Source organism: Monodelphis domestica, chromosome 3 (assembly GCF_027887165.1).
Source record: "Monodelphis domestica isolate mMonDom1 chromosome 3, mMonDom1.pri, whole genome shotgun sequence".
Taxonomy (NCBI): domain Eukaryota; kingdom Metazoa; phylum Chordata; class Mammalia; order Didelphimorphia; family Didelphidae; genus Monodelphis; species Monodelphis domestica.
Window position 1 is genome coordinate 241,401,390 of NC_077229.1, and position 72,089 is coordinate 241,473,478.

Below are 72,089 nucleotides of genomic sequence, written 5' to 3' on the forward strand. Positions count from 1 at the left end.
GTTTCTCATACTATTTTAAAGACAGAAAGAGGAGTTTTTTACTCATTCAGGAATGAGTGCTGAGATTAATTTTTAATACATTCCTTTCCACTTATGTTTTAACTTAAATATTCTATTCACTTAGGGCATGCTCTTTGTCACTTAGCATGAAGAAAACCAAAAGTAGTTATCCCTAGAAATTTCTAGTCAAAAAGGAATGTTAAAATATATATTGTAACACATTTTATAATATGAAAGAACTAAAAATGAACTATATACTTGTCAACTGAGAAACCAATTATGATCATGATAAATTACTGTATTATGAATAGAAAAATAGAGAAGCATGGGAAATTATAGATAGATAGAAAAACAGACAGATAGACAGAGAGATAGATTGTGAGGCAAACAAAACCAGGAAAATTGATATACACAATGACTTAAAAATTAATTTGGTTTTGGAGCATATAGGTAGGTATCTATAGTCAAGTCCCTATGAAATCCCCCATTCTCCTTCCAGCAATTAATATTCTAGGCAAACAATATAAGAAGATAACAATATAAGAAGATAACAAGCCAAATATCATAATAAAGGACATTTAAATATAGTTTAGCAACCTTTCCTAAACTGAAGGGTTGGATTATCATATTTGGCTCTGAAATTCCATTTGCATAATAATATTGAATTGCCTCCAGGTATAATTATTTTATTCAGAATCTACTAAATAATCTGGATTATCTTCCTAATAATCCAAAAGTCACTGGTATGAATAGAGTCAAGACAGATTATGAAGGACAAACCAAGAAACTGCTAAAACTAATGAAAAACTATGAAAGAAAATGATGGTAAGAAGGAAAGTAGCTAACTAAGAAAGTAATGACTTAATAGTTTAAATAGTAACTTAATAATTGCCATATTAGAAGTAACTTTAATAATAATCCAAAGGAAAGAAAGTATCTAATTTTGGTTATATATAATATTTATCTGAGAATAATGGAATTTCAAGAAGGTATGAACCTTAGAGATCATCTTGTTCATATCTCTGACCTTGCACATGAGGAAAGAGACCCTTATTCCAATAATAATAGCTTAATATCTAGCACTTTAAGATTAACAAAGCCCTTTCCTCAAACCTGAGGTCCAAATGGTTGAGTGACTTGTAAGATTTGAACTCAGACTCTAACTTGAGAGTTGTGCTCTTTCTCTTATAACAGGCTAACTCTTGGGTTGGAGGACCTGGGTTCAAACTCTTCCTTTCCTTGATATTCATGTATAACTTTAGACAAGTAACTTAACTTCCCTGGGCTCTAGTTTTCTAAAAGATAAAATAATAGGTTTGGACTAGATGACCTCTTGGTGTCCCTTCCAGCTCCAGATCTCTAATTTTATGATCCCTCAGAGAAAAGTATAATGGATTTAGCCATCGTTTAAATAAGAATTTTAAATTATCATGCAATGCTCATTTACCTCTGCCTTTTTTCTTCACAGTTATGCTTTCTTGGTTTTATTTCTTTGTGACCTTTCTTTACTTTCTTTTAGTTACCCTTCACTTGACAGATCTACCTGATTTCCCAGAAGTTTTCATTTTCTTTTTCACTGCTTTTTCTATTTCACTTTTCTATTAATGTTTTTCTGAGTGTTTCAGCCCCACCTTTCTCAGGCAATTTTTAAACTCTCTTTCTCTTTCTGAAGTCTTCTTTCTTCCTTTAATCTAGCATAAACACCTGTGTCCCATCCACATTTTTTCTTGTTTATACTTCTTTTTATCCTTGTTCTCTGCTCTCTTAATTCTTGTAATCTCATTGAATAAAATTACTCAAAATATTCTCCATTTCATTCACTTAACCATCTCATTTCACACCCTAAAGAGATATGCAGACCCATCAACCCCTCCTATCCATATACACACTGTCCCTCATATTAGTGATATGAAATACAAGTGACATCAATAGCATAAAGCGCTTGTTAATGACACAGAATCATATAGTTTTAGGGTTGGAAGGAGCTTCAGAGGTCATCTAATTGTCAGTCAACAAGCATTTTTAAGCAATTAGCATATAAGAGGACTATGAAGTTAGGAAAAGATGATGATGTGGAGAACTTAAGTACTAAAGGATGTTATGTTTGATCCTGGAGGTAATGGAAGTCAATACAGTTTATTGGAGGGGATCAGGAAAATGTAAAGGGGGCCATGTGCAGATTTATACTTTAAGAAATCATTTAGGCAATCGAATAGAGGATGGATTGAGGCATGGAGACCATTTAGAAGGCTATTGCAATAGTTCAGGCAAGAGATCATCAAGGCTTTAACTAGGATTGTGGATTTTTGGGTAGAGAAAATGGGATATACAGGAGATATTGTTAAAACATAGAAATCATATTGGCAACAGATGGGATGAAAGTGAGGACACAAGGATGATCCTGAGGTTGAAAGTCTGGATGACTGGGGAAATGGAGGTACCTTTGACCTTAATAGGGAAGTTCAGAAGAGGGGAGTATTTTGGGGGAAGGAGGGAGAATAATGGGTTTTGGACATTTTGGTTTAAACATCTGGTTGCCAACCAGATATCCACTTGAACACATCCAAAAGGCAACTGGTGATACGTGACTGGAGCTCAGTGCCTTAATAACAATCTCCTCTATGGAATCCCCAGGATGTGGTCAAACAACTTTTACTTAAAGAACTCTCATAAAGGGAGATGTTCTGCTTATTAAGCATGAACTTTCACAGTTCCTTATATAGTTGAAATTACCCATATTTACTCTATCATACCTCCATGCCAGCTCTGTGATTTTCTCAAAATCCTTCTCTAGTTCATCCTCTTGCCCGAATTGTATAGAACATATTCCCATGACTATATCACTCATTTTTCTCCTTACAACGAGCTTCACCTAAATGCTTTCCACTATGCTTCCTCCTTTTATTTTTTCCATATTTGAACCAGGAATAATAGCTTACCCCCTCCTCCAGTCTTTTGCTATGGTTTAGTCATTTTCAGATGTGTCTGATTCTTCATGACCTTTTTTTTTTGGGGGGGGGGAGGAATTAATAAAGATACTGGAATGGTTTCCATCTCCTTCTCTAGCTCATTTTACAGATGAGGAGACTGAGATAAACAGGGTTAAATGACTTGCCCAGAGTCATACATCAAGGAAATATCTGAGGTCAAATCTGAACTCAGGTCTTCCTGACTCCAGTCCTGGTACTCTATCCATTGTGCCACCTCACTCTAAGGCTCTTTTGGAGACTTTCAAAGCTTTAAGATGAGATAACTTTCATGATTTGGCTCAGCTACTCCTGATAAAATAAGAAATGGGAAGAAAAATAGAGAGTGGGAAAGCCTTTACCATTACGAAAAGAATCAGTGGGGTTGTGGGAGGGGAACAGAGGATACAAATGAGACATATCTCCAGACATTAGATGAGGAAGAAGGTAAATAAATATGCAAAACAAGACTGGATAAGAGAAGGATTCAAACCAATGTAGAAACTCCTTAGTTTGGAGTGTAGGATTGTGTGACCCAGGTATGATTAAATGGGCTAGAAGTGCTTGGTGTTCCAGAAATGAAAAAGAGCCCCAGCAGGACTAGCTAAGGATGGAGTATCATCTTATGGTGGTCTAGATGCTTGAAAGTTGGTACCATATAACCTAGGACACTATAGTCAAACAGCAGAGAAGAGTGAAGTAGGACTGTGGATGACAGCAATGGGAAAGGACCCACCACCCCTGATGGGAACAGAGATCTGTGGAAGCAGGGAGATGGAGCACCAGTCAAAGAAGTTGCTGGCAAAAAGGTAATGAGGCATAAAGGGTAGAGATAGAAAAGCAAATCTGACCTCCCCTTTACAGCAGCCACATCCCAAGGGTCCAACTCCAAGAAATGGCAGAGTTTACTTGGGTCCCTAGGAAGAATTATGTGCAAATAGAAATTTGACACACCTGAACTACATTTACCCAGCATCCTTTTAAGTTACATGCTTACTTTATGTTGGAATGCTTGGGAGATAAATTTTGCTGAACCCCACCCTACGGGGCTTTGGGGGGGGGTTGCTCTGGTAAAGTGTTGCAGGTGTGGGTCTTTGGCTCTGTTCTGCTCACTCAGCTGAATTAATCCCTTTCTCTCTCACTTTGTTATTATTAAAATCCTATAAATTTAAATACTTGGAGTATTCATTCATTTTTACTCTCACAATTATAACCTGCTGGAGGGATTATAACTCACTCTCTAGAGGCTTAGAAGTGTCATTTCTATGTCTTTCCTGTGTAAATAAAAAACTCTCCTATGTTTTAAAGCTTTGCAAGCCAAAGTACTTTTATGGTGAATTAAGAGATGTTGAGGAAACTGAAGCAAGTAGGTTTCAGTGACTTGCCCAAGGTCACATAGCTAGTGTGTGAGGTCAGATTTGGTCTCAGATCTTCTTGGCACTGGGCCTGGCACTCTGTTCACTGCATCCAGGGCAATCATATATTTTGAAAACAAAATACATACCCAATGATTTGAAAATGAATGACCAAATTGTGTTATTAAATCATCAAATTAATGGATGATGAATATAAAGAATTCAGTGAAACAAGGGACATGTTTGAAGTAAAGAAAGCAAATCCCCCCCAAATATACATGAAAGTAACAATGTAAATAAAATCAACATTGAGTAGAAACAAAAGTATTCTAATGCAGTTGCCCAATACTTTTATGCCATGTTTTTACAGTTAAAGGGCACAGCTACGCATTCTATTCACAGTGGATAAACTTTTAAGAGATATTTGTTTCTATTGTGACAAGATAAAGCATTAAGTTAAACCCTTCCGTAGGCATATCCCAGTCATGAATTCCACCTCACTAAATCTCAAGGATATCTTTGAGGACTAATTTACAGCCTTGAATTTATACCACTGGTTCATCTTGTATATTACCCCTTCTTTGCTCACATTCAATATATAGTCAGGACTTATAGTTCAGTGGATCATGCCCTCTATGAATGTAGCTGAATGAATGTATGAATATGACCAGTATTAATTCAATTAAAATCCACAGACCTTAAAGTTTCCAGGATTCCTCATCTATTTAGAGTAATGCCCAAACACTACAACAAAAAGAAGTTTCGCAATTCCTTGGATTTTGTGGTTAGAACATGGCCAGGACACACCTATTTATCTTCCACATGCATAGATACTTCTCTTGACATACATGCACATATAGAGGACATTTGTGTACCATATCTATCACTCTGGTGAATAGCAAGGAGGTCAATCAGCATTGCTCTTCTCTCTGAGAGACTTTGTGAGGAAGAAGAGAGGGAAGAAATAGAATTAGGGACTATAATGTTGAAATAACCTACATTTGTGTCAATAGGAAACTTTAAATAATGAAATCATACCTTCTGGTGTGATTTTCGGCATAAGCCAATTGGAGCATTCCATCCTTTGCTCTCCATAAGCAAGGATTGCTTGTCCAGAAAAGGGGCATTTTTAAATACTGGTTAGTGTTCATGTCTAAAAACCAAGTATAAAGAAAAATAATTTTGTATTTCATGCCAACTCAAGAACAAGTGATACTACTATATTTATTTGTGAATTTTTTTTTTAATTTCTTCTCTTCAAGTTCATAGTGTTTTATTGTGCTTGGCCATCAGAGGACGTGGTAAGAGCTCTGGATTTGGAATCAGAGGACCCTGGCTTCAAATTCCAACCTCTATCACTTACAAGTACGTGAATTCAAACAAGTCTCTTAACGCCCTCTGTAATATGAAGAAATTGGACTAGATTGGCTCTGAGGTCCCTTCCAATTCTGTTTCTGTGATCCTGTTATAGTAACATCATCCCCCTCAAAGGATACTTTAAGGAGTTAGACCCTCTTTTGGACTTATAGTGGTCTCATACATTTTCCTTAACATGAAAGGAGCATCCTTCTCAGTCAAAGCATCCTTTGAAGTGCCAAGACAGTGCAATATATAATGTTAGCTATAAAATGTTCCACTGTAGGCTATTTTTATAAGCCTCGAGCTCTCCAAATAACCAAAACAGGCCTGTGTTTCCCTGACACCAACCCAGATACTTTCATCATAAGCTATTCAAGAAAATGAAGATTCTTGCTGTCCAGAATACATCGTTGTCCTAGTGATACATTTAAAACAACCTGCCAGATTGAAATGATACTGGACATATAATGACTTTCCCAAAATATCTAGGGTCTGACAGATAAATGTAAAGGGGGCAAATTCCTCCCCATAAGAGACTTTCATTTATTCATTATTCCTTACCCTGAGAATCTAGTCTATTTCTAAACAATATTCTAGAGTTCCAATATGGATTAGGGAAGGCTACAACCAAAAGTATATTCAGAATAAAAGCCTACCAATATTTTTTTTAATAGCAATTTGCTTTAGAAGTTCTTGAATTCAAACTCCCATTTAGATTGAGCCTAGAGCAAAATTGGTTCTCAGAAATCCTCTGGCTTACACTTGAGTCTCTCGAAAAAGAGTTCTCAATTTAGAGTTATATAATTGAAAATCTGTTACCCTAAAAAAGAATTACATTTCCTGGGAGCCCACCAACTTCCTGTTTTTACATACTTCCTGTAGACAGGGGATATTAGACAGGGATGTGGAGGGTCCCACCTCTTTACTTCCTGTTCTGAGCTTGGTGGTGGTAAGGTGGGTGTTTGAACTGGCTGATCAACCATGGGCACCTGGTCTGTGAATATTGGATTTGGCTATTGTTACAATCAGGAGATAGCCAAATCTAATCTTCACAGGTCTTTATTTTGTATCATCTTTATTCCTTGATTTCTAATGATCATTTAATAAATCCCTTAAAACATAATATTTTATTATTGAGATTTAATGTTAAATTTTACAGAGTCCATGAATAGAGTCAGGACATTTCTGACCTTGGATTAGGGGAAAAATCAACTTTATTTTCACTAATATGTAACTGAAAATTTTAATTTCTATCAATCATGAATATAGGTAACAATGTGTAGCAATCTAAAGGCTTCCTTAGACTGCCAAAGACATTCATGATACAAAAAAGGTTAAGAACACTTATTCTAGGGGGTAGCTGGTGACTCAATGGATTGAAAGCCAGACCTAAATATGGAAGGTTCTAGGTTCAAATCTGGCCTCAGACACTTCCTAGCTGTGTCTGGGCAAGTCACTTATTCACACGTTGCCTATCCCTTACCAATTTTCTGCCTTAGAGCCAACAGATGAATTCAAAGTGATTCTAAGAAGGTACGGGTTTAAAAGAAAGAATTCTTTAACCAATGTAAAGTATACATATCTTCTTTGGATTGTGGTCACATTGATTAAGGTAATAAAGATATGATCTGAACCTCCAATGACAGCCTACAATGGTTCAGATCATAAGCCATCTATACACCTCATTTTGGGTGATTCTTATACATATTTTTCCATAAGCATTTCCATGGAATATCTACCCTGAACAGTTTGGAAATGAGTGTAGGGTCATCGTGGTATATGGTCACCCAAAAGTAAAGAAATATGGTCATACTTCAACACAGCAGTTGGTTTCTCTGACAAAATACCCAGAAAACCAAAACATTCCAGTGGGTTGGCAACTGTCAATGGTGGACAGTCAAGGTTTAGCTCACTGAGGTACTTTCTCAAATATCTCTCCATAGCAATGAAATCTCACTTTCTAAAATTGTCAGGCAACATTAGTAAAGTCAACCATATTGGCAAAAATAGCACAGGTTCACAGTATGAGCTGTAAACATGGGCAGGTTAGGAAAAGTCATCAAGGCAGAGAAATATAGTTATTTACTCTGAAATGTCTGCAAAATATCTTCAAGAGGCAGTCAGCCAGAGAAGAACTCAGAGAAGCTTCAATGAAGGGAAAATTTTTTCAGCAAAAATAGAAAGGTGACCTATTGAGACTAACAGTTGCTACAAACCCCCTCCTCTCCTTCTTTTAGTTTCATAAAGAAATCAGAGTTTTTTCCTTACTAATGAAGCCCCTCATTTATTATAAACTACCATTTATTGGAAGGAATAGCATCACTGAGATTAAACTTTCATTGTCATATCCCCAGCACACATGTGTTAGCTGCATTATATTCCGGATAATAATTATACCAACCTAATATCTGATGAGGTTTTTTCATCATGTATCTGGGTGGTAAGAGCGATGAAGAACAAAAGTTGAGGCTGATGTGAGGGAAAAACAAAGACTAACCATCCCATATCTAAAACACGTATGAGGGAGTGACAGAAGACAGACAGGATGAATACTACCTTGTATTGTTCTTATACCATTTTAGTAGTTAGCTCAAAATCTCCCATCCTAAATAAAATCCCTAAAAACCTGTGCTATGTGGGACAGTTAGTGGTGCAGTGCAGACAGAACCTGACTTGGAGTAAGAAGCCCAACTTTGATCTGGCCTCAAACACTATACTCATTGTGTTCCTGGGCACGTCACTTTAACCCCGTTTTCCTCAATTTCCTCCTCTGTAAAATAAGATGGAAAAGGAAATGCCAAACTATTCCAGTATCTTTGCCAGGAAAAACTCAAATGAGGTCACAAAGAGTCAGATACAACCGGAAACAACTAAACAATAGCAGTAAGCAATCAGTGGTGTGAACAAAAAGGAGATCAATAAATATTGAATAAATTAACAACAAAGAAAGATTGAGAAGGGGAAGGAAGTTCAGAGGAGGAGTACTCCTGGACAGATGGCTCTAATTTACCTGTCACTGCCTAATCAGAGTGGGCTGCTTCATGGAGTGAGATTATTAGTAGCATTAGCAACTCCCATATAGCAGGCAGTGCATCATTGATGACAGAAAGCCAATTTCAAAGTACTAAAGACCTGGATTCAAGTCCCACCTCTGACACCCCATGGCCTGTGATACTTACCAAGTCACTGATCTTTGAATTCCAGGCATCACAACAAACTGTAATGCAAGTGCTGCTAAACTCTGGCTGATGATGCTTTCTCACTGGGAGTTCCTTAGAACAATGAAATTGTAGGTCTAGACTAAAAAGGAAACATCTCACAGTTGTCTGGTGTTCTGCAATGCACCCATATTATCTCATTTGACCCTAACAATTTGCCTGGGGGGTAGTTAGGTCCCAAGGCCCCCAGAGTCATGACTCTTTCATTCATTCCACAAACACTGATAAAATGCCTATTCTAGACAATGCACTTCTACTCAAAACAAAAAGGTGAGAGCTAACAATTGCTTCAAGAAGCCAGACACAATGCATACAAAAGGAAATGTATTACTAGAGAAAGCATCCATAGAGCATCTACTTGTTCAACAGCTCAATTATGTTGGGTAACATTAATGCAACAAATATTTCAGTGACAGGGGATCTAGGCAAAGCTTAGTGAAGAATACAATATTTTACCTGGCATTTCAAGAGTGGGCAAGATTTCAATAACTGCTCCAAAAATAAGGGAATCAAAAAGAGGCATTATAAGCCTCCAAAGTTTAACTTGGGTAGTCTAACTTCTGGGAGGGACATGCTAAATTGTACACATTGACATAGCTTCTAGAAGCTTCCTCCTTCCCTCCAAAAAGAAGAAAAGAAAAAAAAAATACACTGAAAGGGTATATCCATTCCTGAAAGGTGGAGGAATAGGGATTCAGCAATTGTACCAATAAATCCAATAGGACCATTTGTATTTTGTACTTTGAGTGCACCTATGGATATCATATATAACAACAGAGAAAGCACATTTTCCTGAATTGTTGTTCAGTTGTCTTCACTCATGTCTGACTCTCTGTGATCCCATTTGGGATTTTCTTGGCAAAGATATAGAGTGATTTGTCATTTCCTTATCCAGTTCATTTAATAAATGAGAAAACCGAGGCAAACAGGGTTAAATGACTTGCTTAGGGACACTTAGCTATTAAGTGTCTAAAGCAAAATTTGAACTCAGTAAAATGAGTGTTCCTGACTCCAGGCTCCAAATCCTATCCACTGAATCACCTAACTAAGCCCTGCATTCCTCTAATTTTCCTGGATGAAATTCCTTGAAATAAATGTACCTGTTGGAAGATAAAGGGCACCAGTTAAGATCTCTTTGTTGAAGAATAATATAGCCTGGGGAATCTGGTTACTTCTCATATATTTGGGTCTGTGAATTATCTATTTTTATATTTATATTTTTGTTTCCCTCTTGTGTAATTAGAATTTGCTCCCTAGAAACTCTCCTTCCCAGCATCCCACTTTCGTTCTCACATTATGTCCTTATGTTTTGGAGATAAAGTTTGTGTTCCTCTTTTTCCCTTGGTGGTGGCTGGGAAAGTGGGTTTTTCTCAGGCTTTTACTTTTGTCCTTTTATTTCTTCTACTGCAAGTGATTATTAATAAATCTTATAAAATATAGTACTTGAAGTTATTGAATGTTAATTTTAATCTTACACTCTGGTGAATGTACTTTGAGGTCCAAAGTAGGTACCCCAAGAGTTTTTCCATGCATTGTTTGAGGTAGGTATGTGTTTCACTTGTGTTAGGCACAAAAAAAATACCAATTGGGGAAATATTGACTAAATGTCACAAGAGCAGAGACAACTATATCCTTGACAACACTTTCTAAGTCTTTCCCTATTTCCTTAGATGTCTATGTCAGTGGTCACGACACTCAAACAATTCATCACTGTAGGACCATAACAAGGAAAATACCAGACACTTTTTTAAATTATCTAGTAATTGGGTAGTATGATTAGAAACAAATTATTTAATCTGTCAGAGCTTCAGTTTCCTCATCTATCAAATACAGATTATAATAATATTTATATTCTATTTCTGTGAACCTGTGAAGAAAGTACATTTCTAACTTTAAGGTTTTATATAAAAATGAATTCATATTGCATATTTTAAATATGAATTGCAAATATGTTGGCCGTATACATTTGCATTTTAACTAAGATCTTTTCAATACTTTACCCTAAAGTAAAAAGGAGATAATAATGTAGCATTCTAATAAAGGAAGGCAATGAATGGAAAGAAAATGGTGGCCAGGGAAGGGTGTTTCGGACTATCATTGGTCCAAGTTAGTTTTGGAGAGCTCTAATTTACCTGTGCCAGGAGAGGAGCTAACAAACTCAGTGAGAGGCCAAAAGTATTGAAACAGCAAACTACAATAGAAAGGATGATAAATTTGAAGTCAGAACACCTGAGTTCAACTCCTGTTTCTTACTGTGTGAAATTGGGCATAGCATTCACTTAACTTCTCTGACCCTTGGGATCCTCATCTTAAAAATGACACAGCTTGACTAGGTAGCTTCTAAGGTGCCTTACCGCTTGCTTTAAGTTTATGATCCCAGGATAAGTGATCAAATGAAAAAACATTTAGGGGCAGCTAGTTGGCTCAGTGAATAGAGAGCCAGGCTTAAAGACAGGAGGTCCTGGGTTCAAGTATGTCCTTGGATACTTCCTACCTATGTAAACTTGGACAAATTGCTTAACCCCAGTGGCCTGGCCCTTACTACTCTTCTGCCTTGGTAGAGATATTTAGTATTGATTCTAAGAAGGTAAGGGTTTTTAAATATTTTTATTTAAAAATATTTATTAAGCACTGTGCTAAGAATAATAAATAATAATAAAACACATAAAGAATAATAAGTCAGTTCTTGCTCTCAAGAAGCTTACATTCTAATAGTAGAGATAACACAAAGAAGGTTTCAGCTACCACGTCAAATAGTGGTCTTTGGAGTCCAAGGGCAAAGTGGATCACAAAACGTACAACCTTGCTATTTCAGATATTGAACTATTTGAGCATGTCAAGGATCTCAGTGGCAAGAACTTCAAGAGAGCTCAGTGTCATTGTCTCAGGGCAGCCCCCATCTAACTCTGCATGAATCTCCTCCATGATAATAACCAATAACCTTGCACAGACCTAGGTCTCTCTGGTTTATGCCTCACTTACCATTAATAATGGCAAGGGCTAACGAGGTAATTCTTCTGCTTTATCTTTCAAGGAATCTTCATAATTTTGAAATATGTATCACGGAGAGTTCTTATTAGAGAAGAGTCTTTTAAAATAGTGTCTTGGGGCAGCTGGGTAGCTCAGTGGATTGCGAGCCGGAGAATGTGGGTTCAAATCTGGCCTCAGACACTTCCTAGCTGTGTGACCCTGGGCAAGTCATTTGACCCCCATTGCCTAGCCCTTACTGCTCTTCTGCCTTGGAACTGATACCCAGTATTGATTCTAAGGTGGAAGTTAAGGATTTAAAAACAAACAAACAAATTAATTAATTAATTTATTTATTTATTTATTAAGATAAAAACAGTGTTGTGGCTTTACTGACTCAAATACTTTTCTATAGTCAATAAACAATAAGCATAATATGATTCTGGATTCTCTGAACTGTAAGGATAAATCTAAAATTCATAGTACATTTCAGTTTATCATGTGATAGTAAAGATGGGCACACTATGGAATATTACTTGTGAAATCCTATCTGTTCCCTTCTAATTCCCACCAAAAGGATGACCTCACTGCATGTGTAGATCATTATCATAAATGTTTCATATAAGTATATTTCATCATAAAATTTGATTGAGCCATCCATTCATTATGGGTCAGAATAGCAGCAGAACTGGCGAAGTTGACACCTCGATCGCACTCCAGTCTTCCACAATATCAACTTGGAACTGTTGTGAGCAAAGAAGTGCTAGAGCAGATCCGGGACAGTTTAAGTTAACTTTGCCCTCAGGCGGATTGATCTGAGACCCATCTGTGGGCCCTTTAGAGTAGGAGGATATAAAAGCAGGTTGAAGATGCTGAAAGTGGGCTGTCAAAACCCCATTGAACTTCTTTGATCATTCCTTCTAACTTCCTGGCTGGCATCTTTGCTTTCATCTTCCTGTGAACTGCATTATCACTGAACTGGGAACTGCTTTTACCTTTGGGTATTTGGATATCTTAAAATGTTTTTTGTTGTTTTTATTAATTTTTATTTCAATAACAACTTTCCACATAAGTTTTCTGAAGTTATATGATCCATACTGTTTCTCTCTCTTCAATCTGTCCCCCTCCCAGAGCTGACAAGCATTTCAATTTGGGTTATACATGTATTATCATGAAAAACAAAAATACATTTTTCTTAAGGAGTTTGAACGCTAAGGCGTTCGTTGGTTCATTTCATTAGATATTGAACCATAATCAGAATTCCATTTATACAAGAAAAACTGATTTCTATCATTCAGATGATGATATATGGTTGACTGGACAACCTATAAGTGCTTTTTCATAAGTATACTTTTTTCAAAAAGCTTCACAAATAGGAAATGAATCAGGTCCAGAAACACATAGAGGGGGTTTGATTGTTAGGAAATTGCCAAGTTCTTTTAATAACATGAAGCTTTTTCCATATAATAAAGATTTGATTTTTTTAAATTGTGGATATCTTTTAACATTCCCTAAATTATCCATATCCCTTGCCCTCCCAGAGAATTATATCATAGAACAAAGATTTTTTAAAGAAAAAGAGGAAAAGAAAAAAACAATTTGTAAAATTGATCTATATATGAAAACATCTAAAAGTATATGCAGTATTCAATACCTATGTACCTCCCATTTCTGCAAAGAAATAGGATGGAGGGTCTTCTTATATCTCTTCTTTTAAAAAAAATTCACAACACTCATTCTTAATTATTTTGTAGTAATCATTCTTTCTATTAACATTATTGGAGTAACTATATATATATAAAGTATATGATTTTCTTGGATCTACTTAATTTATTCTATATCAGTGTGTGTGTATCTTTCCATTCTTCTCTGTATTCATTTTTACTATTTCTTTCAGCACCATAATATACTACAATTTCTTTAGTCACCCTCCAATCAAGTCATTTACTTTTTCTTTCCAGTTCTTTGTTAGTACAAAAAGTGCTTTTGTAAATATTTAAATATTTGTAAATATTTATAATAGTTTTAAATAAATATTGTATTTTGTAAATATTACAATATTTATAAATATTGTAAATAAAAATTTGGTGAATAAGGAGATTTTTCTTTTTTTTAACTAATGACCTCCTTGGGATATATGCCAAGTAGCATAAATCTCTAGGCAAAATTTTATGGACAATTTTTAAAAAAACTTTGTATTCCATCTTAGTATCAATACTAAGAATTGGTTATAAGGCAGCAGGATGTAAAAGGCTAGGCAATGGGAGTCACGTGACTCACCCAGGGTCACACAGCCAGGAAGAATCTGAGGTCATATTTGAACCCAGAACCTCCTGTCTCCAGGCCTGGATTTCTATCTACTAAGCCACCTAACTGCCCCCAATTATACAGACATTTTAATAACCTTATTACATAAGTCCAAATTGCTATCTAAAATTGATATCCTAAGCCTAAACCACAGCTTCACCAACAATGTATTAGTGTCCCTATGTTCTCATAATCTCTCCAACATTGACTATTCCTGTCTTTTGTCATCTTTGCCAATATACTGGATATGAAATGAAATCTTAGGGTGTTTTGATGTGCATTTCTCTTATCATTAGTAATTTGAAGTAGTCTTTTATGTGGTTGTTAAGACTTTTGGTTGTTTAATTCTTTTAAGAACTCTTTTCCCCCTACCTTTTGACCACTGATATATTGGGGAATTACTTCTATTTTAGATTTATATATTCATTTGCTGTCCATATTATCTTGAATATCAAGTTCTTATCTGAGAAATCAGATACAAAGTTTTCCCCCATTTGACCACTTCTCTTCTTTTCTTAGATATGTTCATTTTTGTACTGAAGCTTTTAAACTTCATGTAATCAAAAATATCTGTTTTATCACTTCTAATTGCCTCTGTAATTACTTAAGAATCATCTTTTCAGTACTAAATTTTTTCAGTGATGTTACAGGGTTTGGGAGTCATAAAATTTGAGGATGACTCAAACGGTAATAGAGAGGCACAACGTTGGCATGAGCAGCCTACAATGTTACAAACAAGGAGTTATGCCTTAGAGACGTCATCAAAGAAATGCATGATCAGAAAAGAAGTTAGACTGATCAGAAAGCAAGAATAGCAGCATCGATTCCAACATCACTTTTGCAATGTCAAAAGGATGTAAAGAAGGTCCAAAGCATATCAAATGGACTCCTTGTAGAGAATTTACATAAGGATATGGACAAGAGTCAGACCAGATGTATAGGCATAGATGGGTCATTATAATCTATATGATAAGATCATCAATGAGGTCAAAGATTTACTACAATATTGCAAAAATAGAACAGCAGGGGGCAGCTGGGTGGCTCAGTGGATTGAGAGCCAGGCCTGGAGACCAGAGGTCCTGGGTTCAAATATGACCTCAGACACTTCCCAGCTGTGTGACCCTGAGCAAGTCACTTAACCCCCATTGCCTAGCCCTTACCACTCTTCTGCCTTGGAGCCAATACACAGTATTAACTCCAAGACAGAAGGTAAGGGTTTAAAAAATAAATAAACTAACTAATTAATTAAATAAAACAGCACTTAAAGTTTGCAGAGCTGCTTGTGTCTCATTTGACCTTCAAAACAACCCTGAGAGGCTGATACTATGAATATTATTATATTCATTTTATAGATGAGGAAACTGAGTCTTAGGTTAAGTACATTTCCATTTTAGGTTCTTCCTCACATTGGAGGCCAGAATAGAGCCATTTCGAATACCCCGTTATCAAGTATGACCTAAATGAAGATCTAGCAAAGGAGACTTAGGAGAGGTCAGATAGATAGGAGGTGAACCAGGAGAAAGTAATGCTCCCCCCCAAAAAAAAGAGAGAGAAGAGACTATCAAGAAGAGTGATCAAGTTAACTGGATAGCTCAGTGGTTTGAGAGCCAGGCCTAGAGATGAGAGATCCTGGGTTCAAATCTGACCTCAGACACTTCCTAGCTGTGTGACCCTGGGCAAGTCACTTAACCCCCTTTACCTAGCCCTTATCGCTCTTCTGCCTTTGAACCAATACATTGTATTGATTCTAAGGTGGAAGGTAAGGGTTTAAAAAAAGAAGAGTGATCGATGGTGTCAAAGACTTCAGAAATTTTGAGAATGAAGACTGAGAAAAAGCCTTTGAATTTGACAATTGAAAGATTGTTGGTAACCTTGGAGAGAAATCAGAAGCCAAGCTATAAAGAGTTCAGAAGAGAGGGAGGGAAAGGAAGTGGGTGGCACCTATTTTAGATGACCTTCTAAAGGGAGCTTAACCACAAAAGGGAAGAGAGATATGAGAAAACACCATAGGCTTCTTGAAGATGAGGAAGACCCTGGACAAAGATAGGAGAGAGAATGAGGATGACAGAGGGAACAGCCTGCTAGAGGAGACTATAGCTTGTAGTAGTTTTCAATAATTGCAAATTCATCATCTATTCAAGATTATAAAATGTTGCTCTGTTTGGGGATGCAATTGTTAGTGGGAACCTCCCTATCTCTATTTGCAAATAATCTATGACTACATAGGATCCCTTCCTCTGCCACTTTCCAAGCGTCTGCTACCGTGCCTATTAAGGAAAACAAAACAAAACAAAAAATTGAACAAAATGTATACCTTAGAGAAGAGGGTCTCTTAACTGGGGTCCATAATAGATTTCAAAGGGTCTATGAACTTGTTTTATTTTAATATTTTGATATTTATAGTTCAATATAATTGGTTCCCTTTATAACCTTCTGTATTTTATTTAATACATTTAAAAACATTTCTCTAAAAGGGGTCCATAGTCAAAGATGTCCATGACATTTGAAAAAGGTTCGGACCCCTAGATGTAGAGACAGAGGCTGTGGGCTCATGTTGAGAGAAGGAAATCAGAGATCTAGGAAAGGACATGGAGAAAAGTGTCCCAAGGAGGGGGGCACTAAGAGGTAAAAGATGTGAAAAGCAGAAAAAGTCTAGAAAAGGAAAAACTGGCCTGCTCCCATACTCTCTACATTCACATAGCCTTATGGCACAACACTATCTAACATAGTTTTCTGATAAAAAAAATATCTTCTTTTCAAAATGCTAACACTTCTTTGAGGGCACAGTAACTATTAACAACTCATACCTTCTTCTCAACTGTTTCCATTCCATCCATTGCCTTCTTCCTAGCACCTGGTTGAAATCAACTGGTACTATGAGAGTGTGGATTTCATATATTGGGGGGGGGGGTGCCAGGAGAAAGAAAGAGAGAGAGAGAGAGAGAGAGAGAGAGAGAGAGAGAGAGAGAGAGAGAGAGAGAGAGAGAGTAGGGGAATGTCAGGAGAAGGGGGGAGAGAGAGAGAAATTGGAGTGGGGAATTCTTGGAAGGGGTGGGGAAGGGATGGTAGTAGTCTCTAGGTAACTGAGGATGACGATTGTCTTTGTGTGTTTTTGTGCACAAAGACACTTGTGCATGAAGATTTAAGTGGAAAAGTCGATGCACAGAGACAGTCCCACTCTCTCGGTGTTGGAAGCCTGGGTCCATTGGCACAAAAAGTCGTTACACCTGGAGACTTCCTCAGCTGCAATGGATGGCCATGTTGTCTTTTGTGCTCCAACACGCCCTGAGCACTCCACAGTGCTTTGCTGCGTCGCCCTCTCAGCCATTGAACCTTCTTATTAGTTTCTTCCACCTGTTCCGCCAAAACAGTCTTCACATGCTGGTTGAGCAAAGCCTTAGTTCACCAGGGGTCGACGTCGACCCAATGGCTACCCTCACAAGGTTTAGCCAGCCTGTCGAAGCTGTTGCCCGGGGTGTGGCCGCTGCCGCATGCTAGCAGCTACTGGGAGCCACAAGTGAGAGCTGGGTGTCAGGTGGGGGTCAGAGGCTGGAGAGCTGCCCTAGGAGGGCACGACAAGCCCTCCATACCAAAGATATTACTCCTCCCTGAGCACCCCATGCAATACAATATATTTTTTTAAAAAATCTATGTGCCACACACTGTGCTAAAGATGGTAAGAGAAATGCCCAAGTAGGAACCTCAGGGAACATGGAGAGAGGGAAAAGAAAGAAGAAGGCAGACTGGGAGATATGGGGTACAAGGAATAGAGGTCATCTGAAATAATTTAAACCTATTCTTAAAATCAAAGCCAAGAAAGAAAAAGAAAAAAACTTTTTTCCTCTTCCCTCCTACACTAAAAACCCAAAGATTAAGACTCAGAACTCAGGATAGTCTCCTACTGTTACTTACTAGTTCATTAACAAGTTTGATTGGCACAGTATTGCAACCTTACCCTTATTTGTAAGATTGTTTCCATGAGATATTTTGTTCCAATTTGCCTCTAGATCTGTAGTGAAAGATTCAAGGGTCCTGATGCAATTTTACCATTTTATTCCAGTCAATAAAATCCTTCCTCAAACTTCACATAGATCTTTTGTTTAAGTCTCTGATGTGCTTATAATGATGTGACATTCATCAGTGTATATTATCTATATTCTTGTCCTATCCTGAACTAAATTTGGAACTCCTTAAAGACAGGAATCCTGGCTTATCTAAACTTTGAATCCCTGCTTTCTCCCATTCAAAGCAAAGCATACTATGCTCTGCAGCCAGTACGGGTTTAATTGATGCTTGCTGATTATTGGTGCATTAATATTATTAAAGTCAGTGTAAGGTGATCAAGTACACTGTGACATTTGATTGTCAAAGGAGAACTAATATGTGGAATCATAGAAACCTGGAATGACGAGGGACCTCAATCCTATATCCAGTTATGAATGAAAATTTTAGACGATTCCTTTTCCAGCTTCTCCATAAATACCTCTGAAAGAAACTATAATATAGTGAGAAATTCAATGAACTCAGTCAGAAAATTCTCATTGTAACCTTGATACTGCCACTATCTAATGGTGTGAGGGGTTTTTTCATCTCTCTGGGTTTCATCATCTATAAAATTAGAGCACTGGATTAGATCAATGATGTCAAATAAAATAGAAACGGGGGTCACTGCACCATACAAAAGGATGCCCACAGGTGCTTTTTGACTTAGAACACCACACATTCATTTAACGTGTTTTATTGCATATTTTGCTAAAGTTCCCAATTACATTTTCACCTGGTTTGTCTTGCACTTGGGAGTGTTGTGGGTCACACGCAGTCTATAACATTCCATATTTAACATCTCTGGACTAGATCATCAAAAAGCCCCATCCAGCTTCAAAGTCAGTGACTAAAGAATAGCTGATCTCATTTTTGAATGGCTCTAATAGTTGGGTACTTAAAGGATTAAAGTAACTTGAGTCCTGGTTTCTATTTCTATTCAACATTTTGAGGTTACTAAAGAAGTCTGCATTTATGATCCTTTGAGAGCTGGGTGGCAGGTGGACAACAAAAGAAAAAAAGACAACAAAAGAAAGAAACTCTGAAAAGGACTTGGCAAACCCTCACAGCAGAGGTACCGGTCTTGCCTGAACACCCAGTACAGTCAGTCACCTGTGCTCCAGAAGCTAGAGCTTGCCTAGTGGCCACACCCCAGTAAGCCCACTTGGCAGATGGACAGAACTAAGTTGAGGTTAACCCACAGACCTCAAACCCCTCAGGGTGAACCAGGGGATTGTCTACCCAGGCCTATGAAGACTTTCCCAGTGGAAGGACAGTAAGAATGGTTTGTTCCCTGGCCAAGAAGGCGGTGGAGGCAGGTGAGAAGGAGCACTTTTAGAGCTTGGTGAGACATCAAAGGAGCCAAAGGTCATCCTTACATCCTGAGCCAACACCAGTTGTCTTAATTTTTGTCATGACACAACTTTTATGGCTGGAAGAAAGAGTGAGGAAGACAACTTTATACAACTTAAATCTGGTTTGTGCCTGTCCAGAAAGAAGAATCATCAGGGAGGTTGTTTTGGTCCCTAATCAAGTCCAAAGAACAAAGAGACAACCAACCAAAAATCATGTATCGTGAATCATAGAGCCATGCTTTGGCTGATTTCTAACTGGATATATATTTTACTGATTTTTCTGCAGCTATTTAAAATCTAAATGGGAATTCTGAGGATTTTAGCCTGGAGGGGGTGGGATAACAATCCCACCTTATGATGACTATTTCAGGCAATCTATAAATAAAGAGGCAAAGTTCCAAGCCAATAATAGGTTTATTAAGGGAGATGGGTGTCTCTCAGCAAAGCTAGGTATTTAAGCTTCCTCATATGTAAAGACAGTTGAATGAGAGATTTCCACCAGTTATCTACTCTAATACTTCCTCTTTTCTGGACCTCCAGAGGACAGACACCCCCACAACCAACACCTTCATGCCTTAGATGACAAAGAGAACATGCCTTATATGGTAGGTCTTCCATCTTCCATAGAACAGGACTTTTGCACATGCACTTTAGCTTAGACATCTGCCACAGGACAGAGCTTCTGAGCAGGCCTAGGAAAGGGCTCAGACCTTCAGCCCAGAGGGCTTGGCCTTTTAGCCTGTCACTTGGAGGATGCTCTATGAGCCACACTTCATTGCAATATGCTGTTTTACAGAGACAGAAAATTGGAAGTTACAGAAATTGTAGTTATTGTGAAGTTAGAGAGAAAAGCAGCTGAATTGATGACATTAGGCTTGCTATATACCTTTATAGAATATAATTACCATAAGTATTTGTCCATATCCCAGATTACTCACTTCCTTAAATAAATACTGACTGGAGTAGTATCTGGGGTCATAATTTAGAAAGGGGTCAAGAATTCTCATTCTCTTCAACCCCCAGTCTCATAAGAGCTGGTATCTGTTCTGAAGTCTAGGACCTGGGGAATTAGGGAATCGGCAAAGAGGAATTTTTGAGTCATTCTTGGAGCAAAGAGCTTAGCTATGGAACAGTAAAAGAAAAGGAGGTAGAGTAGAGGACGGAGTGGTCAGTAGCTGAAGTCAAAGTTATGGTGGACCATCTAATTCCTTGCAGGCACCTTGCCCAAGTTCCAAGAGGAAGGGACTCCCTGTGGCAGGTCAGTTTGCAGTGACCCTGCCTCTTTACAGTTGAGCAAAGAATTGAAAATGTCTTTTGTAACCACCCCCTTTAGAAATGAGTAAAAGCTACAAAAAGCTTTCCTCTCCCCAATTCACCTTTCTCTTGCTTTTTTTGCTAATGAGCACTTATTGGATTTTATTCTGTTTCTTTCATTTTTTAATTTTTGTTATTTATTTTGTTTTATATAATTATTGTCAGTCACAAATGATTTGTGCACTATTAAATGCATTTAATACATTATTGAATACATTAAATATGCTAACTGTATTTTTATTCTAAGCAAAGGAGAATGCTAGTGGCCAGCTGGAAACATACAGGATTTAGGTCAAACATTTAAATCTCAAGACTAAGCATTAGTGCATCACTAATGCACTAACTAAACTGAGGGCTCTAGAACTATATGTGTGATAGGCTCTTATAATAATATTTTTAGTAACTTCATTTATAAACTCCATGAAATGGCAAAGAGAAAGAAACTCCCCGAGCTGAAAATAAGTGAGTCATTGTTGCAACTAGATCTTGTGGCTCAGACAAAGGGTGCTTCAGGCAAGTCTCCTACCTCCAAAAGGAGTGAAGGGTTTATGGAGAAGGCCATTCCTTCTGAGCCATCCAGTGTGAAATGTAATTTTAAAAATATCCACACCCTAAAAAAAATTCCTGTAGGAAGAAATTATTTTTTGTTTGTTTGTTTATTTTTTAATGAAGAGCCTAGCCAAACTTCTCTCCGTAGCAAAAACAGCTATTGGATCATAGATTTAGAGAACCTTCAAGTTCATCAGGTCTAACATATTAATTTTATATATGAGGTAACTGAGGCCCATAGAGAATTGGCCAGGGTCACACAGCTAAACATGTAAAGGATCTATCCTGACTGAAAGTTCAGGGATGTGTTAGAGCCAGCCCCAAATAGCTTATGAGAGCCCAAAGGTAAATTTTTAGTATGAGTTTTTAACCCTTGGAAATCAGGATATCAGGAAATCAGAGCTTTATTTATTATTTTGTTGATTCACTAAACTTAGTCAAATGATGTACAAAATGTTAATAAAGACAGGAGAACTTAAAATTGTGTTTGGGATACAAGGTACATTTTTTTAAAGAGTCTTTCATTAAACTTTTACCAGCATAGCCCTGGTGTGTTCTGTCCCTTACTCCATGCTACAAATGGATGACTACTGGTTTCAGAAGGAAATTTCCAAGCATCTTCTTCCTCTTTGACTCTGGGGAGATTTGCTCTGACTGTAAAATTGACAATAATCCTGACATGACTTTGCAAATTAACTCCTTTCACATTCTGAACGTGTCCGAATAACAGCCAACGAGACCAGAGAGTGCACATTATTCTTTCTATCCCATTGTGTCCTCAGGTTGCAAAAGGGAAACTCCTTCTCTGTCTAATGTCTAAAAGAGATCAAGCCACAGAGTTCCATACAGTATAAAATTCAGCTAGCCAGCTGTTTCTGGGGCCAGGTGTTGTGAAATCTACATAGTTCAGAGGAAGCCACCATCTTATGTTAGTCAATTTATGGACACTCATTCTGGGAGTCCTATCCAGAACCATCATGAAGAAGGAACAAAACTTGGTAGCAACATATGACTAAGATTTCATAGGAAAAGAAGGCTATTTAAGTTCTGCTGTACCTATTCATTGCTGGATATACTATTGCAGAAGTAGTGGAGGCATAGTAATATTGGAATCAGCAGAGAAGCCACACCCATAAGGTTGATAGTGCCCAGGCTTCATATCTGAGAAATGGGCCTGGAAGGATTGCTTTGAGTTGTTTATTCTTAAAGCACTTGTAATGGCCTAAAATAAATATCCCTAGGTCCATTTCTCTGAACTGAGGTAAAAAAGAGGTAAGCAGGAGAAAGATAATCCCTTCCATATCACTGGTTCAAAAATGGCATACATACTGTGAAAAGAGCCCAGTTACAGAGGATGGGTGACTGGGAGAGACCTGCTCAGCCTCACCAGTTCCAAAGATACAGGCAGTCAATCAAAGGAGTTACCTCCACCAACATGGTAGAAAACAGAGTGGGCTTCACGTTAGACAAACTAGGCATGGCCAAAGGTCCCTCAAGGCTATCTCCATGTTAGAGCTGGGAACATCCAGAAGCTGAGCCACACTCATAACTATTCCAAAAAAAAGATTTGTTGTAAACAAATGTTTTAGCCTTTATTTGTGCTATTATTTGGATTCTTTTTCTTTTTTTTGTCCAAGAAAAAAAGAACTTGGTACTAGAACATCCAGTGATAACTTCTCTTTGCCCTTTCCACCCTCTTTTTTTGCGCTCTTACTTTTTCTCTCCTTGGAATTATCATCATGATCAGCAAATGTTCTTTCTTTGAAATAAGTATCTTGGTGTTATGTAAAATTCACTTCAATCTTTGTAGAAGACATCAGGAAGATATCTTAGAACTCTAGAATAGCCTCAGCTAGATCTGCTCAACTCTCCTCCATTGGTTGAGAGGTTATTGTAAAGTGAAGGTCATTTCTATGAGAGAAAATCCATTTAGGATCAGGTACTACAAGGATATCCCCACTTTAAAATGTCTTCAATTCTGTTTACCCTCCACCTCTTATGTGAATTTGTGTCTGTGAGCCTCCCTCTGAGCCAGAATCTTGAGAGAGGTCCAAGGGAGGTGAGTCTTTTCTTTGTATCCTGAGACAACTGGCGCATCATAAGGGAAATGTCAGCCTGTATCTGTTGGGAGAGCAAAGCTAAGTTATCACATTGCCAGGTCTACTAACCACTGCTGATAATTTACTTTGGACCAACCAATGAAAATTTAAGATGCCCAACTCCCTGGGTGTCTCCTATAAATTAACCTTTCCCCAAAAAACAATGTCCTCCTACTGTGGATCATTATATGTTAACAAAGCATCAGGATTTTTCCAAATAGCATAATAACCTGTGCCTACATGACTAGAGTACTTACTTGCTTCTATGACTCAGGAACATCCAAAGGTAATATATGTATATACATGTGTATACAGATATACAGATATGTATATATGTATATAGTTGGTTCTACTTGTAGCAAAGTAGGTTATCATCTTCTATAACTCAAAATGCTGATAATCTAGGTCTTTCAGTTAGGTTTGAAACTTTACTTAGAAAGAACTGAGGAAGTAATTTAAGCAATGTGAAAACCTAAAAGGATCCTTTTATCAAGATTCTCTGGGGCAGATAGGTGGCTCAGTGAATTGAGAGCCAGGCATAGAGAAAGGAGATTTTAATAAATCTTTTTTTACTAATTCCACTCAGCTACCAAAATGATCTTTCTAAAAGACAGATCTGATCATATCACACCCTGCCTCTTTTCAATGAACTTCAACAGTCCCCAGTTACTTCCAAGATAAAATATAAAATCTGGTTGGCATTTAAAGCCCTTTACAACATGGTCCCTTCACAACATGGTCCCTTCTTATCGTCAGAGGCTTGTATATTCTATGCCCCCTCCTCATACTCTAAGCTCTAATTGCTTGAAAATGACACATCATCTCCCAACTTAGCCCTTGCTGTTCTCCATTCCCTCCCTCTTAACCTCTGCTTTCTAGCTTCCCTGGTTTCCTGCAAGACTCAGCTAATATTTCATTTTCCCCAGGAGGCCTTTCTGTGTGCTCCCTCATGACCCTCATTTACTACCTTCCCTCAGAGATTAACATCCATTTACACTGTGTGTGTATATATACATATATATATGTATGTGTGTGTATATGTCTTATAGATATACTTTATACCCTAAATATCCACATATACTATATATCTTATATGTACATAACTATTTGTTATCTATTTTTATTTGAAATATTTAATTTTATTTAAAATATTTAATAATTTCTTTAAAATTTTTATTTTTTTATTTTTGAATGTAATTAAGATACTTAAATGGAATAGAATATGGGAATATGTTCAGATATGAGTTCCTGAGAATAGGATATGTTAGAATATGAGCTCCTGGCTGACTGACCAGGTGAGAAAAGTTTGGGGCATAATTCAACTATTGAATACCATTTACTAAAGTAAAATTTACCTCCTTGCTTGGAATCTTGACCCAAGATCCCATGTGATTCTGTGTCACATGTCTCTGTCAATCAAAATGCAGTCTTTTCCTTTCCTTAATAGAAAAGGAAGGGGAAATTGAGTATATGCCTTAGTAGAAGGAATGCTCACTGTGTGGAGAGGAATTCTGGGAGACTATTACCCCTAGAAATCACTCAAATGGGTAGACAGGTGACTTGATAAGATGCTGGCAGAGAAAAGCAGCTTTATTCAGAAAAAAACAGCAGGCAGCAGGGAGCAGGGGAGGGGGAGAGGAAGAGGAGAAAAAGGGATTCTGCCCACACAAGCAGCTTGCTCAGGGCAAAAATGTCCTCTCCTAGGCGCAATCACAGACTTTTATAACAATCCTGATGCAAGATTCTCTTCCTCCCCTATATCCAATCCCACAGAAGGCAGGGTTGTGGCATTTACAATCTTGAGCACGTGATTTTCAACATTATGTACCCCTAAAGACCCCCATGATCAAGAAAAACTCATGACTATCATGGGATTCCCAGGCTGGGGACCATAATGATACTTTTGAAAGTCACTGTACTTTCCCTCATTCAGCTTATCTTATAGTTGGCTTTCTTCCCAGGGCACAGATAAACTCTTCTTGAGGTTTTTGAAAATAGGTCAGGAAAACTAGAAGTTTGGGGGTTTGGGGGGGTTCTGGAAGTTTTAGTCTAAGGAATAATAACTCTAAGGCATCTTGAAAATTGGGGTTACACAACAAGCTAAATACTACTCTGAGAATTACACACTGAATCTCATCGCACAGTCTTCCTTTTAATTTCAGAGTTGTATAATTCTCACCCACCTCACTTTCCCCTATATGCAACAACAACTACTAAAACATTGAGCATAATTGGACTCATCTTCAGAAATCATCTTCATCTGGACTCTATTCCTACTGTTCTAGGTTGCTTGCAGAATCTTGGGGGCGGGGTCCTCCTACTAACAAACATTCTTTTGCATTGCTAACATTTTATGAAATATAGTCTTCTACCTCAGGTTGTGTAAGAGATCCAGAAATTCCTGCACCCCTAATTTTTAGTCTAAAGTTAGCTTCTTGTAACTACTTCAACCTATTTCTATATAAACTCAATTATAGATCATCAAACAAAAAAATCTCATTTGTCTAAAGCTATCACTTAATCAAAGGTTAAAACTTTTCTTCTACTAGTCAACTTGCTTGTTTCAAAAATGGAAACTTTCCATCTTACAATTTGCATCCTGTGTTGATCATAGAAATTTGTCACAAAAGAAAGCAGGGAAAATGATCTTTAACTGTCCTTATGACTTTTTTAAGGACACAGAATGAGTATGTCAACACTGTCTGACTTCACATACAGGTCAGAGCTATCACTAGTTCATGTCATAACTGTTTCATTCGGGGACCATCAAAATGCAGTGTGCCTTGCCACATCAGAAAGATCCTACCTCAGTTTCAGACTGCGATCATCCTCTCAACTTCTAATAAGGACTTTCACTTGTCCTCTGAATATCTTCTTGTTCTCTTCCAATGATGGTTCAATTATCAGACAGCCATACTTGAATTCCAGGCTTACTGTAATATTAGGTATGATTCCCATAAATCTATTCTCTTAAATGGCAAAAATAATCCTACTCATTACAGTTGAGAGAAAACCTACTCCCTTAGTGTTCCAATTTCATTCTTTTCCCATAATTTCAAACAAATTTCCTGCTTACTTATTCTAACAAATTCTTAAAATCTCACTTCAAATTTAGCTAAAATAAATGTTCTTCTCCTTTAAGTTCTTTATATAGTAAACATCAATTCTATATCTCTTTATTCTATACATTATTTATAGTTGCCTTACAATGGTCTTCAAAACACTTTCTCTTACTCTATCCTCTTAAACTTCCTCAATCTCTAAACATCCATGCTTTTCCCCCTCAAACCTCTGCTTCAAGCAGAATCCAAATTCTCTATTTTGCCTTCTAACACCTTCATATACCTACTTACATTGTTCATACAACATGTCTGTTTTCTGGCTCTCAGAAAGGGGCCCCATATTCTGAATGAAGTCTCCTACATCTTATGTCTTTCATATGCTTATTCTATACCTCTCTTACCTTCTTCGACTTCCTTTTGCCTTTATTCAACTTAACTTCCACTGGGTATTCTGTCACCTGCTTTTGGCTGCTCAGAAGAGCCCTGATTGTCATTCTTCTTATCAATTGTGTCATTCACATACATAATTTACATTTCATATCTTTACATATTATCTTATCCAATTCACCTCCAAAATTAGTTTTCTTCACAGTACAAATTCATACATCATTTGTATATATATAAAATTACATCCTATAGGCAAATTGCATTTAAATCCATATTTACATTCAGTTAAAATAAAATCATTTGTTATTAACAACTGTTTACAAATTCAGAAACCCTTTTTCAATGTTCCAACTCATTACATTTCATTTCAAATTTATAAATTTAAAACTCTTCCCCAATGTTCATTACATTTTTACTTATTGCTAAATTCATATTACATATATTACATATATTAAAATAACATTTTCGCATTATCATTTGTCTATCCAAAATTTAGATCATACAAAATCTTCTTCATATTACATCACATCTTCTAAGCTGGTACTAAATTCTTATACATTTTATACTCATTTTATTGAACCCTTACATTCACTAAACATCCATCACATTCTCAAATTCTGTTTAACAAACATTTTAGATATATCCAAACATTCAAATCTCTAACCATTATTCATTTCAAATCTCAGTGATGTGTAATTAGAAAAAATCTTGTATCTTTGGTCTCCATCTCCCAGAATTCTTTTTCTTCTCCCAGCATCCCTTTCATGTTTGCATATAAGTTATTGGTAGCTCCTCCCAGCTCTCTCTTTTTTCCACTTGTGAGGCTGGGTGAGCTCTCTGTTTCTCTAGCCTTTATTTTCCTTTTTGCTTCAAGTTAATTTTAATAAATCTTATTAAATATAATACTTGTGGCATTGGATATTAATTTTAAAATCTACAGTGAAAACTAATAGTTCTCTCAATATTAAGTTCAGAATCAATCTTATCTGGAATATTATACAACAGATAAACAATTTTCAGCACTGAATCACTTTACATTCATTTCACACAATTCCACAAGTACATTACATGATCATTTATGATTTTCCAAAATCATATACATCAATCTTTTTTTTGTCTTACTTTTTTTTTTAAACCCTTACCTTCTGTCTTGGAGTCAATACTGTGTATTGGCTCCAATCCAGAAGAGTGGTAAAGGCTAGACAATGGGGGTCAAGTGACTTGCCCAGGGTCACACAACTGGGAAGTGTCTGAGGTCAGATTTGAACCTAGGACCTCCTGTCTCTAGGTCTGGCTCTCAATCCACTGAGCTACCCAGCTGCCCCCCATATACATCAATCTTAAAAATTAATCCTACTTAAAATCCAATGAAATTGTGGGATCAAATCTTCCCTTCTCTTCTAATATCCCCTTTTACCACTCCTTGGTTGCCAGCCAAAAAAGGGGAAAAGGAAAAATGTCGAAAGGATCTTTTTTGGCTTTGTCCTCTATGAAAAGTAGAGGGCAGAGTTCCTTTTTCTCTCAATTAGATAGTCTTAAATTTTAATATGTCTAATAATTCACATTCCTTTTTGAATCTCTCAAATACATTCTCTGGTCTGTCAGTTCTCCCACTTTCTAGAATTATGGGGGAGTATAGAAAGAAACAGATTTACCTCAAAATCACTTAAAGCTTTCTTTCCCCAACCCTCCTTTTTGTGTGTGTACACACAACAACACGGGGTCACAAACAACAAAAACAGATAACAAACAGTTAACATAAATTTTGAAAGCATACTTCAAAATCAGTGTTCCTGGGAATAGGAGGCTCTATAGCCTGATTCAGCAGTTCTCTCACAGTTGTGTCTTCAGGCTTCAGCAGCCTAGGAGGACAGCCTCTTGTCTTCAAGGCTTTCTCCTTATCTTCAGTAAGGCCAAAGGAAGATATTTGGTTCAAGGCAACTGTGTTTCCACTATCAGTTTGGTAATCTGTTTTCTAAGCTCTTGATTCAATCTCCCCACCTTCCCCAAGGAAGGAGGGTACCATGAGATATGCAAATCCCAGTAAGTATCTAAAGCTTTGGCTAATCCCAGCAACATCTTGGATGTGAAATCAATATTTCAGAATCAATATTCTTGATGAGTGTATTAATGGGGAAATTAGTGGGGAGAAGGAACCAAAGTTGCCAGATACTTGGGGGAATAAATATAGTCTAGTTTTAGTTGTGTGGAGAGTGTTTTGTAGTTGTGTTCCTGTAGTTCCTGTGTTTGTCTCGGGAGGTAGATTCCTAGGTATTTTATTGTGTCTAAGGTGATTTTGAATGGGATTTCTCTTTCTAGTTCTTGCTGCTGAGCTGTGTTGGAAATATATAGAAATGGTGATGACTTATGTAGATTTATTTTGTATCCTGCAACTTTGCTAAAGTTGTTGATTATTTCGATTAGCTTTTTGGTTGAATCTCTAGGATTTTTTAAGTAGACCATCATGTCATCCGCAAAGAGTGATAACTTGGTCTCCTCCTTGCCTATTTTAATGCCTTCAATTTCTTTTTCTTCTCTAATTGCTACTGCTAGTGTTTCTAATACAATGTCAAATAATAGAGGTGATAATGGGCATCCTTGTTTCACTCCTGATCTTAATGGGAATGGATCTAGTTTATCCCCATTGCAGTTGGGTAATAAATATAACGTAACACCACTTCCTTCCTCTCCTTCCCCGAAGTTGGGCTGTTAACAAATGGAGGCAGTTCTGACTGGACTAAAAGGTTAAATAAAATTTCCCCTCAGCCCTCCTTCTTTAAATTATATTCTTTGAAATTCCCCTCGTAACACATTGAATCTGATTGAAGTCTCTATTAAAATCAAGATGTCTATTTATTTAGGTGTAAAGGGTTGAAGAGTAATAAGGACAGAGGGAAAAGCAAATCCCTAGCTATTTCCTTTACAGATTTTTGGGGTTTGAACCAGGGAGTCCTCTTTAGAATAAGCTCTGAGGTTCCCCTAAGAGAAAAAGACTTTATCCTAAGGGTGACAGCAGTTGAAAGATAAGATCTTCTGTGACTCAGGCAAAAGGATTGAGAAAATGGGTATCTTCACAGCAAAGGGTAGTTTCCTCTCCTCTCAGTTCAAGGAGCAGAGAACCTTTCGGCTTCCCAACTGCTGACTTTTTTGAGCTTGGCTGAAAAGTTCCATATCACCCCCCAGATGTCTGCTGGGGTTCCATTTCCTCTTCTCCTGAGACAGTCCTCCAAATTCAATTTTTCCATTGCTTCTGGTCTTTCCCTATCTTTCCCTATCTTGGCACAAGGTGTTCAAGTAAAATTCTGGTTACTGTCTGAATAATGGCTTGGCTGACTCCTCTGGCCTCACCAAGTTCTTTAGCACTTGATTTAGTAACTCCACATAAACTAAACTTTCCCTTGCTAGAAATCAGGTCTCTCTCACCTCCCATCTTCAAAGCCTGAATGAATGCATGTAATTTACAGGTTTGGGCTGACCGGGCCTTTGAAGCAGGCTCTTTGCTTTCCTCAGTTACTGCATATTCATTCCTTCCTTTTCTATCTAAGACTCTTGAGGCTCCATCTATAAATAAATTACTTCCCAAGGCAGGGGATACTCTTGCAAATTCTTCCTCAATGTAGTCTGATAATCTATCACTTCCATCTGTTTCCTTTTGCTCTTTATGATTTTCTTTCTCAGTTCCCCACAGAAACTTTGCAGAGTTCAAATTATAATCTGATATCAGAACTAGATCATCTTTCTCTAACAAATTGACCTCATGCTTCAACATCCTAGAGTCTGCAGTCTCTATGAGAGAGAGAATTTCCTGCCCTCTCTGTTGTTTGGAGCAATTCTCTTTCAAGTGTTCTATGACATATGGCCTCTGGAGGCCTTCCAAACTGATTGCTCCATCATTCCTTCATAGGAATCTGTCCATTCTTAATCTGCACTTCCTGGAAGAGCTCTATTAATAGATTATTCATCCAATCTTCCATTTTCTGGAGCTTTCTACTACTATCTGGCCAGAGATTAACAGTTACATCTAGGCCAGAATTCAAAGAATCAGTGGAGGTTTCATCTTTCTCCTGTTTAACTTTATACAACTCATTGAGGTTCTCATTCTGGGGTACATCTGTTCTTATGCCCTGAATTATATTCTCCTGAGGGGCTGGAGAGTTCTGTTTTTGAGAGAAGTGTTCCAGCTTATCCTCTCTCTGCTTCTGAGCAAAAGTAGGTCTTACATTCTCTGTATTTTAATATGTCCCTCCTCACCACAGTTGCAGCATATTAAGGGAGCTCTTGCTTTCGCCAGGGACTTTCTTGTCCCTTCATCTATCTCTTTCTTTCTCAACCGGACATATTCATTCTATATCACCTCCCTAATGAAGGTTTTGACTATGTTTCTATCTTCCTCTTCTTCTCTTCTGACATATACCAGCTGGGCTTGCTGGAGTAATTCATCAAGAGGTTTCATTATCCATTCCTCTATCTTATTAAGTTTGCTTCCATATATCTGGACATGAATCAGTGACAAAATAGCTTTTTAAGAGATTTTGTCCACCAGGCTCAGTCAGGTCTATTCCAGAATACTTGCTAAATGCCTTTCTCAATCTATGTATAAACTCAGTTGGAGTCTCATTTTTTCTTTGTTTGGTCTCATAAATCTTATACAAATTCTGACTTCGAGGTACTGCTATCCTTATCCCTTGGATAATCATCGTTCTAAGATCTCTCATATTCATTTGATAGCAAACTCATTGTTATCCCAGTGGGGATCTCTTACAGGTCATTTTGCCTCACCATTGCGACTTCCTTCCTCCTCAGAGTGTTGACGGCCCCATACTCTCATCTCTGCTCTTCTAATCTGACCTTTTTCTTCCTCAGTGAATAACTGCTTCAAAATTGCCATCATCTCTGGCCATGAATATAAATTTGGCCCTAAAAATCGATCAACTTGATCAGCAACACCCACAAGGTCTCCTAGCAGAACTTTCATGTCTCTAAAAAAGTTCCAAACCTCAGAGGCCCTGCGAGGGACTCTAACATAGCCTAGTCCCTATCCTACTGGTACTTCTCTGAGTGAATACTGCTTAGCATATCCCCCAAAAGGGAAATTCATCTGGTCTTCTAGTAAACTCTTAACTTCTCTCTTCAAATATTAATAGAGGTCTGGTAGAGGAATAGTTGCTCCCTCAGCTTCTGCTTGAGTTTTGGCAGTGGGCGAACTGATGGGAGCAGGAGGGAATCAGATATGGGGGAGAGAGAGAGACTATGATGGCTCCCAAGTTTTCTCTATCTCTTCCTGTGATTCCTTTTCCTTCTCTGCTCCAGTAACTGTTACAACCAATGCTCTGTTTCCTTCTGCCTTTTCTCTCCTCACAAAAGTTTCTACATTTGGTTGCCATAATGCAGCCTATGCTATCTCCTTATCATTTTTAAATTTCCTCTTGTTAACAGTCTTGTTTAGGTTCTCACAAGCCATATAATCATTGGATCCAAATTTTGGGCATAGCGTAAGGGTCTGTGTGTCAGTCTCTAGATCTACCCACTGAAAACAGAAAAATTTAATGAGCATTCCTGGGTCAAAGTGTTTGTATCAAGGGGAATTTTTCCAGGCTTTCAATTTAGCTGCTAAAGGACTATCCCTGGGAATTGTGTTAACTTCTTGTCTGTATGGATCAATGTCCTCTATTATGGATTTCTTCTTCCTCTGGGTTTATGCTTTCTGCCCCATGTTTTTGTCTTGAAATGTCTAGTCTTGCTTTCTTTTTAGGTACAGCTTAACTTGGTGAACTGCATAGAACTGCCCTATGTCTCTGCCATTTCTCTCACTGCTTGTCTTCAAAAAGACTTTTTACTTTTCAGTTATCCAGTCTCCTACCTATCTCTACTTGTTCATTTGCTTAGGACTTCTTCCCAAGCACCTATTGAGAATATTATTGATAAGGATTTGGAATAGGTTCTAATAAGTGTGTAATTTAAAATCTGTTACCCTAAAAACTACATTTCCCAGGAGCCCACTGACTTCCTGTCATTAAGTACTTCCTGTAGATAGGGGATATCAGGCAGTGGGGAAGAAGGGTCCTGGGCTCTTTGGCTTCCTGTCTCAGGCATGGTGGTAGTGGTAAGCAGGGTTTTGAACAGGCTGATTAGCCATATGTGTTTGTTTTTATTTTGTTACCTTTTTATTCCTTTACTTCTAATGATCATTAATAAATCTCTTAAAATATAATATTTTTATTGAGATTATTTTTAATTTTTACATAAGTTAAATGGCAGAAGAGAAAAATTCTGTCAGATCTTAAGCCAATTTAGAATGAGAGACAAGGGGGTGGAGTCAAGATGGTGGTGTAGAGGCAGCAAAGGTTCAGACCTCTGAAAACCCTTCCTTACCAATTACAAACTAAATGCTCCCAGGGGTCTGAAAATCAAACCTAACAACAAGACAGAGCCAAGGAACCCTCCTGCTGGACCCAATTCAAAAAGGTATGCCCCAGCAAAAGCTGGAATTTGAGAACACTCAGGTTTAAAGGGAAGGGAAAAGAAAGGTCCCAACCCCACTTAGAGCACTAAGCCTCCAGTAGCAGCTAGAACCTCTGGGCAGACCAAGGCACTGGTCTGGAGGGAGTACCTTGCAGGCAGAGCTGTGCCAGACTCAGGACAAACACAGGCGGTGGGGAAGAAATTGGAGAAGGAGTACAGAGTTGGCAGCCGGAGACCCTCCATATTGCCCCCTCCCCCCCCCTCCCCCCCCCCCCCCCCCCCCCCGCTTCCAGGAGGTTTTGGCCTCAGGGCATATCCAGCCCAACCCAGTAGGACTTAATCCCATCAACAGTCTTCAAAGGGCAGGGAAGCTCAAGCTCCAACCCCACTCCCCCACAGATTGTTGGACTTTAATCCAATCAAAGCCTCCAGAGCACAAGGACGCAAAAGCTCCAATACCCCTCCACCACAGACTGCACTGAGAGACTTGCTGACAAAACTCCAAGAGGGAAGGCTAAAAGAAAAGCCCAAACCCACAGATCCAACACATAATGAGAGGAGCAAGAGTGCAGGCAACTACAGAGGGAAAAGAAGGGGCAAATATGAGCAAACAACAGAAAAAGAAAAAAGAAATTACAATGAACAAAGAGCAAACGGAACAGAGCAGGAGGAAACACCAAACAATAAAACAGCAATCCCAGTGAATTGGACATAGGCTTTGGAAGAATTCAAAATACAATTCAAAACACAATTAAGAGAGGCTGAAGACAATTGGGAAAAGAACTTAAAAACTAAGATAAGTCATCTGGAAACAGAGGCACTTGAACTAAAATGAGAAAATAGTGTCTTTAAAGCCAAAATCAACCAGCTGGAAAATGAGGCAAAGGAGGTGAAAGATGGGGTAAAGAGGATGAAAGATGACTCCAACAAAAATCATACCAGAAGGCGAAGGATGACCAAAAATCCAGGGAAGAAATCCAGTCTTTTAAGAACCAGAATACAACAACAACAAGAATCAAGTGACTTCATAAGGCAGCAGGACACTATAAAACAAAAGTTAGTTAATGAAAAACTTGAGAAAAATATGAAGCATCTCATTCACAAAATAGAAAATTTAGAAAATCATTCCAGGAGAGACAACTTAAGAATCATTGGCCTACCAAAAGACCATGACAAAAGGAAAATCCTGGACATCATACTACAGGAAATTATCCAAGAAAACTGCCCTGATATTCTAGAACATGAGGGAAAAGTGGAGATTGAAAGAATCCACAGATCACCTCCTGTACTTAATCCCCAACTGACAATACCCAGGAATGTTATAGCCAAATTCAAGAATTATCAGACCAAGGAAAAAATATTACAAGCTACTAAGAAGAAGTCATTCAGATACCATGGAACCACAGTGAGTAACACAGGCTCTGGCTGCATCTACACTGAAGGACCGAAAGGCATGGAATATGATATTCTGGAAAGCAAGGGAACTAGGTCTACAACCAAGAACCAACTACCCAGCAAAACTGACTACATTCTTATGGGGAAAGTATAGTCATTGAACAAAATAGAAGAATTCCAAGCATTTGTAAAGAAAAGACCAGACCTGAACAGAAAATTTGATGTCCAAGCTCAGAATTCAAGAGAATCATCAAAAGGTAATTAAAAAAGAGGGGAAAACAAAACAAAACAAAAAAACAAAAAACTTTTTTAAGAAACCTAATAAGTTAAAATGATATGTATCCCTATAAGAAAAGAGGTTATTGGTAACTCTTAAAAATTGTTATTACCACCCAGGCAGCTAGAAGAACTACACTTAAATGGAACAGTGACAAACTATATAGGATAAAATGACATGACATAAATATGTATATAGATATATGTATGCATAAATACATATGTATGTATTTTTATATATATATATATATATATATATATATATATATACAACTAGAGCTAAAAAAGAGGTTAATAATAAAAGAAATGGGAAAAGAAACTGAAGGGGGTAAATTTATATGTCACAAAGAAGCACATGGTGGGAGGGGGGAGAACATAAATACACTGGAAGGGTAAAGAGGTTGGAGACAGGAGATACTCAACTCATACATGCTTTGAAATTGACCCAAAGAGGGAAGAACAATCCAATCCATTAGGGCAGAGAACTGATTTGTGCCCTATAGGGAAGTATAAGGGAAAGAAAATGGACTGGTGGCGAGGGAAGCAGTACAAGGGAGGGAGAGGGTTTGGAATATGTAAAGGACTGTTTAAAAGTTTAAAAGGACTGTAAAGAAAATAAGTGGGGAATAAGAAGGGAGGGGTTAGAAAGGGAAGTAAAATAAGGGTGGGAATTAGGGGAACTGATTAAAAAATAAAACATTGGTGTGGGAGGAAATAGTGAAAGAAATAAAGGCAGGACTAGGAGTAGAAATCAAAATGCTGGGAAATACACAGTTGGTAATCATAACTCTGAATGTGAATGGAATGAACTCACCCATAAAATGCAAGCGAAAAGTAGAGTGAATTAGAATCCAAAACCCTACCATATACTGTCTACAAGAAACACATGAGGAAGGTAGATACGCATAGGGTCAAAAATAAAAGGATGGAGTCATATCTATTGGGCATCAACTGATAAAAAGAAGGCAGGAGTCGCAATCATTATATCTGACAAAGTAAAAATAGATTTGATTAAAAGGGAGAGGGATGGTAATTACATCCTGATAAAAGGCAGTATAGACAATGAGGAAATATCAGTACTCAACATGTTTGCACCAAATGGTATAGCATCCAAATTTCTAAAGGAGAAACTAGTGGAGCTCAAGGATGAAGTAGAATATGAGAGAAAAATCTGTTGGAATTCTCAGGTGGGGGTTTCCAACTGATATTCTGAAATCTGAGGAGATTCTGAGGGTCTTTGGGCTGTGCTTGGTCACAAGCTATTCTAAATTCTCTGGGACTTTCCTTTAAAAAACTTTGGAAATACCTGGATTGGCAGTTGTTGAAAAAGAGAGTAGTGACTATATATATATATATATATATATATATATATATATGTATATATATATATATATATATGTACATATATATATATATAATTATTATTATTATTTATAAGGATATTGGTATTAGGTTATTTAGTTAAGATTTGGAGTGTTTAGTGAATTATAAGGAGGATTAGAGTAGCCTGGTTCTCCAGGAATGAAGAGACTCTGGGAGGCTTCAGAAAGTGGGTGGCATTAGTTAGAAATTCCCTTAGTGATAGGGAGCACTACTTTTAAATTCCTATAATCTAAATAAAATAGAGTTTATTTTTTATACTAGTCTTCAAAGTTAAGTGTTAATTACACACAGCCCTGAGGTCAAAGCCTAAACAAACAGGCAGCTGACCTCTTATAATAAACAACAGCAGATAGTAGGGACTCTGGATACAGTTTCCAAAATATCTTACACACCTCAGAACGAAAAGGCCCTCTGTCTATACAAAACTTACCTCTGCAACACCTCCTACCTTACTGATTAATTCAGATCCAGCAATTACTGATCTCCACTTGCCACTATCTCAGCTCAGATCAGTACTACTTTAAAATGCCAGTAAATAATAAATTGTAGATGTCATACATGTTATACATATGGATTACAATGTCACTCACCAGCTCAGGTACAGCTTTAAGCTATCTTGTATCTTTACAGGAAACTGGGAACTACTTCTGTTTTCCACCCTGAAAACTTCCCCTCAGCACAACCATGCACAGGCCTCTGACAAGATCTCTACCTCAGATTAGCTAATCATACTTGCTGAATCTTTCTACCTCGCATTTAAAGCTGAAGGATTTTTCCCCTTTGGAAGCACAGCTTTATTCCCTTATCCCACCTAGACTTATCATTCCACTTTCATCCTCAAACTTCCCTAATTAGAAATTCCTCTCTGAAGCTCCACATGTACACATAAGCACTTCAGACTGTTCTCAGCTGTACAGATACGGAACTGAGATAACAAGGATTCTTACTCACTTTGCTTGATCTTAGAAAGCCTCCTGGATGCTACCCGTCAGCTATTCAAGCCATGTCCATTCACACACAAGCTTAGAGAGGGAAGACGCCTCCCCCAAGATTTGTTGTTCATACTCACGCAAAATGAATGGTCTCTACGTTAGAAGTGTTGGCTCCAGTCTCTTTTCTCTTGCATCTATCAGTCCTTACAGGCTCTCTTGCTCACAGGGTTTTTTTAAAAAGCATAAAGAAGGACTCAGATTTTTCCTAGTGGGTAAACTGAGGCACTTCTAACATTATAGAATCCCGGATGAGCCCCCATCTGTTTGGAGTGGAATTCTGGGGAGACTCATACCCCCAGAAATCACTCTAATAAGCAGACAGGTGACTTGATAAGATGCTGGCAAAGAAAAGCAGCTTTATTCAAAGAAAACAGCAGACAGCAGGGAGTGGGGAATGGGGGAGAAGGGATTCTGCCCACACAAGTGACTTGCTCAGGGCAAAAATGTCCTCTCTTCTAAGTACAATCATAGACTTTTATAACAATCCTGATGCAAGACTCTCTTCCTCCTCTTTGGCCAATTCCACAGAAGGGGCGGGGGGAGAGGGGGAGGCTGCGAAAAACCCATGACTATCATGGGATTCCTCGGCTGGGGACCGTAATAAAACTTTTGAAACTCACTGTACTTTCCCTCATTCAGCTTATCTTATAGTTGGCTTTCTTCCCAGGATACAGATAAACTCTTCTCAAGGTTTTTGAAAATGGGTCAGGAAAACTAGAAGTTTTATTGGGGGTAGTGGGGAGGGGGGCAGGCAGTTTTAGTCTAAGGAATAATAACACTAAGGGGTCTTTAAAATTGGGGTTACAATAAGCTAAAGACTACTCTGAGAATTACACACTGAATCTCATCCCACACACCCACCGAACACTCTTTAAATAAATATGGAAGAAGTATTTACTATAATAGACTATAGAGGCATAGATATGAATTTAAAGAAATAAATCTCACATAACAATTGAATACCCCTAGTTTTCCACTGAACAGGAACTAACTTCTAAATTAGATTCATTTCTAGAACAAAGAATATTTTGTCAAGGGAAACAGAATATTAAAAAATAGAAGTGAGTCCTTACCATAAACATCTTTTTTGCCTTTAAGCAGTAAAGATATGAATATAGCGATGTCTCTTCTCATTAACAAAACTCCTAAATGATGAAATTTTGAGGTACTCTCTTTATATCTCAACAGATGCTCCCTTAGAGTTAAAAAGGGCCTGATGCCATGAACTGTTGCAATAAAAATGATTTGGGATTCCTATTATACTTTCAGGAAATAAGATGGAAGAGTAAGAAATGCTCTCAGTTCACAAAAAGCCATCTACACACACACACACACACACACACACACACACACACACACACACACACACACGAAAAAAATATATATTTCTAGCCAAAGAAAATCAAGAGAAAACCAGTTCACAGGGGAAAGAAGGGAGAGTAGATCAGTCCCTGCTACATTGGGAACAAGTACAACAGGGACTAACCTACTACATGGGGCCCATGAAAAGGGACAAGTAGGACAAGCTCACCCAGTGGGAGCCAAAAAGGGTACCAGTGGGACTAGCCCATAGAAGGCAGGCCAAGAAGAGTACCAGTGGGAACAACCCACCTAGCACAGCCCAAGAGAGTGTGTAAATGGGACTAGTTTACCTAGCACAACCAGGGAAAGTACCAGTGGGAACAATCCACCAAACAGTCCAAAACTGGGTGCAGGCAGGACCAGCCCACCTAGCAAGACCTTGGGGGAGGGGGAAATACAGTGGGATTGGGAACCAATGCACCTCCAAAGACACCAGGGGAACTTGCAAAAGGGAGAGTTGCTAACAAACCAGTGGCTAACAAAACAGCTGCCACCATCCTCACAGCAAGATGGCCAGATTACCCCCTCCTCAAATGAGACCCAAAGGCAGCCATACACACCACAAAACCAGAGCAGACCACACTGCAGGCTTAGAACAGTACTCCTTCTATGCCAGGAGGAAAGAAGAACTTAAACACATAGACAAGGTGGTGAAATTAAAAAAAGAAAAAAGGAAAAACTGGAATAACCTAACCTTAGAGAGTTACTAATGTGATTTTTTTTTAAATGGAAAATGACAAATGCTGCAGAGGATGTGGGGGAAATGGTACATTAATACACTGTTGGTGGTCATTCCAGAGAGCAATTTGGAACCAAAGGGTCATAAAACTTTCTGTTCCCTTTGACCCAACAAAACCACTACTAGGTCTGTATCCCAAAGAGATCACAGAGAATGGAAAAGGACATCTGCTTGCAAAAATATTTGTAACATTTTTCTTTATGGTAGCAAAAAAATTGAAAACTGAAGTGATGTCTATAAATTGGGGAATGGATGAACAAGTTGTAGTATACAGTTTTAACAGAACACTATTGTTTCATAAAAAATGGCAAATGGGATGATTTAAGAAAAACTTGGAAAAACATATATGAACAGATGCAAAGTGATGTGAGCAGAACCATGAGAACATTGTATACAGTAAGGGAAATATCATATGATGATCAACTGTGAAGGTCTGCATTATCAGCAATGATGAAAAGTGCTGTCCACAGCCATAGATGCTACAGAGTGAAGTATTAGGGTAAAGAGGGATGTTGTTGAGGAGGATGCTGGGTTAGAATGCTTTGTTTAATGATTACAAAGTATCTGTCAGCTCTCCGCCTTCAAGGAAAGCCTGGAGTGACTCCCCTCTACTAGGCCAGTATAAAACGGCTTAGAGATTAAATAATTATATAAAAATCTATTTATTTATACTTAACAGATATGAGTATAAGGATTAGTAACAAGGAAAGCCTTAACACTAAGGAAATTAAATCTCCACCCACTCTTCTAAGTTTGACTCACAGCAAAGTCTTCTTTTCTTCAAGCTACTCACAGCTACTTAACACTCAATAAAAACCATAAAACATGCTGTCGGAGTTGTCTGTATTTTTGGTTTTATTTTGGGTTTTTGGTTATGTATGGCTTTGCTCTTACAGCAATGACCAATATGTTTTGCATGATAATAAAAAATGGAAAAAAAAAAGATCAGTCAATAAGTGTTTCCTGGGCATCTGCTTTATATTTAATACTGTGCTAGATACCAATGAAAGGATACCAAAGCATAAGACATAATTCTTTCCCTGGAGTAACTTACATTCTTATTGAAAACAAAACTAGTGTACAAGTTAAAAAGTGCAGTTTAAAAAATTGTGTTGTACCAGTTAAGTATTACAGGAGTTCAGAGAAGAAATGTCCTTTACATGAAAGAGTTAAGCACCACTAGTAAATACAGTTTTATATCTATATGTATGTGTAAATATACATAGATATGCTTTATCAGAATATCTATTGTTCGACATTGTACTAGAAACACTAGCAGTAGCAATTTCTCAGAGAAGAAAAAGAAATTGAAGGCATTAAAATAGGCAAGGAGGAGACCAAGTTATCACTCTGTGGATGACATGATGGTCTACATAAAGAATCCTAGAGATTCAACCAAAAAGCTAATTGAAATAATCAACAACTTTAGCAAAGTTGCAGGATACAAAATAAAACCACATAAGTCATCAGTATTTCTATATATTTCCAACACAGCTCAGCAGCAAGAACTAGAAAGAGAAATCCCATTCAAAATCACCTTAGACAAAACAAAATACTTAGGAATCTATCTCCCGAGACAAACACAGGAACTATATGAACAGAACTACAAAACACTCTCCACACAACTAAAACTAGACTTGAACAATTGGAAGAACATTAACTGCTCATGCATTAACTGCTGGGAAAATTGGAGGACAGTGTGGGAAAGATTAGCTTTAGATCAACACCTCACAACCTACACCAAGATAAATTCAAAATGGGTGAATGACTTGAACATAAAGAAGGAAACTGTAAGTAAATTACATGAACACAGAATAGTATACATGTCAGACCTTTGGGAAGGGAAAGATTTTAAAACCAAACAAGACTTAGAAAGAGTCACAAAATGCAAAATAAATAATTTGGAATTCATCAAATTAAAAAGTTTTTGTACAAACAAAACCAATGTAACTAAAATCAGAAGGAAAGCAACAAATTGGGAAACAATCTTCATAAAAACCTCTGACAAAAGTTTAATTACTCAAATTTACAAAGAGCTAAATCAATTGTACAAAAAATCAAGCCATTCTCCAATTGATAAATGGGCAAGGGACATGAACAGGCAGTTCTCAGCCAAAGAAATCAAAACTATTAATAAGCACATGAAAAAGTGCTCTACATCACTTATACTCAGAGAGATGCAAATCAAAACAACTCTGAGGTATCACCTCACACCTAGCAGATTGGCTAACATGACAGCTATGGAAAGTAATGAATGCTAGAGGGGATGTGGCAAAGTAGGGACACTAATTCATTGCTGGTGGAGTTGTGAATTGATCCAACCATTCTGGAGTTGATGGTGGAGTTGTGAATTGATCCAACCATTCTGGAGGGCAATTTGAAACTATGCCCAAAGGGCGATAAAAGACTGTCTGCCTTTTGATCCAGCCATAGCACTGCTGGGTTTGTACTCCAAAGAGATAATAAGGAAAAAGACTTGTACAAGAATATTCATAGCTGCACTCTTTGTGGTGGCCAAAAGTTGGAAAATGAGGGGATGCCCTTCAATTGGGGAATGGCTGAACAAATTGTGGTATATGTTGGTGATGGAATACTATTGTGCTCAAAGGAATAATAAAGTGGAGGAATTCCATGGAGTCTGGAACAACCTCCAGGAAGTGATACAGAGTGAGAGGAGCAGAACCAGGAAATCATTATACACAGAGACTGATACACTGTGGTACAATCGAAGGTAATGGACTTCGCCATTAGGGACAATGCAATGTCCCTCAACAATCTGCAGGGATCTAAAAAACACTATCCACAAGCAGAGGATAAACTGTGAGAGTAAAAACACCAAGGAAAAGCAACTGCTTGACTACAGGGGTGGAGGGGATATGACTGAGGAGAGACTCTAAATGAACACTCTAATGCAAATACCAACAACACAGAAATGGGTTCGAGTCAAGAACACATGTGATACCCAGTGGAATTGTGGGTCGGCTATGGGAGAGGTGGTGGGAAGGAGATGGGGGGGAGGAAAAGAAAATGATTTTTGTTTCCAATGAATAATGTTTGGAAATGATCAAATAAAATAATGTTTATTAAAAAAAAAAAGACTTGATAAATTCACCTTTCTAACATTTCTCAAATATAATCCTTCTATCCTCTAATACTGCCCCAATTTTGGTGCAGGTCCTTATTACTTCATGCCTAGACTATTACCATAACATACTTGTGGGTTAGCCTGCCTTAAATATATCTCCCCTTCGTCATCACAATGATTTATTTAAAATTCAGGTCCAACTATTTCACCATCCTTACTGCAGTGGCTCCCTATCACCTCCAGGATCAAATACCAAATTCTCTGTTTAGCATTCAACTTCTTTCATAACATAGGTCCTGTCTGCCTTTCCAGCCTTCTTACACCACATTTCCCACTCAATACTCTTTGATTCTTGATGGATCTTCTTGATGTTCCATGAATAAGAAATTTCATCTCTCAGTTCCAGGCATTTTCTCTATCTTCCTGGATCCATGCCTGGAATGTCATCTCTGCTCACTGGCTTCCCTGACTTTTTTTAGTTCTCAACTAAACCCCAGATTCTATTGGAAGTCTTTCCCAATACTTCTTAATTCCTAGCTTATTTTCTATTGATCTAACATACTACTTTTTTGTACATATTGGTTTACTTGTCACCTCCATTAGATTATAAACTACTTGAGGGCAGGGGCTGTCTTTTGTCTCTTTATGTATAGCACTTATTGGAGTACCTGGCATAGTAGGTATTTAATAAGTGTTTGTTAACTTTTAGAATATAAACTTGAAGAATCCATCTTTTTTAGCATATATTCTTATTTCTAGTGCTTAGCATAGTATTTGGCACATAGCAAGTGATTAATAAATACTCTATATAACTCTCCATTTATCTTCGTTATTCACATATGAATTGTAGAGAATTATTTATTAATTAAGAATTATTTATTAATTAAGAGTTCATTAGGAAATAGAGTAAGTAGCATAAGCTATTGATAGATGCATACGATATTATAAGCTAGGTTTCTTTAACAAATCTGAATAGAATCTCAGATGGACTTATGGGTAAGAGAGAATTTTCCCAGAGTGCTTTGGTAGATAAGAAGATTTTTAGATTTAGGAAATTTCTTAGAGATTTAGTATAAGGCTTAGATTTAGTCATAGTATAAGACTTAAGAGTTATAATCTCGTATTTCCTACCTCCTATTTCCTATCCCTACTTTTCCTCCAAATAAATAAGGATGCTGGTTTACCAAACTGCTCTCCACAACTTATATCCAACTCACACCAATATTTATTACCCATAACAGTTCTAAGGCAGAAGAGTAGTTAGGGCTAGGCAATGGGGGTTAAGTGACTTGTCTAGGGTCACATAACAAAGAAGTGTCTGAAGTCACATTTGAACCCAGGGCCTCTGGTTTCTAGGCCTGAGTCTCAATCCACTGAGCCATTGCTGCCCCCTGCTAAATTCATTTTTTAGAGTTTCATCTTCAGGATGAAGTATTTTGAAAGAAATAATTTGTATAAAAGTATATACAATTATTTATGCCAATATTTGGTAGTTTAATAATGGTAAGAAAAGAGAAATAAGATAATAAAATTATATAGCTCTAAATTCTAGACCTGGTTGTTGTTTTGTTGTTGTTGTTGTTGTTGTTGTTTTTGTTTTGTTTTGTCTTTATTTTTTTAAAAGCATGTTCATTGACAACTTTGGAAATAGACTAGAGAACTTCCTTTGTAAATTTGGATTTGACACCAACCTGTCAGAAGTGGGAAATGTCATCCATTTGAACTTCAAGTTAAAATTCAAAATGACCTTGATAAATAGAGAAGTGGTCAAGAACCAGCATAATTAAGTTCAGTGGTGGAAAATTCTAGGAAGTTATGTGTGGCAGGAAGATGGTAGGGAACTACTGCAAATATCAAATTGAAACTGAGTTAGGATGAAACATTAAAAGACAATCTTATATTCAATATTAAATTCTGTTTAGAAGATGTTAAGTTTAAATGTTTACTGGACCTCTGGTTCAAGGTCACTGAAAGTTCGTTGGAGATGTGAGATTGGATGTTAGCAGAGAGGCTAGGGTAGGATAGATAGACTTGAGAATCCTCAGAATGGAGTTTAAAATGAAATCTATGGTTGCTGATATGATCACCAAGTTAAAGAGTATAGAGGCAAAAGAAAAGAGGGTCCAGGGAACTCTGTGGTACACCTTTGGTTAAAGAGCATAATCTGCATAAGGATCTAGCAAAGGAGACTGGGAAAGCGCAGTGAGATAGGTAGGGGAAGAACCAGGAGAGTGGTGTCCAAAAACCTAGAGAGAAAAGAGTTTCAAGAAGAGGGTATTCAGCAATATCAAAGATTGCAGAAAGGTCACAGAGAACGAGGACTGGAAAAAGGCCATTGGATTTGACGATTAAGAGATCACATGTAAATTTGGAGAGAATTGTGCTAGTAAAGTGATGAAGTCAAAAGCCACAATATAAAAGAAAAGAAGAGGAGAGGAAAGAAAGTGGAGGCACTTTGGGAGAAGAGAATACTTAAGGGGGAGCTAGAAAGTAAAGTGGGGGAAAGGGAGCTGGTGAAGAGAAACAATATTATAGAGTGAGTTTGACTCTGCTTGATATGATGGTCCAGGATTGGAAGTCACCAACTGGGCCACAGGGCAAAGATTTCTCTGGAGTAGGAGGATGGTGGGAGGAGAGGAAGAGAAGTCTAGAAATTCCAGTTGGGATTGAAGTGAGCATAGCTAGAGCCCTCGTGAAGTGGTGGTCAGGACTAGGGAATCATCAGTCAGGAGAGTATCTTTAGAAGCAACTTCAAAAAGAATTAAGTAAGTTAGAAATAGCTTAAGAAGTACTTATATACCAGCAAATTTTAGATTTTTCAGGTTTCATTACGGTGCCACCTAGCTGCCTGTAGGTAAGAATATCCACCTGAAATCTGGAGGACTTATCTTCCTGAATTCAAACCTGGCCTCAGATACTTACTGGCTGTGTGACCCTGGGCAGATCACTTAACCCTGTTTGCTTCAAGTTCTCATCTGTAAAATGAGCTGGAGAAGGAAATGTCAAATCACTATAGTATCTATCTTTGCCAAGAAAATCCCAAAATGTGTCATGACTAAAATGTCTGAATGATAAAATTCTTGCCTATGAACCAAATTACCATTACCATAGTAGATGGTTTCAGAAAATGTTTCAGTCAAAACAATGTATTATCTGGTAGCCAAACTCCTAGTAATGAGATGGTATAAATGCATCGAGATTGGTCTTTGGATGACCAACACATGAACCATCAACAGACCAGTATTTGAACCCTTTCCACCTCATTGGAACCTGCCAGAATTTACAGTCCTCTGGCATAGCTTTCTTGAACCCTCAGTCTACAACTCAACACAGTGAAGCACTGAAGTAAGACTTTGGTATAGGAAGCTACATATATCTACACCTATGTGTACATATAGATATAGATAGATAAAATTACATGTTCTTAAATTAACCAGTATGTATCTTCAATTCCTTGTCGTGTTTGAAAACTGAGATAAACTAATAAAATTCTGAGCACCTTCATTTAATTGGTGTGACTACTAGTCAATAGCAAAATTGGTCTTGGACTCCTCAGCAAGCCAAGACCACATGGTAGGGTTTTCTAGCCTTCCTATAGTTTTGGGAAGTACAAGAGAAAAAAGAACATGAAGCCTCACAGATCGAAAACAATACGATTCGTTACAAAGTCTGAAGTATCATAGGCCCCAAAACAAAATGATTACCTAGACATTTGGGGTTAGCAATAGCCCCTCCTTCCTTCATGCTGTGAGGAAAGGTTGACTCTTTAGTTGAAGAGAGATAACAGACTTTTTGGTGCCCACTTGCATTCTGTAAGACTTATTAGTAGGATTTGTAATAAAAAAAATTATGAGATTTATAGTTTCTCAATAACTTTATTAAAACAAAGTATTTATTAAAAAAATAATAGTAGTAAGGAGAGGAAAAGGTAGGAAAGAGTTAGAGAGATACTTAACATTCTAATCTATTGGCCGCCATGATGGGCCTGTGGCTAAACTCCAACAAGGGTTCCTTCAGCTCTCCACACTCCAACCAGAAGACCCAGACAGGCCTCTGGTCTGACCTTATAAGATCTTTTCTCCACCCACTAACTCTCACGTCACATCTCAGAAACTAACCATAGTTTCTTAATTTGCCTGGACCACTCAGGGTTGCAGTGCCTGTGGAATCAGTTTCCCCGCTTATTGGTTCCCTGGATTTTTAACTTCCTTTCTCTAAGGGTTTATCTATATCTGAATTTACTCAGTGGTCTTTGATCTCCAGGTCACTGAGACATGATGTTAAAAAAGATGACATAATGGAGAGAGAAATTTGCTTCTGACAGATAATAGATATCCCTTAATTGTTCATGAGTATGCAAGGATAACATACTTCTTTGAGGTAAGGTGATTTGTGTAGGACAACTGAATTTTAAATTTAACTCAGAAAGGAAAAATAAATGTTTCAATTCATGGACTTCTGAACTTAACTCAGAAACCAAGAAATATGGCCTAGGCAATTTTACATGTTATGGTTCTATAAAACTGAATCATTCATGAAATGGAATCAGAATCAGTTTGATTTTCTAACCATCCACTAACCTCCCACAAAAAAAAAAACAAAGAAAATATTTTCTAAATAGACACAATCCCAAAAAACTCCTGTATTTGCAAGTCCAAAAGGACATGAGTCTTATTCTATGTTTTGAATCTTCTTGCCTCTCTGTCAGAGGATAGGTGGTATTCAACATCAGCCTTCCAGAATGAGAAGTTCATTGCATTGTTCAGAATTCTCAAGTCTTTCAAAGTTGCTTATTTTTACAATGTTGTTTAAAATAGCATGAATTTTTCTGGTTCTGATTATTTCTGTCTCCATCAGAGGCACTTCATAAAGTCTTCCCAAGTTTCTCTGAAACCATTCCATTTATTGTCTTTTCTTATGATAATAATGCTCTATTATATTCATGTGCTAGAATTCTTTCAGCCCTTCCCCAATAGGCACCCTTTTAGTCTCTAATTCTTTGTCACTACAAAAAGAGATGAAATAAATGATCAGAAAGATAGATCAATAGCTAGTCAGACAATCTTTTTTTTTCCCTTTCTTTGATCTCTTTAGCCTAGTAGTAGTATTACTGGGTCAAAGGTTATATCTGCATGTTTTATAAATTAGGGAGACAGAGGTTCAATGGCTTTCATGAACTGGTAGACCAATAAACAATTATGCCAATAGTTCATTAACATGCCCCTTTCTTTGCAGCCCTTCCTGAATTTATCGTTTGCTTTTTTTTGATAGCTTCTCTAATCTTATGAGATAAAACTTCAGAGTTGCTTTAATTGCACTTCCTTAATTATTAGTAATTTAGAGCATTTGTAAACCTTGAAATTTCTCAGACTTGTGAATGTTAAAAATTTCCCCATTGGACTGGGAACATTCCCCATTTTGATAAGAAAACTCCTTGCTATGGGAGGACCTCTACTCCACCTGTACTTAAGACTGCTTTAGGGGAGAAAAATCCTTGCTATGGGAGGACCTCTACTACACTCGTACTTAAGACTGCTTTAGGGGAGAAAAACTCCTTGCTAAACAAAGAAAGTACTTGGACCCATGCTTATAATAAGGCAAGGAGTTCTTTGAGCCATGCCTGCTTTTTAGAATTGATACAATGTGATGCTAGGTACCAAAAAGGGTCGGGCAAGTTTTCTCTTAATGAGATTAGTTGACTCAGCTGTGTTTTCACTGGTTCAGACTTACTGAGGAGATTAGTCGACACAGCAGCATTTTTTCTGGTTCAGACTTACTGAGGAGATTTGTCAACTTAGCAAGAATTCAGATGGGCAGTCCTTTGGAAAACATCTACAGTGATGGTAGATGTAAGGACTTAGGGGAGGTGACATAGGAGAAAAACCTCCTATATAAGAAGCAGAATCTCTTGAGGAAAAAAAATTCCTTTTGGAAGGAATCCTTTTGGAGGATCTCTGATGAGGATCCCTTGGGAAGAATCCCTTGAGAGAGGCTCTGGAGAAGGGAAGCTCTTGGAGGACAATCTCTAAGGAGATCTCACTGGAGCTCCTCTGAGGGGACTCTGTCCCTCTGGAGGCTCTGGAAAGAGGTCCTTTGGAACTCTCTCTGGTGAAGTCAGCTGAGATGGAGCTGGCCTGGTGTCACTAGAATCCTTGCTTAGACAGACCTTGTGGTGAGTGTTAAAAGACTGACTGACTGATCTCTCTCTCTTAAGACTCAGGTCTAGGCCATGTTGGCTTAAGGCCCCTCATACTTATTTCCTTTTTCTCTCTTTCTCTCTTTTCTTTAATTCCACATTTGTATTAATTAAAATCTCTATAAACCCAGTTGACTTGGGTATTTGAATAATTGGGAATATTTCCCTGGCGACCACCTTATATTTGATTTAAAAACCAAGACACTGTAGTGAAACATATTTTCTGCGGTCAAATTTACTCACCCTCTCTTATATCTATCACAATTTATATCTTCCACTATTTTAATCGCTACAGTTTAAGACCTCAACCATTTTAAATCTAACACATTGCATATATATAGTTTTGGGTAGCCCAGATTTCTTCCCTTGAGAATTGCTTGTTTATATCCTTTTGTCATTTGTCATCTAGAAAATTACTCTTATTCTTATAAATTTGAATTGGCTCCTTATATATCTTGTGAATTAGACCTTTATTAGAGAAACTTATTGCAGATTTTTTTTCACATTTAATTGATTCCCTTCCAATTCTAGCTGTATTATGTAAAACTCTAGTTTTATGTAATCACACTTATCTAAATTTCTTCAGTAGTCTCTACTCTCTTATTTAGTAATGAACCCTTTCTCCATTCATTGATCCAAAAGATGATTTCTTCATTATTCTTCTTTCTTACTTTTTTAAAAATCATGCAACATTTTATATCTAGTTGCTATATTCACTTAGAGATTATCCTAGTATCTGGTATAAAATGTTGGTCTAAACCTAATTTCAGCCAGATTGCTTTCCAGTTTTCCCAGAAGAAGGGGGTAAAGAGAAGGTTTTATTATTTTCTTTTGGAAAAGAAAAAATATGAAGATTGTCAATAATTTCCTGATGCCAGGAAATCATAGGAACCATGAGAATATAGAATCTGGAGTTTGGGGCAGAGAAAGGAAATAATATTTGTTTACTAGAGGCAGAATGTTTTTTGAAGCTTGTGCCTTCTGTTTTACTGTCCACTTGAGAATTTTAATCTCCACTTGACTTGATTTTTAGATTCCATCTTGAATTGATTTTTCATAAAATCAATATCTACATACCATGAAAAGTATAACTTTTTTATGATTCACAAATTTTTACATAAGGCAATATACTGAAGCAGGAAGAGTGGTGGACCTGGAAATCAGGCATACTTCAGTCAGTCAGACAATAAATATTAAGCACCTACTTAATGTGCCAGGCAATGTGCCAAACCCTGGGGACAAAAATCTTTAAAAAGGATAAACAGCAATTCTTCCCTTCAAGAAATTTACAATGTAATGGAGGAGACAACACAAAAAAGGAAGCAGAAAAGTGTGGAGAGAAGGTATGTAGGAGCAATACGAAGACTGAGGAGTGCAACCAAAGGGGAAATGAAGAGAAATAGCTGGCCCAAACTCTCTTCTTAATTGGAGTTTCTAGTTGGAGAGGTTTGTATTCAAATCCTCCGTCTAACTTTTATTATTGATGTCATTCCTGGAGAAGTCATTTAACTTCTTAATCCTCAGACAACTCTGTAAGATTTACCTACTAAATTACTGAATGATTGTGATCTTTAAAGAAGAAAGTTCCTACACCTGCAAAATCAAAAATATCCTTGATATTGTGACAAATAACAAAAGAAATTAAAAGAAATACTTCTGTGTGCCTTCTATGTGTCTTTTTTTTTTTAACCCTTACCTTTGGCAGAAAAGTGGTATGGGCTGGGAAATTGGGGTTAAGTAAATTGTCCAGGGTCATGCAGCTAGGAAGCATCTGAGGCCAGATTTGAACCCAATTTCTCCCAACTTCAATCCTGGCACACTATCCACTGTGCTACCTAGCTACCCTCCTTCACTGTACATTGAACCTAATCCCAGCTCTAATCAGGAAGTTCAGGTTTTTTCCTCAGTCTAGTCCTCTGGCTTTTCCTCGTCTCAAACTTTTTTTAATCTATTAAATTTGATAATAATTTCCATCTCAAAAAAAGCAGCTTTGTACAGTGAATCATGTAGAAGTCGGTTTTCTTGCCACAACCAGAAGGCACTGGTCTTGGAGTCGGAAAGATGTGTTCAAATCCCAGCTTTGCCATACACTAGCTGTCTGCTCATGGGCATATCACTTCACCTTCCAGGAGCCTGGGCAACTCTTTCAGAGTATTCTTTGTACAGGAAGTGCTGATGCTGATGTTGATGATTGGTAATAGAAGTTTCCTAATTTGACAGGGTCCTACACAAACAAAATCATTAGCCCTGGTCAAAAAATTGTCTGCCTCATTAACTTTATGTGGTAAGAGTGCCAAGATCTCTTGGGGGCAGCTAGGTGGTACAGTGGATAAGGTATTGGGCTTGGAATCAGGAACACTCATCTTCCTGAATTCAAATTTGACCTCAGACATTTACTAGCTGTGTGACCCTGGGCAAGTCATTTAACCCAGTTTGCCTCCATTTCCTCATATTCAAGATGAGCCGGAGAACAAAATGATTAAGATTTGTCTTGTCTAAAGAATCAAATGACTACTTCATTTTCCAGAACTAAGTTTCACAGGTGTTCTATTAGCAATCCCTATGTGCCAAGTTCCAAGTGGAGAAAGCACAGGGACAGAGCAGATACCTTCTGAGAGAAATAATCCCTGGAAAAGCAATTACTGTTGTCTGAAGAATGAATCTGAAATATCCACTACCACCAGCACCACTCTTCTGTAGAGATGAGAATCCACTTGCATGGAGCACTACATATAATATCATATTTTTGCCTTATATTGGTTGGTTTTATCAATTTTTTTCTCTTCTATATTTTCTATTTTGATGCAAGGCAGTAGTTTTCCATCTTTTTGTGTCATGGACTCTTTAGCATTCTGATGTGCTTAATGCTGATATGGTTTGTCACCTACATTCATGATTGAAGGAAATGCTAAATTTTAGTTTAATGTTATTGAAAATAAAGTTCATGAACTCCCTCAAATTTTTCATTGATTTAAGAACCCCAGTTGTAAGGAATAGCTCCCTGGAAGGAGGAGAGAAAGAGATTTAGGGGGAAATCCAGTCAATGCAAAAACAAAACTAAAACATAAAACTAAAACCATTGATCCACAGTAAACCCCTGGATAAGTAGGTTCTAGTATCAAGGCCTAGTCATCTCAAGGAAGCATTTTCATCATTTCTAAGTTGTGAACCTTAAACTTTCATCTAAATTTAATCATTTGAACAGTCTTCAAAGAATGAGCCACAAATACCACATCACTTACATTCTGAAAATAGAACAAATTCAAATACATGTAACTACAACTCCAGTTTCTCTACAGACAATGGTAGAAAAATACCTTCCCCTGATTATTTCATAGAAGTAATAAAGAGTAGGCCATACAGAAAGATTCCATGGGTTAGAACTCTTCAGAAGCCCTACAGATTGCTTTTTTCCACATGTGATGCAATTTTGCAAATATAATCAAATCTAATATCTTTGGTTCATGGATTTTAGTTTTTATACAGCCCCTATAGGACAAGATAGGCCCCAGGACCAGCTAGTGTTCTAATATTTCTACAAATCTGTGAGCTCATTGACCCGGGAATGCCTTCCAATGATAAAGACTGCGACCCATTCATTCTGCCCTTCTGTGCCATTCTTAGCCATGTCTTTCTATAAATTCATTGCACAGCATCTTATTTTGAGGTGATTGAGAACCATAACAATAGGAGCTTTGGCAGCTCCTCCCATCCTAGAGAGGTTTCAGGTATGATTCAAGGCAACAGACTTACCTGCCAAGGACCCACCCAGGTAAATAGATATGCATATCAACAGGAAGCAGGGTACTTTAATATGAATTATTTGACCGTGGCAACCCATTAAAAATAATAAAAATGACATGGCCCTTGGTCCTATGTGGCCTCCTACAGTGGTGAAGTGGTGAAAAATGGGGCGATGAATACTGAGAATTTTGGAGCTTTTTAAGGATGATTATAAATATTACTTAGCTGTTGGTACTCTAAAAGTGAGACATTTATCGAGTGGCCAACAAGAGGACAAAGGGAGGCCAGGATCCTACATAGAATCTCCAAAGTGGCAAACCACTATTTTTTCTTCCCTTCTTCCCCCATCACCTAAAGGCACAAAAATGCATCGTATTCCAAATATGGGATTGTCTAACCCAAATGAGTTTAAGAAACTTGATTTTCCTCAAAGAACTTGGACATCACTTGTTTGTTTTCATAAGTTATAATTGGTATTCACCTAATTTAAAGGTGATCATTCATCCTTTTAGCAATAAGGAATATTTTCATAGTCCTTTAAGATTCATAAAGCTATCCCCCTACAATGACCCAGTGGTATAGGGTTATCTTAGTATCATCATCTCTATTTAAATATGAGCAAAATAATCCTCAGAGTGGTCAAATAACCTACATAGAATTGACTTTTAGTCTCAAAATCAGGGTTTGAACTCAGATTTTCCTATTCTAAGTCTAGTGGTGTTTCTACTCCACTATTCTGCCCAAACTTTTGTCAGGGAGATAGACACAGGAGATACTTTATTATCATCAGATATAGAATTGAAATGGATATGAATGATCATTTTAATCTAACTCCCTCATTTTACAGAAATGGAAACAGGCCCACAGAGGTGAAATAACTTCCCCAAAGTTGTACAGATGGCAAATAGAATCAGACTTGAACTCAGGTCTTAATGGAGTGGTATCAAACTCACAATGCACCTAATGCAACTATCAAAACTTCTGGCCACAGTATGAACCAGGTTAAAATATAATTGGGGAATTTAAAATAAAATTTAAAAATATATAATATAATACATATATACACATATATGTGCACATATTATATATACATATATAATGTTAATTTGTGTTTTCCCAAGTCAATATTTGGGATGTCTGAGTTTGATACCACAACTCTAGTCTTCAGGGATCCATCAGTCTGACATGGTACCTTAACATCAAAAAGAATTAATCCAGTCCTGTTGATTTTTCTCTCTTAATACAGTTGGTAACTGTTCAAAGAAGAGAGAACTTTATTCTGGGAGGAATTTCAAGAAATTTGATTTTCTCATCTGCTTTAAAACTTTTCACAAATTTCTCACACAAATGGTAAAGCTAAGAAAGCACCAAAAGATAAACGAGCTCTCAGAGACCTCAGATTTCACAACCTATGCTCATCATCCTTGAAGATGAAGTAGAAAAACAACTGCCTCCTTAGTGTGACTAAAATGGTAGAGACAGACTCATGTGCCTGCTAATATGTCTGGTATTACATAATTAGAGTCACTTTGGGGGGATCAGACATTGGAATGAAAAAAAAGATGTTACATGTTTTTAAAAGGGGAACATTTTAAAACAAATATATTTTCCCATTTGCAAGAGATAGAACAAGGGAATGAAGCACAGAAAAGGTAGGTTTTGAAAAAACTACAGAAAGAATGTGTAGACTAACAAAATATTATAGTTAACGGTGATCTACAATCATCCAGGCTAGTGTAAATATAGGTCATAAACCTGGTCTATGAAATCCCCAACAAATTATCATCTAGTCTAAATGTAAAAATCTCTAATCCTTGGGAACTGTCTACCTACCATGACCTCCCTATATCTACTTCTACATAGCTCCAAGTATTAGGAAACAGTTTCATAGTAATTTTTGCCTTAAGCAAAGTTTTTGATGAGGGATCTCATGTAATTCTTGTGAACAAGTTGGAAAACAAGGTGAGTTAGTAAAATTGGGCAAATTCAGAACTGATTGGATGGTTGGACCCAACGAGTATTGATTAATAATAGTGATTAATGGTTAAATGTCAATCTAGAAAGAAGTCTTTATTGGAGTACATAAAAAATGTACTTGATGCTAAACTATTTAACATTTTTATCAATGACTTGGCTAAAGGCTTAGGTGGATGGCATGCTTATAAAAGTATAGGTGATCCAAAGCTTGGAAAGATTTTTAACATATTGCATGTTAGAGACAGAAACTGACTGTCTAAAATATTAGGCCGGGGGCAGCTGGGTGGCTCAGTGGATCGAGAGCCAGGTCTAGAGACGGGAGGTGCTGGGATCAAATCTGGTCTCAGATACTTCCTAGATGTGTGACCCTGGGCAAGTCGCTTGACCCCCATTTCCTAGCCCTTACCACTCTTCTGCCTTGGAACCAACACACAGTATTGACTCCAAGATGGAAGGTGAGGGTTTAAAAAATAATAATAATAATAAAATTAGGCCAAATCGAATAAGATGAAATAAAATAGAAATAAATGTAAAAGTCTTAAATATTGTTTCCAAAAAACCCCAAACAACTTTTGAAGTACAGATGGAGGGGTCTTAAGTAGACAACAATTCATCTGAAAAAAAGATCTAATTGTTTTAAAGAACCACCACCACAATATAAATCTATTCTGTGATATGGTAGCAAAAAGATTTAAGGTGATCACTGTGTGACTCTAGGCAATTAACAACCCCATTTACCTGGCCATTACCACTCTTCTGCCTTGGAATCAATAGTTAATATTGATTCTGTAAAGGTGAAAATCACCTTTGAAGGTTGTTATAATATTAAAACTATAGCCACCAAGGAATTTACTTATGAAATTCCTAGAATGAAACACTCAAGTCAGAATAGAATTTATGGTGGTTTAATCACAAAGGAAGTAAGAAAAGGAGAGGGAGAGAAGGAGAAAGGAGGAAAGGGAACAAGGTTAACTCAACCTTCTGGCAGAAAGCCAGAGGGAGTTTAGGCCCAAAGGGCCAAGGTAGAGAAGGAATCAGTCCTTGACTCACATGACTGATCTGAAGGGAAGCTGTCTGCAGGCCTCCACCTTGCTCAAGCTCCTAGCACAAACTCCCGTCTAGTCCTGTCCACAGGAAGTGAGCAAATTTCCAGAGGCTGTTCCCTACCTCACTTCCTGTGCCTCACAAGTGCCAATGGTGGCCAAGCTTGGTTTAGCACAGCCCAGGTGGGCAGTTAGTTATTTCTGATTTGTCATTGGCTAGCACATGCCTGTGTAGTATGGATGTGCACAATTTTTGGGTGCTAGACCAAGCAAGATGGAGATTTTTAAATTAACAATTCTAAAATGGAAAGTGAGAATAAAAAAAAAGACAATGTAATCTGGGGCACCACTAAGAGAGAGAGTGTTCAGGGAGCAGGAGACCACACACCCAGCTGAGACTGCTTCTGGAATATTATGTTCCTTCCTGGGTACCACATACCAACAGGGGCAAGCATAAAGGATAATTTTAGCATTGTGACCTAAACTATATTAATTATTAGTCACCATGGAATATCCCAAATAAAAAAATACTCAAGTCAGCTCAAAATTTATGGTGATTTAATCAATATAGTGGAAAGAAATTAAGAAGAAGGGAGAAGGAATGGGTGTAGGTTTTCTCCCGCCTGTCTTGTGCTGGGGGGGGGGGGGGGGGAAGATTAGAGGCTCTAGGAAGATAAAGTTTTGGAGAGTAAAGGAAGAAGGAATCAGCCTGAACTCCAAGAGGGCTCAGCCAAGATGCCTGAACCTGAATTAGCTCAAGGGCAAACTCACTGCCAAAACCCAGACAAATAGCTGCCACCATGCCAAGATGTCAGAACGCTTAGCATGCTGCCAGGCAGAGACACCTCTCCGCGAAAAGTGACCACCAAGAGGAAGCTCCGCAAAAAAAAAAAACTAGAAGATTCTACCTCACTTTCCTGCGTTTCTTCTGCATCAATGGTAGCCTAAGCTCGACTTAGGACAGCCCGTGGGTCTGTCAGCTGTTTCTGATTTGTCAATTTCTCTATCAAAGGCCACTCTCTTAAAACTCAATCCTCAAGCATGGTTACAGACATTCCCGATTTTGTTAGACAAAGTTGGGTGGAGTAATGCAAAGTTCCCAAGACATCCCTGATGTTGTTAGAATAAGCACCTTCATTGTTACAAATCAGGAGATAGCTAAATCCAATCTTCACACAATGAAAATCCCATTTACATCCACAGTAAGGCAACCAGGTGGGTGAAGACCCTCTGGTTCAAACCATATAAGGTTTAGTTGAAGGGACTGGTAATGTTTGGACTTGAGAAAAGAAATCTTGGGAGAGACATATTGGCTATGCCTGAGCATTTGAAGTGCTGTCACATCGATGAAGGATTAGATCCATTATGTTTGACCCCCTAAGAGTGGGGACTGCAGAAAGCAAGATTTAGACATGCTACAAGGAAAAGGCTTCTTGTATTAGAGCTATCCAAAAGTGGAATGGAGTACCTTGGGAGTTAATAGGCAGTTTCCCCTAGATAAAATAATATTAACAATAATTTCAACAACAATAGCTGATATTTGTATAATAATTTAAGGTTTGTAAAATGTTTTACAAATATTATCTTATTTAATCTTGACAACAACCCTCCAAACTAAGTGATATTATCCCTATTTTCAGATGAAGAAACTGAAACAGACATTGGGCTAAGTGACTTGCCCAGGGGCACACAGCTAGTATCTCAGACAGAATTCAAACCCAGGCCTTTCTGAATTCCAAGTTCAGCACTCTATCCACAGTGCCATGTTAGCTGCAGAATAACTATCTGTCAAATATGTTATAGAGGTCATTCTTACTGGCTGGCCTATGTAAAATTTAAATTAATACCCAATAACTCCAAGTATTACATTTTATAAGATTTATTAATAATCAATTGAAGTAGGAAAAATACAAGAACAAAAGTAAAACCTGAATAAAAAAACACCTGAGAAAAATTCTCCTGCCTGGCACTCAAATAACCTCCTCAAACTGAGTTCCCACAAAAAGAGAGCAAGAAGGAGGCGAGACACAGAACTTATATCCTCTCCCCATTAGCACATAATATGAGAAGGAACATGGGAAGCTGGGATTTAGGGTCCTGGGGGCAAATTCTAATTATACACCTAGATGGCAAGACTGATGGCATCATTTCAACTTCAAGATTCTAAGTTCCAAAATTTAATATTGTAGGGCTGGTCTCAGCTAAGTCCGATATTATGCCTTGATATTGCTTTCTAATTCTACCCAGGATTTCTATATCTCTATGGAAGGCAGTGTTGTCTAATGGAATAAGAACTGAATTGGAAATCCCAAAGACTTCAAATCCTCCCTGATATTGCACAAGTCACTCAGCTATTCATTGCCCCAAGAAATTCTTTAAAACTCTTAACTTATAGGTGCTGCCTTATATCAGTAGAGGGAGTTTCCTATGCTAATGTACTCACAGGTTAAATCCAAATATAGATTTATGCATATGTATATGTGTCAGTATTTGGACTTAGGCATATATGCCTATATCTCCATATGCTCCATACTCGTGATTTTCTTTAAATTCTTCACTGATGTCATCCAAAAATACTTGTAGATTATCAGTGTTCACTGGAGATACAACTACAACATGCCCTCACACCTGTGTTCAGGAAATCCAGTGATAAACACAGTAATAACACAAGAGATAATAGATAAATACAATCATGAGAAGAAATTCAAAAACCACTTGTGGGAAGTGAAAAAATGCTGGCCTAGTCCCTTCTTCCACAATATCACCAAAAACAAGACTGATCCTCGTGCAAAGAGATGAATAATTCAGATTCTGAAATATTGGAAGCCCCTTTCTAAACCATATGTTTAAAGGTTTGGCAACTAGAATCAGACTTAAATAAAACCCTCACGATCCATTTTCCTGCTTATGTTCTTGTCACTATAAAAATCCCTGTGGAGAGAGGGAGAGAGGTAAGATTGCTTTCGACTCTTTGGTTAGCATGGAGCCTGGCACAAACCTAGGCCGAGATACCTCCCTTTCTTTCCAGTTTTATGTGTTCTAAATGTGTTACTTTGCTCTAAACTAAAACATTCAAGTACAGGGTATTTACTTTATCAAAGTGTAAATGTCATATCAAATCAACAAATGTTTCTGAGCTCCTTCTTTGTCCCAGGCAAAGAAAAAAGTCTCTGCTATCAAGGAATTCATAGTCTAATGGGAGAGAAAACATGTAAACAAACTACATACAAACAAGATATTTACTGGATAAATTGGAGTTCATCTCAGAGCATTAGGGATGTTTTTTTTGGTTCAGTCATTTTTCAGTCATCTCCCACTCTTCATTACCCCATGGAATTGTTCATGGGGTTTTCTTGGCAAAGACACTGAAGTGGTTTGTCAGTTCCTTGTCCAGCTCATTTTACAGGGCAAGCAGGGTTAAGTGACTTGTCTAAGGTCACATTGCTAATAAGGCCTGAGGTTCAAAGATGAGTTTTCCTGGTTCCAGGCCCAATACTCTATCCACTGAGTCAGACAGCTGCTCACTCACTAGATAAACTGTCAATAATCTAAGAACGTCAGAGATGCTTTCCATTGTAATAATCGAAGACTGATATAAGGGACAACTTAATCTGGGCACATTCTAGTGGAGAAAACAATTCCCTTAGAGGAGAGTGAGAAGGAGAGCTGGAAGCAAAGATGGAGGAAAGAGAATTGAACATTAAGTAGTTTACTAATGACTACATACTATACAGTATTCCAATGCAGAAGGGTGGATAAATGGAAGGAAAAATGAAGACAAATTTCATTGATTTTAGTATTTTGTGTAAAAAGCTCTTTATTTTTAGTGTCTGTTCCTTTCAGATTTGTCTTCTCTCAACACGAGAGAGTACTGATCTCCCAAATGCCAAAACTGATCCCCTTGATCTTGACCTGTTTATCACCACCTCTTATATTTGGCATAAGGCTGGCTATATGCCCTTCCTTTCCTGTGTATGTAGTGAAGAGGGTATTCTATGAGAAGGGTGTGCATGAGGCCAGAGCCTAAAACTTTATGTAAATTTTTGAAATTAATATTCAGTACTCCTGGTATAATATTTAACAATATTTGTTAATATTTAACTTAAAGCAAAGGGAAAGTAAAAGGCTAGTGTAACAGAGAAAGAGCTTACCAGCTTCCCAAGTGGAAAAGAGTGAGAGGGAGGAGCCACATCCACTATATGCCAACAACTAATGACACATATACACAAAAGGGAAAAGGGAATTGTGGGAAACTTAGTCCAAGGGTTCAAGATTCTAATTAATACAGTTATCAGGCAGTGCCTCGGTAAGTCAGCAGGCTCTATGAGGCAAGAAGATGAAAAGGTAGGTAGCTAGGTGGTCATGCCTGGAGACAGGAGGTCCTAAGTTCAAATCTGGTCTCAGATATTTCCTGGCTGTGTGATTCTGGACAAGTCACTAACCCCAACTGCTTTGCCATAAGCACTCTTTTGCCTTGTAACTGATATTTAGTATTAATTCTAAAACAAAAGGTAAAGGTTTAAACGAAAAAAAAAAGAGTGGCAAACAGTGACTTCAGAGGGCTGCCAATACAGTGTGCCTCCTGATTTTCATTAAAAAAGGAGGTAGAATGGAAGTGTGGAATGATGCTTACTTACCCTGTCCACACGCCATGCAGCGAGTCATTTTGCTTGACCATACTTGGTTACAAAAGAAGTTTCTTTGGTGGGGAGCTAAGAAGGGAAGATGAGGAGAAGTTCTTGAGAAATTAAAACAATATAAAAAAACCCAACAACAATAAGCTTTTAAAAAGGAATTCGAGAGCCACAGGGAACAATCAGATTAGAACAGTAAGTTATCAAGCTGCTGTCAGAGTAGAGAAAATGAAGACAAACATGTGAATCAATAGCCATGGCGACACGGTGAACATACGGAGAAAACGCTCAATTCTTCCCCAACCCTTCCAAAGGGCTCTGGCAAGCATGCAGCGCCGCAGTCTAAACTTCCGCCTCCCCTCCAAGGCCACGTGCAGCGCCCGGAAGTGAGAGATTAAAGGAGAATTTGTGTTGAACCCCCAGAGGGAGAGGAGATTGACATCTTCTTGTGAACGGGAACAAAGAATATTGAATTCCTTGGTTTCCTTCTCCTCCTTCCTTCATTCTTCTCTGAGCCCTGTTCCCCACTTACCTTGGACTTCACAACCATGCCCACTCTGCTGCTGGGATCCCCCAAGAAGGCATCAATACTGGGGCCTCCTCAGCCTGGAGCAACCTTCTGGCCCTACCCCCGTCCCCTAGAGCAGCCGACAAAAGGACTCAAAGCCTGCCCTTCTCTCGGGAGTAAATTCTACCTGAAGCCTCCATTTTGTGGAGAGGCTGAGGATGGCCTCCCTTCCTTTTTATTCTCCTCCCAGGCTGGCTCCTCAGTTTGTTTAGATTTCAAAACCTTTCCCTCAAGCTGGATACGTTCATCTCACACTCACACACACTCACACACACACACACCATCTTTTTTATCTGTTGTCTTCCCCCATTAGGATATAAACTCCTTGAGGACAGGGATTGTCTTTATTTTTGCCGCATATATATCTCCAGAGCTTACCATAGTGTTAAGAACATAGTAAGTGCTTAAATAAATAAATATTTTTTTCCTTCCTCCCTTCCTTATTATTTATACTCTTTAAATATTGAAATAAATGCATTGCAATTGGATTTCTTTTGCTAATGTAGCTAATAATAAAATATCATATCAACTGAAGATACTTGACTGAAAACTTAACACCCATTCCTATTGCTTTCTTAGGTAACAAGTCTATGGCAAAGTATACTTTTATATAATACTTCATATGAATAATAACTCACATTTAATAGCACTTAATATGTGCCAGACACTGTGATGAGCACTTTAGAATTACCTCAGCTGATTCTTGCAACCCTAGGAATCGGGTACTATGATTATCTTCCTTTTAAGAATTAGGAAACTTGAGGCAAACAAAGGTTAAAGAGACTTGGCCAAGGTCACACATCTTGTAAGTGTCTGAGGCGAGATTTAAAGTCCAGAGTTTATGACTCCGGGCACACATAACCCCCCAGATTCACTCCACTGCACCTCTCTTAAAGACCTCCTTCTTCTTGAAATGCCAGGTCGCCATCCTTTCCACCCTCCACTCTGCTTTAAGCAAAGGATGAAAATCAGGGTTTCCTGGATCAGCTGTCACTACCGGCACTGGAAGAGGCCTCATCAGTGGTCCAGACACAATAGATATCAGAGCACATTGCCAGCTATCATTCCCAAAGTCTCTTGTTTTCTTTTCTTTTTTTTTTAAATAACCCTTACCTTTCCATCTTGGAATCAGTACTGTGTATTGGTTCCAAGGCAGAAGAGTGGTAAGAGCTAGGCAATGGGGGTTAAGTGACTTGCCCAGGGTCACACAGCTAGGAAGTGTCTGAGGCCAGATTTGAACCTAGGACCACTCGTCTCTATGACTGGCTCTCAATCCACTGAGCTACCCAGCTGCCCCCAAGGTCATTCTTGTTTTCTAAGATCACATCCTGAGACAATTTCATTCAAATCTCTCAATCCTGTTTCCTTCTGGAATTTTGTTGTTGCTCCTTTGATGTACTATTACTACGAAAACTAACCAGTTTGGGAAGCTAAAGTCTCTTTAATTTCTTCCTTTCAGAGAAATAAATCCTATACTTTAAGCAGACAAACAAATTAGTATAGGCTTATGTACAAAAAACCAGTACACCCTGGCAGGTGCCAGAGCCTGAAAAATCAGTCGATACTGCAGGCAGAATAGTAATTTCACATTGAAAAAAAACAACCCACAGCACACTTACTGTCTTTCTTGAAGCCACTGATGCTCACTGTCATCAGTACATCACCGGCAAAATATCTGCAAGCGTGGGATGAGTGTTGAAAGCTCTCAGGGCTGGAAAGAATGTTTACAACTGATCAATTTAGGGCCCACTATGACTGGAAGCAATTGATGCTCTTGTTGAGGGTTAACTCATTTGTGGACTGGTTTTGTAACTGAATGATCCTAAACCACCTAAAAAGCCTGGATTTATAATTACGAGGCAGGCCAAAGATGACATTTTAGCAACAAATCACAAAATCATTATTTGAGCTGCCATAATGTATGATTATCTCACATAAAAATTCTGGATGTTTAAAAATAAAGAAAAAGAAATGGAAGGGAGAAGGGTAAGAGAGGGAGGATAGAAAATGAACTAAAGTCCAAGCATAGTTTTTCTTGTGTAAATGTGTGTGGGTTTGTGCAATTAGGTAACAGAGCAGGATTAAAGTTTCTTCTGCCCTCAGAACTCAAGTGATGGGTTCAAAACTCTAGCAGTCAGTAAAAGTTTTTGTTTTTTTCAAACAAGCTCACTGGTTACCAGAGCAACATATCAGGAAGTGTAGTAAATTGCTTTTTTAGCTTTCACTAAGAGTATTTTATTAGTGTGCTCCAACAAAGATGACTTTCAATAAAAGGGCCCACGATCTACTAAGAGTTTAGGTAATATATTATACAACCTTCATCAGTTATGATTATACTTGTGTTTTTTAAATGAAATCTTTCTTTTGTAATTCAGCGTCCACCCACCTTTGTGCTCAGATATCTGTGTAGCAGGGCATTGTTCGTTTGTGGCTCCTTGACTGTACAATTCATTTGGTATTTGGAGAATTATATTATTAGATCCACATTGTATTCTTTTAATTTCAGGAGACCTTCATTAAAATATTTAAATTTAAAATATACTGTGAGATCATTTGGCAGACTTTCAAATTGTTTGAAAACATTCCATTCCTTTGCCTCTCTGTTGCCAGTGCTGTACCAGTCACTCCCTAGAGATTCAACTTCAACTATCAACTCATTTCATGCAGACACATCCAGTAGCTAACAGATGGCGGAGGCTTTCGGTATGATATGACCTGTGCCAAGACCTAAAAAGTAACCAATTCTTACAAATCAGCTGTCACCATGTGAAAAAAGAAAGGCAGACTCAAAGAGGAGGGAGTAAGAGAAGGTCTAGAATTAATAAAGACGCTTCTTATTAATAAGCCAAAAAAAAAAGTAATTCTGAAGCAACATGAAAAAGGGGGATTTTTTTTTTTAATTTAAAGTACATTTTAATTGAAATTTAACTTTCCCACACAATGAGTTTGGGGCTTTTTCCATTTTTCTCATCAAGAGATAGCCAGGAGAGGATATAGTAGAACAATAATGAGGAATTGTTATACTGGAATCAAGTGGCATAAATGATGTCTTCAGCAGAAGGTGAGGAGAACAGAGAGTGAAGCAGGACAGGTTGGGGTAGAGCTCACACCAGTCTGTCATCTGGTCACTTCTTGTTTTATCTCATTATTCTTGATAACCAACATACAAAATTCGGCTCTGTTTTTGCTGAAGGACTGCAATTGCCACAGTTTAAGAAGAATATTGATGGATTTGAGAGTGTCCTGAGGAGGACAACCAAGATGCTTCAGGGTCTTAAATACCGGACATAAAAGATCAGTTGAAGAAAGGAAGCAAGCTTGGCCTGGACGCAAATACTCAGATGTGACATGCTTGGCTTCCCTTAAGGATTTAGAGAGCCATTGTGCTGGAGGAGAGATTAAACTTATTCTAGTCCAAGTTGCAAAGAAACCAATTGATGTTTGATGTTAAGGAAAAACTTACTAACAATTAGAGGTGTTCAAAGAGGAAATGATCTGCCATGAGGAACGCTTCATTGCTTTCTTCCTTGAAGGTCTTCAAGAGCCTGAATGACCCCTCTTCAGGATATATTATGGTGAAGATTCTTTTCTTATATAGTTGACATATATGGCCACTGGGGTTCCTTCCAACTCTCAAATTCTGGGATTCCTTAATTCTGTCATTTTTCAAACTTTTTTTTGGGGGGGGGGCAGGAGTTAATTTTCCCAGAGCCCTATGAATTGACCTAAACCTCAGCACACATTGCCCCCTATGCTACCATACACACATGAGGATTGGGATAGAATGGGGAGAATCCCACAGTTTTTCTTTCAGTTCAACCGAATATATTCTAAGATGAAAGACATTATTTTTATGAAATATTTCACCACACCACCATCAATCACACTAGTAAATGACTTTCGCATCTAGCTGGAACAAAATGTTGACTCTATCAATCCCTCTGATTTTATGGTCTTGAGATAGTACGAAGGCACAGCCTGAAAGAGTATGAATCATTACACCTGAAAACGAAAGACTCAGCTAATGTAAAGCAGTGAGCATGCCTGACATTGCTCGTTTTAAAGGAACCAACTAAGTAAATAAATCTGATGTAGAACCTGTTTCTGTCATGCCATTGTATAATGAAGTACAATTGAGGGTAATTTTCTCAGTCCATAAACAAAATCAGGTTAGATTTGCTCAAATGGCATGTTAAAAGTTTCTCTCATGAAGTGGTTTTTCATAACAACTAGCTCTTTTATTTATTTTATTTTTGAAAGCTTTTGTTTAATTAATTAATTTAGAATATTTTTCTATGGTTACAAGATTCATGTTCTTTCCCTCCCCTCCCTCTAACCCCCTCTGGTAGCCAACCTGCAATTCCACTGGGTTTTACATGTGTCATTGATCAAGACCTATTTGAATATTATTGATATTTGCACTAGGGTGATCATTTAGTGTACATCTCCAATCATGTCCCCATTGACCCATGTAATCAAGCAGTTGTTTTCCTTCTGTGTTTCTACTCCCACAGTTCTTCCTCTGGATGTGGATAGTGTTCTTTCTCATAAGTCCCTCAAAATTGTCCTGGATCATTGCATTGCTGCTACAACTAGCCCTTTTAGACTAAGTTGACCTTCCTCCTGCTTCCAGAAAGCAAGTTTCATTTCCATGAAGGGTTACTTTGGAACAAGACTGTGGGATGTTTTTCTCATTACTATCCAATCTCCATAATTTCTCCTGTGCCTGTCTCTACTGGCCTCTATGGACAGCTACAGAGCCAGATGCTCTTACTCAAGTCATCTCTTTTCCAAATTATTCCTCTTTTGTTTTTATTATTGTATCCTTTTCCAAGGAGCAAAAGGGACAAGTTAAAAAATGAAACTCATTTTCACAAGAAAGCACTTTTGTGAAGGGCTATACCAATGCCTAGTACAATGCTTAGTACACAGCAGGGACTTAATAAATCCTTATTGCTTGATTGATCAATATTGTTTCTGAAAGTCTCATGATGACCCCTTTTTTGGAAAGTTACTATAAGCACTAATTATAAGTTACATTTGTTTTGACAGAACCCTACATATTCTAGAATGGGTTCCTAAAGAATGGATAACAATATAATAAAAGTTAACATTTATATAGTACTTACTATGTGCCAGGCACTATACTAAGCACTTTACAATTAATAGCATTTGATCCTCACAACAACCATGGGAGGTAGATGCTATTATTATCCTCATTTTACAGAAGTGGAAACAATGAAAACTTCACATAAATATTAAACTCTGTGTTCCTTGGGAACAATAGCTGTTTCATTTTTGTCTGTATCTTTAGTAACTAGACACTCAATAAATGGTGTAGCTAGGTAGCATGGTGGATAGAGTGCTGAACTTGCGATCAGGAAGACCCAAGTTTGAATCCTGTCTCAGATGCTTACAGCTGTATGGCCCTGGGCAAGTCACTTAACCTCTTTCAACATCAAGTTTCCTCCCCTCTAAAATGAGGATAATAATAGCACATATTTCCCAGGGTTGCTGTGTCAAATGAAATAGAAGATATAAAGTATTACATAAACGTAGTGTTAACTATTACAAGTAATGCATTATTGTTAATTGAAACTTGACCCCAATGATGTCAACCACACTAGATGAATCTAACAGACACACTTAAAGGCACTGACAGTGAATGTGAGTTATTTCTACAGTAGGGACATGCATGAGTCCAGCTTCTGAAAAGGGAATGAGAGATGAGAAGACAAAATCAGAGTCCAAGGGTGGCACATCTGTCCACAATAAAGGTGAGGTAGACTCAAAAAGACCTTAAGAACTAGTTGCCACCTGTGTAACCCTGGGCAAGTCACAACCCCAATTGCCTGACATTTGTCAGTCTTCCATCCTAAAAAATGAACTCATTTCCCCCAAGTCCATGTGTTGTGTCCCAGCAGATGGGTCTGGAAGAAAGAATGCTGCATTTTCTGGGGTTCAGTTCCTGCCTCTGCTACTTACCTGTGGGCATCTGTGCAAGTCATTCAACTTTCTTATCTTCAGTCCTTCATTTGTAAAAATAGGATGTGGGATGGCTTAGTCTCCTAGTTCCTTTCCAGCTCTGAATCTGTGCCTTTTGCATGTTGCTGCACTTATCTGCCTAATCTGGGGTGGTGGCGTGTTTGAATTTATCTCATTAGATTCTTACAGCTCATGCCTCCACTTAGTGGTACAAAAACTGCCCCCTCTCTCTTGTCCTGCTTGATTTCAGTGGAATTAAATTACACCAACAGAAACACACAAGTATAGCTTAATTGGACACAGTGCTTTATTCAGAATCCCAGAGGATGAAGAGGTCTAGCACCCAGGGAGAGTGATCAGAGATCCTGCCATGATCCTGGCTCTTTTTGGTCTCTAGGGAAGCCAACCCTGAAGTTCAAGAAGCACCAGCCACCTACTGAAATTGAAACCTCCTCAAGGGGCTCCGTCTGGGTAAAATGCCAGTTCCACAAGCCGTCCTCCATCTGTGCTGCCTGCCTTTAAAGAAAATTATTAGAGAAAATCCTGTGATCTTGACAACTGAGTCCCCTATTAATGGATCTGATCTTAGTTAGCCCTTGCCACTACAGGCAATTCCTTTATTATTCCAGTGATGCGAAAGGCGAGTTTGGGGTCTCATCCAAAGAATTAATGCCTCAGACAATCTCCATGGCCAAGGAATAAGCTTTACTGAAACGGGGAGGAAGCTGGTGGAATGGCCCTGTTGACAGAAAGGTCAAGGCTCTTGGGAACTCTTTCCATCCTGCTTGATTACTAAGGAAGGCATCATTTGTTTGGGCAGTCCTTGCCCTGTGTCTCCAGGGAACTGATACCACTTTATCCATGGTCTCCACTTTGGTCTGGGCAACTTTACCCATAGTTCACTCTGTTTGCCCCCTTGGGGGAGGGAGCAGGTTGCACACCATTATGTAAATGAGATGCTAATGATATGTTAAATACCGCAGTGCAACTTTTGGTTAAGTTTTGCTCTTTTCTGGGTAGACTCCAAGGCAGGCAGTGATTGTGGAAATTAAGCATTGTTTGACCTTAGCCCAGTGAGACTGGGGGGTCTGAACCACCTGTGTTTACTATTTAGAACCTCCCACCCCCAACCAAGGACCTAGGTTATGTCAGTGGCTAATCCATACTTCTCCTCTCATCAAACCCTCTACAGCTCCCACTTCAGTCCAGGATCTCATCTACTTTTTTTGAGAAGATAAGCCCTTCTTAAGAGCTGCCTCCCCTCATTTCACACTTCAAAATCCCTTTGAATGATCCCACATGCTCTCCTCTGTTACATTCTCAAGGAAGAAGTATCCTTTCTATTTGTCAAACCAAGGCACTTCAGCTGTGCTCTTGACCCCATCTCTCCCCAATCTCTTCTGAAAGCCTTCTTTTGAAGTCATTTTCTCTCTTTCTATCATCTTTAATTTCTCTTCTACTGGCTCTCCTCTTCTCCTGCCTACAGGCACACACAAGTCTCCTCCAGCCTAAAAAAAGAAAAGAAAAATAAAGTTTATTTGACCCTGCTATTGCCTCAAGATTATATTTCTTTTCCTTTTCACAGCCAAGCCACTAAAAAGGATCTGTACTTATTGCTTCCTTTTCCTCACCTCCCACTCACTTCTCAACCCCTTACAGTCTGACTTCCAATCCTACCATGCAACTGAAAGTTCTCTCACCATGGTTACCAAAAATCACTTAACTACTCTAAAAGGTAGCACAGTGTAGTGGCTAGAGTATTGGACTTAGAGTCATGATGGGCTTTGAATCCCATTTCAGATGCTTCACTTGACCTTTCTGGGCCTCAATTTCTTCATCTATTAATTGATGGCCTCCAAAGTCAGATCCAGGTCTATGATCCTGTTACTTAGTCTACTAGCCATACCTCATTCAACTTTATATCTCTAGCTTTCAGTGATTCTGATCACTCTCCTCCTCCTCTGCAATAAAACCCACTTTTTATTCTCCCTCCCTCCCTCCTTCCTTCTCTCTCTCTCTCCCTCTTTCCTTTTTCCTTTCCTTCTTCTCTCTCCCTCTCCCTCTTTCCTCCCTCCATACTCAACCTTCTAAACTTAACTTTCATTCTCCTTTGCTGGATCATCATACAACTGCTACTTATTTAGTGTCATTGTTCGTCAAAGTTCTATTCTAAACCCTCTTCTCTTGCTCCATTCTCTCATAGATTTTATTAGCCACTGAGTTCAAGTATCATCAATCTACAATTAGGATTGAGTAATATTTTAAATATTTGAAGGTGATTAATTTCATAGTTGTGACAGAATAAACCCCTGGAACTTTAAAATTGATATTCCTGGTCTTAATATCCTACTTGAGCTCTAGTTTCACATTACCACTAGCCTGCTGGACATTATCACTTGGATGTCTCATTGGCATTTCAAGATTATTAAGCCTTAAAAATTATTATGTTTTCTCAAAACAGAATCCCTCTTTAAAACTTCCTTATTTTTGTTGATGGCAATAACATTTTTCTAATTATCTTCCTTTAAATTCTCAGTCATTCTTGACTCTTCCCTCTTCTTCATTCCCCTTATGTGATTAGTTGCCAGGTTTTCATGTTTTAAAATACCCTTACCTTCTGTCTTAGAATCAATACTAATCAATACAAGTATGAGTTCTAAGGCTTAAGAACTGTAAGGACTAGGCAACTAGAATTGAGTGACTTGGCCAGAGTAACACAGCTAGGAAGTATCTGAAGCCAGATTTAAACCTAGGACCTTCCATCTCCAGTTCTGACTCTCTACCCACTGAGCCACCTAGTTGCTACCAAGTTGTCATTTAAATAAAAAATCTCTACCATACCTATCATCTCCATCTCCTTTCCTTCACTTTTTAAGCTAATACCTCAATTCAGACTTCTGTCATCTTTTCTCCTTACTATTGCAGTGGCCTCTGTAAAGATTAAAATTAATATCCAATACTCCAAGTATTATATTTAATAATATTTATTAAATATTTATCTTGAAGGATAAGGAAGTAAGGCTAGCAAAAAAACTAGGAGCCACTCCTTCCTCCTCCACATTGATTCAGAGAGCTTGCGTGGGCCCTAAACAGAAACTCAAAACTCCCTCCAAGTAAGGAGACACACAAACAGGAAAAGGAAAAGGGGACTGCGGGAAATGTAGTCTCTTGGGTTCAAGATTCTAAATCAATACACCGCTTAATTTGTCTCCTTACTTCTGATCTCCTCTTCAATCTATCCTCCATACAGCTGCCAATTATATATATATATATATATATATATATATATATATATATATATATAAAAACCCTTACCTTTAGTCTTGGAATTAATACCATGTATTGGTTCTAGGGTAGAAGAGTGATAAGGGCTAGGCAATGGGGTTAAGTGACTAGCCCAGGGTCACACAGCTGGGAAGTGTGTAAGGCCAGATTTGAACTTAGGACCTCCCATCTCTAAGCCTGACTTTCAATCCACTGAGCTGCCCAGCTACCCCCCAATTTAATATTTCTAAATGCAATCTATACCATTTCTCTACTCAAATATCTTTAATGGCTCCCTATTGGCTCCCGTAAAACAAAACAAAACAAAACAAAACAAAACAAAACAAAACAAAGCAAAACAAAGCAAAACAAAACCCAGAAACTTCTCAGCTTAGCATTTAAATCTCATAGAAATCTGATTCCCACCAACCTTTCCAAACTTATTTCACATTACTCCTCTCACAGTGTGTTCCAGAAAAAGTGGCCCACTTATTTTCCTCCAGATTTGACATGACATCTCCCTTTCTTTGGTAGTAAAGAATATGGCAGCATTCTGTGGTTTAAAGACTGGTTATGTTGGACCAGGAATGACTGTTTGGAAAGGAGAAAGGAACCGAATCATGAGTTCATTTAGTTCATTGATCTGTTGCCCCATATCAGGACATTTTACAATTCTAATAATAGGTAAACCAAAAGTATGTTGTCATGGCTTTCAGGAGAAACACCAAAAATCAAATCCACAGTACACTAGTGAGATGGTTAAGCCAGCAATCATTCATCTATGGAAGCTTGGCTTAGAGTCCTAGGGGCCGTGTCAGGACAGGAAAGCTGAAGTCCTGGATGATTATGAAGGAATTCTTCTAGTAAGGATCATTGGAGACATACCATCAGTCCAGACAGAAGAGTAGAAGCACTACAAGCAGTATTATTTCAATGCCACATGCATGGTAAGTTCCTATTTATGCTTTGAACTCATCTCTGTAATAGCAGTAGACCATCTAGGTGGTATACTTGTTTTACTGTTAGTCCATTTTTATTGTTAGATATCTTTTAAAGCTAGCTTTGAAGTCAGGGGATTCAGGTTTGATTTCCAGCTCTAGCTCTTACTACCTTTATAACCTTGGGAAAGTCCTTTAATATTTCAATCTCCATATCTAATAAAAATGAGAGGATTAAACTAGATGCCCTACAAATTCCCTAACACCTCCAAGTCTGTAAGTATATGATACTAACGAATACTTTGGTCATTTAAAGGTGAGTTTTGCCTTTTTATTGTATATTAGAAACATAAATAAGAGTTACAAAGCTGAGGAAAAAGATAGCCAAGATTCTTTTTGCTGTTTGCTTACAATGCTTTTTTTTAGAAAGCTATTATAAAATGGAAGTGGTAAAGATAAGAATAAGAACTTTGTATGTTCTACATATTTCCTTTCAAATATGCTGCTATTGTTATTATGAAGTGCCAAAAAAACCCCTACATATTTTAGATTGTTGCAACTAAAATCACTTTTTAAAGCCAATTTACTTTATGACATTTAAATCTTTTGTTCCATTTGTTTTACAGTCTACTAGACCAGTAAGAGTTGACCGGTAAATTTTACTTACATCAGATGAGAATTTCGTTTTCAGGTTTCCATGGCCTTTGTTGCTAATGTTCATAGTTCCTAATGTTAATGAGTTCTTTAAAAAAAATCCCAAGAGCTTTCTTTGGCATTAAAAATACTCATTTTTATTATTTTGTTGCAGTCTAGGAATAAAACTTTAATTTACAAATAAGAAACTTTTTAAGGTGGTTTGTTTCTTAATTGTGAGAACATAGATCCCCGTTACTATATTTGATGTCAAGAAACAAGGATAAGAAAGATTCACTTTTAGCACCTATAATGGTTCCCTTCTACATGCTGATGCACTATGTGTGTATGTGTGTATATATATATATATATATTTATATATATGTACCTATATAAGATATATAGCACTTTGCACACAGAGACATTAATTAATC

The 72,089-nt window shown here is 37.8% G+C and overlaps 2 long non-coding RNA genes across 2 annotated transcripts in view; both read right to left on the reverse strand.

Annotated features, from left to right (window-relative positions):
* Positions 1-4,510: 4,510 nt before the first annotated feature.
* On the reverse strand, positions 4,511-38,502 carry LOC103095349 (uncharacterized). The gene is made up of 3 exons (XR_464896.3): positions 37,565-38,502; positions 5,360-5,474; positions 4,511-5,258 (listed from the first exon to the last, which is right to left on the reverse strand). It is a non-coding gene; the product is annotated as an uncharacterized LOC103095349 (long non-coding RNA).
* A 27,631-nt stretch (positions 38,503-66,133) lies between these two features.
* The window catches only part of LOC103095185 (uncharacterized), a 9,665-nt gene continuing 3,709 nt past the window's right edge, over positions 66,134-72,089 (reverse strand). Inside the window, exons 2-3 of the long non-coding RNA XR_008917657.1 lie at positions 70,515-70,675; positions 66,134-68,328 (exon numbers count right to left, since the gene is read on the reverse strand). This is a non-coding gene — a long non-coding RNA (uncharacterized LOC103095185). The remainder of the gene's footprint in view (positions 68,329-70,514; positions 70,676-72,089) is intronic.